The following is a 71,555-nucleotide window of genomic DNA, read 5'->3' on the forward strand; positions in this document are numbered from 1 at the left end:
ACTGGGTCATTTTAGCGTTTCTGACGTTGTGGATGGTGAATTCTCTCTCTCTCTCTTGCATTTCAGCTTCTTCTTCTTCTTCTTTTTTTTTTTTTTATCAGTTTTGATCATCAGCATGTGAAGATTTCTGGCATTTGAGCCATTGTGGTTGCTTTGTTAAATGTCCTGATGCACCTGCGTTGGCTCATTATCCAGCAATTTGTCCTGGAACACAATGCACTGGTTCAAACTATGTGAGCCTCAGATTAGATGATTAGTTTCTGTTCTGGAAATCCTGTACATCGCGACCGTTGAAAGTCTGTTACGTCATATTCAAATCAGACACAAGCATGCACGTGTGTTGAGGTAGCTGAGCTCTGCAGTAAAACACTGACTACTGTTAGCGGTGCAATCAACAGAAAAAAATCTATTATCAATGACATTTAAGGGTTGAAGGTTGATTGACTGAGAAGATTTTATCACCATCTGGCCAACTGCAGTCTCAATGGGTGCACAACTGCTCCCTTGCTGTCTTTTTACATGATTTTGGCTATTTCACGGCCATTTACACTCTTCACCATAACTCTGAACATGCCTAAGATCACATCTGTCCTCATTCAAAGCGTCCATATCTTCAACTTGACTGCTACTTAAAAGTTGACGCGTAGACTCACCACATTCTCATTCATTGGTCTTTTTTTTTTTTTTTACAGAGAGCAAACAGAACGTGTGCCTTTCTCCTCGCTGCCCTCCGCGCAACTCTGTGCGTCGATGACAAAAAACAGAAGATCTTTGGAACAATTTGTTACTTACTGCCCCCCCACCAACCCCCCCGCTGGCTGCTGAAAATTATGAACAGTGAGCCGCACTCACATTCTTGCGCACAGCCAAGTGAGGAGGCGCCTCCGCTCCCGTCCTGGGCCAATGGCGCACAGAGCAGCCTTATCATACTTATCCCCGGCTGGCCAATGGCGCACCTCTCCCCTGCTCACATGACGCCTTTCTGTGCGCTCCCTCTCCTCTCAGCGCTCAATCCCGGCGAGTGCAGGCATCACTGAAGATCTGACACCGGCGGAATCGGACGTCCGCTGTCCTCGGCAGAATTAACCAGGTGTTATCTAACGCAAACTTTATCGCCATCTGATGAAGCTGACCGTCCTGTCGATGAGATCGACCCTGCGGCGCCGGAGGAACAGACTTTTTTCCGTCTCCAAAGCACCGGAGAGGCGCAGGGGCGAGACAATAACGCCCAGAAGTTATTGAAATGAATCGTAAGTAGGCGACGTTATTTTTCCCTCTCTTTTAATCGCTTCTTTACTGCTGCCAGGAGTAAGTTGTAGTCACATTTATTCTCGACTTCAGTTTAAAACGTGCGACTGAATGTGTCACTTTTGCGCCGTGTGCTTTCTGTCCTTTTTTGTTTACATCTAAAGGAGAATTAAACATTTCCAGACGCTTCAGTCTTTTATTGTGAGACAAACGTGACTTGATGCTTGAATGATCTCGAAGTTCGTTTTCTCCTGTCGACAGTCTTTGTGCGCCTCTGTGAATTTTCTCGTTGTGGATGCGTGGCTGTCTGCGCGCAGCGCCATACCATGAAATATAGATAAAAAGCACACGGTAAACCCGCTAACCCCTAGACAGGCAGGCTGTGCAGCCGGTCCACACGCCTCAATGAGGACAATTAGTGGGGGACGAGAGAGAAAAAAATGGAGTACTTGAAGCGCAATAAAACAGGGCTGCACTTCACTTCAACCCGCTAGACAGGATAAGGGTGGATCTTCAGTAACCTTTTGTGACATTTCCAATGCAGGATACGACAAAAAAAACGTTCCTTAAGTTTGTGCTCAGGTCAGGCTCTGAGAAATGTATTTATTTACTATTCATTTCCTTCACAAATGAGTTTCTCCACCAAACAAGCATTTATGTCAAATTCCAGTGAATTTGACAGACACTCTATGAGGTCATGTCATTCACTGAACCCTTTAATTGATTGGAAATTAGGGGGTAGCGGGGTCAACGGAGGAGGAGGGGGGTGTAAAATTTATGTACACTTGGGAGTCAAAGCAAAAATGGGTGCTCTCTGATTTTCCACGAGTTTTGCACAATCAGAGGGAAAGAGCGGGGGACCGGGGCCATTTGATGTTTTGAAAGACTTCAGATGGCTTTAATTAGGACCTATAAAATCTGTCTGCCCCTTTCTCTGAGGCGGCGCTCTGGAGGAGCGACAAGGGAGGGGAACTGACAAAAAAAAAAGAAAAGAAAAAGCAAACGATACAGAAAGTCACTTCAGCAAAGGACTGTCTAATCAAAATTTTATAACCCTCCTTTTTTCTTCTCGTGGCTCCCTCCCTTGCCTCCTACCCTCCCTTCCTTGATGCTGGTGGTATGTAGGCAGCCCTCTTATTCCCTCTTTGTCTGGCTGCTGTGTTATCTATACTCACCCCCCTCAATCCTCCCACTACCCTCAACCTAACTACCGCCTACAGTCGGCCTGAGCCCAGACACCTGAACGCTAGACATAATGATCAAGAGAAGTTTCCAGTCTGTCTGGAGCACAACCAGTTGTTTTATGTTTTCTTCTTCTTCTTCTTCTTCTTCTTCGTCTTCTTCAGCTCCTCTTTTTTTTGTCCTCCTGCTGTCCTGGCTGGCAATCAAGACACGCAATGTTGTTTGTGAGTTTGTAGTGTGTGTGTGTGTGTGTGTGTGTGTGTGTGTGTGGTACAGGGTTGCAGTTTCATCGCTACTGCTACCGTTGCTGCCGCTGTGTAGCCTATATGGATCTTGGATGGAGTGTGGGTGACTCACACAGCTGCAGTACACACACTCATGAGGAAACATCAAAGACTTCTTCTGTGTGTGTGTGTGTGTGTGTGTCTCAGGGTGTGTGAGAGAGTGAGATTTCAGCTATGCTGTTTCTGGTACGTGTCTGCAAGAATATAGGTATGGCATGGCGCCTGTAGTTATTTTATTCTTTCTGTTTTGTTCATCTCGCTGGGGTTTGCGCGCTGTGCTACTTGGCTCTTTTTAAAAGCGTTAATTGTACTAGATCACACACACAAGAGGCTCCGAAGCTTAATGATTTCCCAGTTTTTAAGTTTTTTCCAGCACGATGATGTTAAGCCTGAGTCTTGATCTTGGATTTTAAAGGGATTGGGGTCAATAAAACAGCATTAGTCCATTATTAATGAATAGGAGTTGAATCTTTCGAGCTTCAAAAATAAACATTTAATGTAATGCCTACTTGAAGATTCCATTTTTACTCTACTGGAGGTTTTAAATGAGGCCCTCAGACGCTCTCTGTCGCACCTCGACTCTGACGGTGGGTGTCTTTGAGTTGGGCTTTAAGCCGAGGTGGCTTCTGAAGTGGAGCAAAAGGAAATGCGAAACGCAAATTAGAGGTGGGAGTTGGTTAAAAATGCTCCGATATGTGTATTTATGTGATCGACAGATTCATCTTCAAGAGTGGCCTCCTTTTGAGGAGTACACGTCTTTGTTTCTCGATGTGTGTTGGTCGGGGATTACGTCATTTGGCTGCTGCTGGTTTAGCTAGACACCAATAAGCTAGCTTGCTTTATGGAAAATGGCTGGTTGGTTGAGTGGAGTCTTTGTTCGACATCTTTGCTCGACAACACACGTCAGAACAAGCAGAGCTGCATGTAGTGTTTTTCCGTTTCGGGTCCAACCAGCCTAATAATTTTCAGCGCGTATTCGAAGTTGTTTTTCTCAATGATGTCCATTTTTGATAAACTTGTTTGTTGGGAGATTATCCCCTAACAGCTGGAATGGGCTCTGCCAACCATGTAATCTTCTCAGTGTTTTGAAGAGCAAGTGTTGGTGAAATTTGCACAGAGCTTCAGCCGAAATCCTGCCACTTGTTTGTGTGTGTTTTCTGAAAGCTGACTCTGTGTATCATGGCATCAAGGAGATTGAGGATGTCTCTTCCTCTGCCTCCACCCTTTGAAGGGGGAAGTAATAAAAAGCTCAATGGGTGCAACAAGCTGTTCTTCCCTCCTACACTTTGAGGCTTTCTACCTGGAGATGAATAGGAGGCCCCTCCATAACGAAGGGGGAGAAGAGAACATTTTATTGAAGGCTGAGGATGTGGGGGGATGCGCCATACCTTATAGACACTTGGTGTGAAATAGTCCAGTTGTACCAGATTACAGGATAGCACCGTCTACCGAGTTTGACGTGAGAATAATTGTTATTTTCGGTTCTATGAAGGCATCATTTTCTAAATCACTAATCTGCCGACATGTTTGAGTACAAATGATGTAAATCTATTAAGTTTTAAGTGGGTCAAAAGGGTGTTATGTAAACATTACCAAATTGTCCCGTAAAATCCCGCTTGAAGTAAAACACTGTCTTCATAGTGTGATAATACCACATCCATGATAATGACATTGGACAATCACAAAGCCACAGATTAGGATTTTAAGTAACCAGCTTTATGCGTGAAGGAGTGAAGTCATGGTCAGGAATGTAAATGGCGGAGTCATTCAATTACCACCGTGCCCTTTCCTGGGAAAAGTCCCCAGCCGTGAAGAGGTTAATTGTTTTTGAATCTCCATCCGAGGGGAGAAAATGGGCGAACGGGAGGGATAATTGAGCCGCTGATAGTTGAGTGGATTATGGATTACTGTGTCTTTCCAAAGGAGAAAGAAAAGGAGGTGAACGAGAGACGGAGGAGAGAAGGGAAGGAAAGGCCCGTGTTGCGTGATGCAGCCGCAGGGGGGTCGTCTGGCCTTCTTTTGGAAGAGGGAGAACTCCAATCCTGTTTAGCCCGCGAGGTGACCCTTGACCCCGCGCATGCTCCTCCCTGCTCCAGGTGCAAGCCCTCACTGCTAGCGGCTCACACACAGCAAGCTAATTTTTCACACACTCTGCAAGCACTGGGGGGAAACGCCATATGAAAATGCAGACCCTTTTCACGTTTTCGCCCCCCTGCTTCTTTTTCTTCATGCCGTTCTATTGTCAGGGGTTAAAGATCCCAGCCTGCCTGTCGGGGTGGGGGAGTGTTGTGATAATATCAGGCCTCCTTTTTTTTCTTCTCCCCCTTCCTCTGAAATATTTTCTCGGCAAGAAAATGGATGGCTGTCTTGAAACCTGGGGAGAAACGACGATCTGACATGGTGCAATAATCACAGGAGTGCTAATCAGAGGGATGTCGTGTATAATTAACTACAGTGTTTGATAACACCACAGCGAACCACCTCAGGCCATTAGCGAAAGTTTCCCGATGCTATTAATGGGCGATAATAAAATTCAAGAAAACCCGGATGGAACGAGCCCTCTGCATGGCCCACTGGTTAAAGCACTGTAAGGTTAATGAACCAATTTACATACTTTCTGCTGCCATCTGGGTGAAATGACGAGGCAGATGCTCCCCACTCCGTACTGTTACGTTGTGCTGTTCAACACAGAGGAATGTGTCAGGTCCACCGAGGTTGATGAGCACATTTCACATTCAGCTTGTGGTCAAAAACAATGACGAATGAACAGGAAATCGTTGCTGCTGGAAGGTCCTGGAGAAATATACTGAGCATCGACCTGACTGCTTGTGTAGAATATGTTTGATTTCACTTAACCCCGTTGCAAATGGGTGAATAATGAGTGCTTGGCGGATGCTAAATGTGACTGCTGTCAAATCTGACTACAACACTGCATCACCAGCCTTAGCTATTGTTCTTCATAAAAAGTGACGCTCAAGTGTGGATCATAGCCTGACCCCTCCCCATTTAAAAACCAAAAAAAAAAAAAGAAGAGAACGTCAGGGAGAGGGGAGTCATCTGCGAATCAGGCCATGAGAAACTCGACGGACCATCCAGAAGAATCACCGTAGACGATGCTGGGGACTGGGGGCAGAAAGAGGATTAGTGTCCGTCCACCTCTCTGCCATCCTCATACGGGTGATCACATTACAAATAGAGCGTTCTCGAAGCGCTCCTTTTGCAGGGGAACACAATGAGGTCTGTCGGCGATCAATAAAGCAGTGTGAAACCAGAGGGATATACTTTAAAAATCAAAGGCGCTGGCTGGCATGGCCATCATCTTGCCCCGTCTGCTGGAATCAGATAAGGGAGCGGGGCCTTGCAGGAAAGGTTGTTCGGCCCCAGGGCTGCTCGACTTGACGGATATCCCCCCTACTGGCACCCGTTGCAGACTGATTTCATCTGCAAATGGGAAAAACCAAAACATTTCTGTATGCATCTGGTCCCTCTCTGATACTGTACATGTGGCAGAACAGCTGAAGGGATAGATGGGTAAAAGGGAGCATAATATATAATCCCCGCAGCGTGTTTGGGGAGAAAATTCGCAGCTATTTCTCTAACCCCTCTGTTGTCCTCCATGGATGATGGTTTTTACCTCATGCTTCACTTACATGATTTAAAGAAAATAAAATCACCCTGGTTTTGGTTTGACAAAGTGTCAGAGCTGGTGCGAGTGTTCGTCTCAGATTAGCTCTTTGTGCCGTGAGGAGAGAGGAAAGACGGGGTGGGGGGGGGTCAGGGATGGGGGAACAATACCGCCGCGATCCCAGTTGAAAGAAATCATTTGCACAATTTTATGAAAGCTGTATTTGTCCGGTCGGATGGTTCTATCAAAGCCCAACAGCCACGGTGGAACGTGATTTAAATGACGGGTGAGCTACAAAGCCGGCAAGATGTCGGGTTAGAGTCATTTCTCAGCTGAACGCTCTCCAGGTAAATGCAGATAATGCGCTCTCGAGTTTTTCTTTCTCTTTCTTTAAGAAGTGTAATTTCTACAGATGGCTCTGAGCTGACACCAGCGCTGCCAGAGCTTCTGTTCTCAGAGCTAAGCTTGTACAACATTTATGTGGCGAAGATGAAAAGACATCATGGCTACACTTTATGCCTGTAAATTCATGCCTGAAAAAGTAGCTCAGTAAAGCACTGAATTTCTTGTTCTTCTTAAAGTATTAGCAGTGATTTTTTTTTTTTTCCTTCTAATTTCATCCCAGCTCTTTTTCCTAAGACCCTCTTTAAACTTTAAATACCAGGTGGTAAACTTGCAAAGGATGAAAGTTCAGGTAAGTGCACAGTAGATGTAATAAGAGGATGAATGCAGTTTCTCGGTTTGAAAACTGACTCACTTTTGATTTGCCTCGACCCATATCTGTTGTTTTCAGTTTCAGAACCTCAGAACCCCCGCCCCACACACACAGTACTTCCTGGTGACTCACTTCTTTCCGAGCCACTTGTGCTTGAAAACTTCTAAGGATGAACCACACATATTCTGGGTTTTATCGTCAATGAGGGACCATTGGGCATAATGAAGTTCTGTTTCCCAGCATGAGTTTGCGAGGCTCATGATTACAAATGCTCGTCTCATTGTCTCCCATCATCTCGTGCCTAATTGAAGACAATATAACGAGACAACGGGGTCTCGCTCATCATTCTGCATCAATGGCATGCTCTATGGAACGTGCCAGTCTGTTAAAAGCGTGGTGGCGGCGGTGGGAGGGGTGTGTGTCCGTATAGATACTCGACTGCGCTCGAGCTTGTTTAATTTGGACCAAGAAGATGGACAATTAAACTACAGCTCCTGGGGGGGGGGGGGGGGGGGGGGCGTTCATTTTGGTCAGCTTCCCCACTTCACAGCCGCACCGCTCTTGTAAACGTTCCTGGATGTGTCTGGGTCATGCGTTAGGGGGTGGAGTGGGGTGTGTAGGCGGGAAGGGGATCGGGCGGGGGTCTGCCTCTGGAGGGGTTGTCTCAGATGATTAGGACAGCCAAGTGGGGAGAGTCCCTTAGCGCCCGGCCTCCTTCACCTCCCTAATATGCTCTGAATAAGTCCCCCTCCGCTGTGCGTTTGTTGTTGGGTTTGACGAGGGGGGGGATTATGTCTGGCCATGGTTTAGGAGTGTTTGTCATCTGCCCCCTCGAGGCCTGCACCGGCTCCTTTGTCTGAGCATCAGGCGTCGGTACAATGTCAAATCACACAATATGCCTATGCAATCAGGGCATCTCGGGTTAGGAACTGACACGGGATTTCATGTCTGGATTTTTCTTTATGTCAGTAATTTCATTTTAGGGTGGAGAATTAATCCAGTCAATTTACTCCGTACGCTGTTAGAACAGTTTTAATTTAGAAGAAATTGCATATTTATGCTTATTTTTTTTACCATAATCCTGACTGTACATCACTTACATACAGATTAGAAGTATTTTTAACCTTGTTAACATGTCCATGGAATCATTTTTATATGCTAAAAGACGTATCAGGAGCAAAATAAGTAGTTAATGCCATGATTGGACCGATGACAGGCAGGGTTTCATACACCAAGAAACCAATCCTGTTAACTTGCAGGATGGGGCGTTCCATTTCATGATAGCGTAGTCAAGCCAATCTATAAATGCTAATGTGACACTGTAGAGAGCGATACATAAAATACATTACAGTACATTGCAATTGTGATGCATCAACCTGTAGCCGACCCTGTACAATTTGTTCTTCTTCTTTGTAATTGGCTTCTGATTCAAACACGTGTGGCTGAATTACTCCTGTATCACCAGCTGTCATTGTGAAGCGTACAGTAGTGAGCAAAACAGAGCACGAGCAGAGCTCTGATGATTTGTTGTTGAGTAGAGTTGAAGGTTAGCAGCTACGCTGAAGTTGTAGGTGAACAGTGGAGGAGTGGGTGGAGGCAGAGGCAGGGACTGTTTGCATATTCATAGCACCATGCATACTAAATGAATTAAAAGGTGCAAAGTTCCATCTAAGCCATGTTGAGGCAAAAAAAGGATTTTTTTTCATGGAAAAAACTTCTAAATATGTATTTTTGATGAAGAGAGGTGAGTTTCTAGACCAGGAGAGGAACTTCTAAACGGCTACTGCATCACGTTTCTCGCTCCACTCAGTAGTTACATTGTCTTTTTTTTTTTTTTTGTTCTATTTCAGTAAATGACTTTGCGTGACATAAATGTGACATTGCATGAGGATATTCTCAGAATGTTATCCGATGGAAGCACATTGGTTTCGTTATGAGTCACATCCAAATCAAAACAAGAGCTCTGCCATTTTGCACCGACGTTCGGCAGTCATGCAGAGAAAAATCAATCACAGAGGAGGAAGCAGTGCTCATTTCTTACAGAGGTATCATTAACCAGAATGCTTTGCAGCCACAGTTTGCATCTTTGCTAATCTACGATTGCTAGTGTGCAAAATCCATCAAACTCTTTAACAGCCTTTTTTCTAATCTGAACAATGAGTCGCAATGGCATTGTTTGTTCCCCCACACTCACAAGGCTATCACTAATGCACTCTTCTCCACATGTGAAGGCTGATGAAAAGCAGCTGGAAACATGCAGGATGCCACTGAAAGAAGAAAGTGAATTGCAATATTTGCAATGCTTGATAGCTAAATAATGGTCAGTGATATAGAAGTGTAACAGTATGGCAGAATTCACAGGGTCAATACTTGCTTTCTGTCAGCTTATATATATATATAGTGGCCTATTCCTGGTGCCTGCATAGTCTGTAATTCAGTTTAATGGTCTCAAAGGTGTTTCTATGGTTTCACACAGTGCATCTCTGTATGAAATTTGAAAGAAAGATTCATTCATCTCCACACAATGGCTAACAAAGAGGGCACTGAGCCCCGGCCAAATATCACAAGTTACATTGAAAACAAACAAAACGGTCTTGCTGCATACTGAAGAGGCAAAACCTCCCAATGACTGATAACAGCTCTGGAGGATTTAGGCGCTGTGGGAAAAATGGCTTCTGTGGCTTTGCATTCAAGTCACTTGGCCATTTTGGAGCACCAGGAAATGACACACATTCCTCCTTCCCAGTAACAAAATAAACCCAAATCCATCTTCCTACTATTCCTGCACAATAATGTCTACAATTTCAATTTTAATTACTCCGCTAGAAATCGTGAAATTGATTTATGGGCTTGATTTCGCTGCACTTTGGGGACCGTTTTATCAAAATCGGGCTTCAAATAAAGTGGACCTTGTGATTTAGAAATTAAAGGTTTCTTTGAAAACAGCATGTCTGTGTTCCTCCATAATAGCTAGAGATAGAAATGAAAAGGTGCAGTTGTACATGGTTGAGTGTTTTGAAAGCTTGTGAATCTGCAGTTTGTGCAGAATAATTGATGAGAAATACACACTCACACACACCTTCTGAAAAGGTTAGCAAAAATGCAACAGCCTTGTTCATGTTTGGGTGTCCTGAATCATATGGCGACTGATGGGGAACACTATACTTTTCCACTCAGCATCTCTCAAGTCAAACTTGCTCAGAACTCAGACTCAGAAAGGTACGCTGCATTGACTAATAGTATCACATTCCCTTGCGACCATATACAGTTCCTTCTAATGTGCATTCTCCAAGGACGTACCTGCCTGCTTTGCAGATGAGTAAATACGCCAGGTGGATGAGTTTCGATGACACCCAACGAGCTACTTTTGATCATCTTAGCCTTCGCCTGCTCTTATGAGTGGCAGTTTCAGGTGTTTCTCTTACAGCTGTGGCCTCAGTCGCACCAGCGCTTTAATTGACAGAAACTATTTCAAACAATGAAAATATGAGATGTTCACTTGATCTGGCTTTGCCTGCTCGTGGAAGTTTTTTTTTTTTTTTAGCTTCTAAGTATTTTCCACTTCATTTGACTGTGCCTGAAGGTATATTAAAACCATTTTCATAAATATTCTGGAATAAGCCCTTGAGATGTTTTTTATAGCCAGGGTTTTAAGGAGTGTAGCTAGACACATCAGTGGCTGTGTGTGTGTGTGTGTGTTGGGGGTTGAGGGAGCAAGTAATTACAGTTGTGTGTGTAATTGCATTTTCCTGGATTTGGGGTGAAAGTCTCATCTGACCAATGGAAATGTGTTCTTTGGTGCTTTTTTAGCCTGCTATTGCATTGTTGGAGTGGGACAATAGTTGTGGTATCAAAGCAGTTTCAGTCTCAGCGTGATATTGGTGGATATTAAACGCTTCCAAAATTAGTTGCACCACTTCCCACAACCCAGAGTCCTCAAAAGCTGTGAAAATGATGGAATTTCACTGAATTTTGCTTGGATGGAAGCACAGAAATTCAAAAACTCCAATGTTACATCTTTTTCAGACGTGGAAGAGGTTGTAGGAGGTTGGGGTTAATACACTGGCAAATATATCAGTCTATGCAAATCATCCATCAAATGGAGTCTGGTGATACAAGAAAGCAAATCTGGTGCAGATGATCTCTGTGTGGGCTGGAAGCCTTGAAGGTTTGCATCATGTCTGCCACGTTCTCCCTGAGGGCAGTCTAGCTTCCTTACATGCAGAAACACACACATGCACACGCATGTACTCACGCAAGCCACCGTTTTTCCTCACAGCGCGGCAGGAGTCTGTCTTCATCTGTCCTATTGATTGATGAAGCAGGCACAGCGGGGTGTCCAAGAGAGGCAGAAGTCTAGATCAAGGCTATGAGCTGCATCACTGGCAGTCTCACCGCACGCACAAACACACGCGCACACATTCACACACACACGCTCTTTCACTGTCTCTGTCATGCTCTCTCTGTGTCTGTCACAGCAGACACTGTGGACACAGGCAGCCATGACACATAAGTGTACACACATGCATACTGAGAGACATGACACACACAGCAGTGCTGACATGCACATGTCGTCATAGCTCATAAATACACCGCATCACACTCACACACACACACACTCGGAATGAATTAGCATGGCTTGGCTGTGCGAGCGCCTAAGCTGGACAGGCGTTTTCTATAAACATAATGTTTGTAGATTAGTTGGGGTTAATGATCCGATTGCCTCGGAGCTGCCACGACGTCTGTGTGTGCGTGTGTGTGTGTGTGTGCACATGTGTGTTTTTGGCTAGGGGGAAAAGGCACTGCTTTACTGCGCTGTCTCCCTCACTTCCAAACGAGACATGCCCCAGGCACCATTACAAGAGCAGTATTTATGATATTAGAGAACTGGGTTTGCGGCGCTAGCAGTGGTACCAGAACGAAACGGCTAAAATTATGTCTTGACTAACCTCAGTGGGCAGGTCCAGTATTTTCTTTGCATAAATGAGAAATTACAAGTTGTGTACTTAAAGGCTATTTTAGCAAATCGCCTGTTGGACTATCACGCACATTATTTTTCTGAGCCATGTAAATGTAGAAGCCAAAGATTGTTTTTGTTCTTTCAGAGCAGAAATAAAAAATCCAAAGTCAGAGCTTTTTTTTTTTTTTTTTTTTTCTCTTCTCCATCTTTACTTTGGTGTTTAAAATTAGCTTCCTCGCCCAAACCAGAAATAGTCTTCTGCAAACAACTTTCAGTCAACTGGAGTCAGGGGGTTCAGTGAGTGTGCAGTCCCTCTAAACCCACCTCCCCCCTCCCCACAAACACTCTGAGAAGCCCCTCACATGTAATGCTGAATGGACAGAAAAGTACAGGAATGAAAGAGAAGAGAGACAGAATGGCTGAAAAAAATGACTGTAAGACCCCTACGCTTTTTTTTTTTTTTTTCCCCAAAGTGACCCCCCCCCCCCCCTCTCCACCTACATATTTTCTCCTATCCCTCCCTCCATCCTTCGTTCCCTCCCTTCCTCTCCTCTGGCGTTCTTGTCGAGGCATGCCTCCATCCCCGCCAACCAGCATCGTCCGGGGCAGGGCGAGGGGGCAAGAAGAGAGGAGGGGGAGTGTGGGGTGGGGGGCAAACAAAGGAGCACTGTTGATGCCTCGCTGGGGTTTTGGGGAGGGTCGACACCAGGCTGGAGAGGGTGCGGGTGGAGGGGTGCAGACGGAGCGAGAGTGTGACTGAGGAGGTTTATCATTAATAATACAGATTAAAATGAAAGGGAGGGGAGCAGGGGTGTCTGCTCTGTTCAGTCATAAAGAGGACAAGCAGCACCAGTCAGTCACACACACACACACACACACGCAGTTTGCAACGCAGCAGTTAGTGAGTGTGTGTGAGTGTGAGAGATAGGCGAGGGATGGGGACAGTTCATTGTTTCCTGGCCATTGTACAATATTTGCTTAACCCTCGTGCTTTATCCGTGCAGCTGTATGCTACAAATGAGACGGGCGAAGAGCGTGTGTGTGTGTGCAATGGCGGCTGTCACAGCTGTTAGCAATTTCATCAGTGCACTGTAAGACACCCCCTCCGCTCACACACAAACACACACACACACACACACACACACACACACACAAACAAACCCTGTCAATTTATGCAGCAGCATGGCCGCGATAAAAATCGCTCTCGAACAGCACAATTGTGCGTCAACTTAGTCTCCGCAAACAAAAATTGAACGACGAAGCGGGCGCAGCAGCAAGCCAACGCAGGTATGCAAACTGTAAATGGCAATCATGCAGCCATATTGGAGCATAATAATCATCATCCTGTGGCTCCTTGTCGCCACTGCTTGCCAGTCATAGCTCCCTGACCCCAGCGTGAACTTCATTCCTCCTGACTTTAAGCAATCTTGCTTGACTCTTGCAAATCCAGGGCTCCTTGTTGTTGCTCATGATGAATGTATGTTTTTTTTTAAATAGTTGCTCAACGCTGAAATAAGACTTCAGAAAATACATCTTGACTTTCTTTAGGTTACAAACCGTACAGATTTGTAATCTCTGTGCCTATCTTGTCCATACAATCTTTTAACACGCTGAGTAAAGAAACTGTTTCGAAAGAGAACTGACTTTTAGAAGCGATAGCTGGAATCCCACAAGGCCCAACTCCATGAATGGAGTGCTTTTATTTATTTAGTTTTCCTGATGTGGGCTTGCTGGTGGAGATATCTCCATTGCACTCAAACAGTTTCTTAATGGTTTGCTTCCCCTGTCTGTCCTTTTCCGTTTCAGGCCACGAAAGCTGGCACGAGAAGAAGAGACAGAGCGAGTGCTAGCAGCGCTATTCTTCACCGCTGAGGGAAGGAAGGGAAGCAGAACGCAACGAGGAGAAGACAAGAGCGATGAAAGAGCGGTAAGAGAGCTGGGTTTGCCCCGGGGTTACACATTGTCTGTTGCGTGCGTGTCTGTCTGTCCTCTGTTGCCCTTCCACCTGAGTCAGCTGTGTGCTTGTGGTGGGTGTGGTGTTAACATGCATGCGTGTCTGCGTGTGTTTTTGTTATGTGTACGAGTGCTTTTTGTGTGTGTCCCTGGCCTCGAGCCACGGCTGCCAGGTGAAGAACGACCGTCCTGGCTCAGTCACCTGCTGCAACCCCCCCCCAACCCCCAACAACTTTTCTATTGTCTTTATCTCTTCATCTTTTTTCCACTCACAGTCATTTCTCTGTACTGAAACCCGCCAGAGAGAAATTCTCATTTGTATCTGTGTTGATTTATTTCTTGGTTTATATGATTAGGACTCTTGGAAATGCAGAAATTACACAAAGTGGGAGTGTTAACAGGAACCGCTTTCTTTTCTTCTTTTATCGTGACTGTGGCTAACCGATGGATGACATCTTTAGTTTAATGTCATTCACTTGTTTGCAGAACACAGCTGTAGAAGAACAGGCTAAAATCTGATTTCTTTGCACATTTGAATATTTTAATTTGATAAGTAGGTGTTTTGTATATTTAATTCAGAATTTATCAAGAATTTTGTTTAGTTTCCTCTAATCATCGTAGATGATATGCATCACTTTGTATTCAGAAAACAATAAAACTAAAACAAAGCCACCCAGGAGAGATTTTAAGAAATTTTAAGGAAGACATTAGTTCATGTATTCTTTGGTCATTAATACTGTATATCCAAAAGTAAGCACATAAGTGGTGTCATCTTATTGAATCCACATCTTTCTGTATCCCACTGCATCTGTGTCATCACAGATGTTTAGCCCGTTCCTTTTTTGTGTCAGGACACAAAATCCATTTTGTGTTGTGAGGATTTGATCTTTTCTCTCCAGCATCCGTTAAAATTGTGAAAAATTCCAACGATTCGGGGAAGCGGGGAGTCTAAAATAAAACATTACCTTGGAGAGCAGAACAGCCAAAAGGCAAAACACAGGAGTGAAACTGGGAAAAGAGCCACCTTATTGTCTTAACTGTGTTTGAGCGGTTCCCAAAGTGAGCAGTCTCTCAGAGAGTCTCTCTCTCTGTGAGGCTGGAAGCAGCAGTAAATCATTTTCTGCCATGCAGGCATGGCCAGAACGGCTGCCACCGTACACAGATAGGGAGATGGTTAAAGACGAAAGGCAGCGAGAGGAAAAGAAAATGTTGTTTTTCTCAGCTCTTGTCATCCTCCTCTCTGAGGAGACTCTTCAACCTCAACCTTTTACCCAGAGGGTTCAAAAGCAATGGTGCGATTTATTTATTTATTTATTTTGGATTCAGTCCATAGAAGATCCACTGCACTTCATGCAAGAGATTACTACCCTACTATTCTCACTTATCCAGCCATAAATCTGGGTCCTTTATTCTATATTCTTATTGTTGTGACACTGTAGGCTCTTCCAATGGGAATGTGCAGGATCTGTTTTTCTTCTTCTTTGGTAATTCAGTTTTGTATTTTCTCTTTTTCCCTCCCTTCTTAACTAACACCCAATACAAAAGCGTCCATGGATTTCATAGTAGTTTTACATACTATCATGGCACAACAGTTGTTAACAAAAGGGCAAAATGGGGATGCAGAGGGAACGTAGGCTTCAGTGATCAACACACTTTTCCAGAAACGCTGGCTGCCAGGGAAATGAACCTGTGGCTCTTCTGTTACACGACAAAAACGTACCTCGCCGGGGCGCCCCGCCAGCACAAAGGTTCTTTTCCATCACTCTCTTTTTCCTCTGTCCAGGTGTCTGAACGGTGAACTGTATCTCACGACGACTTTGCCGAAGACAGAAGAAAGTTCAGTTCAGCTTATTTCAGTTCAGCTCATTTCATCTGAACCCAGTCCAGTCGAACTCAATTCTCTCCTCTGGCTCTTTGTCTCGCACCCTCTCGCACCTATTTTCAGCCTGCCTGAGCCGTGTAATCTTCTCACATTTTCGGCTCCCTTCGGTTCTGTCCCTCTCGAACGACCGCAGCCTCAGAACCGTCCTCCCCTTTTCTCAGGTTTCTACGCATTCAACTAGTCTTTATCTGTATTTGCGTCTTTCTATCGCTGCCTTTCTTTCCTCCATCTGTTCTAGGTGTACTCACACTGCTGTTGCATGGCCCAATCCTTCTACTGTCTGCAGCCACCAGAAAAAGGCCATTCCACCATTTTAAAAAGCAGGAGATGATGATGAAAGTGACCAGGAGGGATGTGGCAGTGTAGAGCGATAGGTTAAAACTTTTGTCCAATGCCAATAGTCATTGTTTGCAGTTATTGGCATTCCTCACGTTTTGAATCTGTCCGAATCAGCCCAGACCAAAGTTTCAGTGTTTTGCACTAGTTTGAGGAAGAAGTGCCTACTCCTTCTTCTTTCATCATTCTTTTGATGGATGTACTGTCTCAACCTACTGGGACTGGTTGAGTCACAAGTTGTACAACTACACACAACCCCATTGTTTTTAGAAGTCGTCAAATGATGCAAGGGTAGGTTGGGGAAGAAAGAAAGGAAAAAGGTGGAGGATGTTGTAAGCAAGGATCCAGACATGCCGCTGCTCTTTCCTCTCCCCCCTTTTTTCCTCTCAAGTGTGTCTGTCCTCTGCTCCGGTGGAAGAAGGTCTTTCAGGAGCAGCCGAGTCTGTCTAAGCTGGCTTTAAAAGCTGCAGGACTCGAGAAGCGCCGTGGTTCTCTTTTGCCGTCCGGGTTGCGTATGCGGAGGCGGGTTTGCAAGACTGAAGCCACAGTGTGTCACACGGTTTCATATTTCAAAAAACGCATATGGGAAAATGACAGGAAAATGAGTCACTCCGTCAAGTCATATTGATTCACTGCAGTGACTGGGGGACAGAGCGAGTAATTGTCAGTTACACACTCACGCAAAATAACCGGCAAATGATGGACGATGGTTTACAATGGTGATGGTTTGGAGGGGGGGGCATGAAAGCGGGCATAACGGGCATAAAAGCCTGATGGACAAGTGTCGAAAATGGTAACATTTGTGTCGGCACAAAGGAAAGCATAGAACAACAGAGTGCTCCTCTATCAAAGCACCCCCCCCAGCAAAGACACCCATCAACCACCAGGGGATTAAAGATTAGAATGAGAGCTCTTATTGAGTTTGAAGCCGCAGCAGTGTCAAAATGGATGGATGGATGAAAGATTGATGGGCATGAGGGGGCAGAGATAGAAAAATTACAACAGAAAGAAGGCGGCGGGTAGACAGGATTTCAAAGAGAGGAGGAATCAACAAGAAAGGGGAAAGGGTTGTTGGTGGAAAAGATTTCAAAGTGAGCATGAGAGCATTATCTATGAGAGAGAACCAGAAAAGGGAGCGATAGTGTAGAACAGAGGTGAGGGCCAATGGAGCGATGCCTCTAATGTCTTTATAAGGCCATAAAATACTGCACTTCCTGGCCTCTCTCTAATTGCTGCGAGGGATGGGAAGGGGGGAGACTCGACTCTACCTGCCTACTAAATGAGGCCTCTAAATCCTCACTGCTTGGCCTTGGGGGCTTTTCTTTTGGATTGCTACGCCAGCAACATGGATGCAGAGAGAGAGAGAGAGAGAGAGAGAGAGAGAGAGAGAGGGAGCAACTCAGAAAGGGTCTACATTTGATTATTCTTTATTGTTTTTTTTTGCTTGGGATTAAAGTTGAGAACGAGAGAGAGAGAATTTCAAAGAAAGGCCAGAAGAGATTGGGGAAATTTCAGTACTTTAATGATCCCCTTAAAATGATCCTGGCAGAAAATAAAGGTGAATGGAGAATGACAGAATGGGGAGTGAGAGGAAAAATCCAAAGACACAGAGCTAAGAGTAAAAATATAATGTACTTTAGGCTATTCCTAATAATAACTGCTTGAAAATAAGGTCGAGAAAGAACACACAGAAATAAAGAAGCGGGGTAGAGGAGGATTTTATTGACTCAGTGGGAAACGACCGTAGAAATGGCTATGCTTCCCCAAGGAGCTGTATGCTGAACTCTTCAAAATGTGAAAAGTAACGCTTGCCATCATTGGAAAAGAAAACATTTTCATTTCATAAACTGCTTGTCTAAGGGACCCTGCCCCAACCTCTAACCCTCAAATAAGCACAGTAACTCACAGAGCCTTCAGAGGCAGAGGAAACTGTGGAAAGGCAGAAAAAGGCGCAAACTCACTGTAAACCGTGCCCTACATACCTGCACACGGACGCGCCATTAGGATCAATATTTGTTCCGAAATGAGACAGCATCAGTTTGAGAACAGTGATCGCATTGTGAAAGGTTTGGGAGCGTGACTCATACGAGATAGCAGATGAAAAAGTAAGCCTGGAACCACATCCAGGTATTTTCTATTTATTCTAACCAGATGTCCACAGATGGATGGATCCGTGGGCAGAATGGGAGAAAAAAAAAAAAACAATGTTATCTCGTCTGTCATCATATTTCAAGTAAAACAATGAGGACAACAACAAAGGCACCACACAGCCACTAGTAATGCATTATGAAGTCATTTTTAATCATTTCTGTACCATTAATGGTCTGTTCTCTTTGTCACCGTTGACTCGTTCTGCAGCACACACGTTAGGCTTTTCCTCTATATGCTGCGTATTCTGAATGAACGGTAATTTCAGGCTTGTTTTCCAAAATGTAAATTCCGCTGTTAATTTTTCATCCTTTGTCACTGAGTGCACGAGCTGTGCGCCTAACTTTTGCTTATTTTGATGGCTGGAGTTCGGGGCTGTATTGTGTCTCAACTTGCCGTGTTACAGGAGCTGTATAACAGTTGCCTTTTTTTTTTTTGTGCTGGGTTTTATCAGTGGGTGAGAGAATGAAAAGGAGTCAAAGGCAGCCCCCTAAGCTTTCCATAATGCGTCCCGCGAGGAGACAAAGGGCCGCATTCACTGCTGGGTGTCGATAAGACCTATCATTAGTCTGCCATTGGAGGTATTACCAACACACACAAACACCCGTACACACACACACACGCATACAGAGTGCAGTAGGGTACTTACTCCTGTACCCATTCTCTTTTTCCACATACACACGCATAAATATTCCATGCGTGCCAGAGGAGTGAAAGAGGCAGCCAAGCTCGACTTGAATCGAATAAAGGCAGAGGAGTGGACCCCCTGCCGCTTTCCCATCACAGCAGAATTCACTCAGCCACACATGGCTGGGGCATCCACGCTCAGCCATAGCCCATCTGTGTATGCATGTGTGTTCCTGCGCATGTATGGCTGCAACTGCTATAACATGCAAAGGACGCACAGGCGAAAAAACAAAAAACAAAAGAATGTTTGTACGGACCTCTGTTGGTCATTCATGACGGAGAATCTAGGTTAGATTAATGGCGGTGTATTTCCATAACAGTGCCGTATATAAGTGCAGCCATTATCCAGAGGACTGATGGCTTTTTTTGTGCTGGAAGAATGGCACGGTTGTAATGTTGTGTGCTGTAAAGTACTTGGTCTAGTGAAGCAGACTAGCAGACAAACTCCACACGTGGTTTAAATGCAGTGAAAAGGCCGAAGGAGGCTGCCAGACGTCTTGATGATAGAGCTCCTTGTTTACAATAATAATACCAGTGTCTCAGAATTAATGTTGTATTGACTTATTGATGATAAAAGGCTACATGTAGTACATTTACTTAACGAGACAGGAGTAAAATTAGGTGCAAGAAGAGGAGGATGGTTGGGTTTCCTATTAAGGTTAGTGTGTGTGTGCGTGTGCGTGTGTGTGTGTGTGTGTACACTCAGAGGAGGACGACGGCACTGCTGTCTAGGTCCTAAGTAGATGATGGACTGTAGCTCGTATTCCCATTCCCTCTCATTAGCTCAGCCCCACGAGAATATATGAGGTTACTTACCTTCCCTTGCTCTGAGTTCCCGGCCAAACGCCAAGCGTTGGCTGAGGGTCATTAGCCGCGCTGCTTGGAACAAATGGCCTTCGATAGCATCTCAGCTAAAATACAACAGGAGCAGATTAACCCCTTGATCCTTGGAGGATAGCATATTGAAAGCATTAGGAAGGAGTTGACAGGGGCGATCATCATTTTTTTAGCCTTTTCCATCATAAACTAGCTCCTTCGTGCTTTTATTTTCGCTTTTTTTTTTTTTTTTGCACCAGATTTTAAGAGTCCTCTTTTGGGGGGGGGGGGGGGGGGGGGGCTTTGGAATCTCATTGCACTTCAGCTAAACATCACAGTTGTTTGCCTGAAAACAAAAACCGCAGAGAGAAGTGGGCAGAGGATCAAAGCCCGGGGAGGATTTGTCTGGCAGATAGTCGCTGGGATCCTGCCTGCGTAGACTCTCTCTCTCTCTCTGTGTCTTTATGTCTCTATGTGCACACCACTAGGTTGCCCCCTCACACTGCCAGCTTGAAAATTATAGATCATGAAAAAGAACAGTGCAGTCACAACAACCTCCTCCCTGGAGCAGACGCCTTATCCTTATTACAAAGTGCAGGCATGTGTGTGCGCGTGTGCGTGCGTACACGTCGCCTTCCTCTCTCTTTCATCTACGTGCCTGGCTTTGTGCAGGTTTTTCATATTATTGGTATATCATCCCATCTCTTTTGATATGGTAAACAATTTGCCACTTGATTTTTAACATCCTGCCGATTTTGTTATCAAAAGAACCTCTGCGGGAACTATTAAAGTCCGGCATTTATCACAAGTCTTCGGGTACAGCAGAAGATAATCCAACAATAAACGCTATCAAATCAGATTGTCTTTGTAACCTCGGCGAAAGTATCTCCTCCCCGTACTGAAAAGGTTTATTCCATCTAAGGTCAACGTGTTCACCGAAAAGTTCTTTCCATAAGGCCTCGGTGAGGTTTGTGGCCTGCTGGTTGGGGGGGGTGGCTCAGATGTCAGTTTTGGGCAGAAAGACACACCCAGAGGATGGATATAATTAAGACTAGTGACTCTTTTTTTTTTTTTTGTGTGAGAAAGGAGGGTGTTTGGGTAACTGCTCTGGGTGGTCTAGCGCTACATGTCTGTACTAGTTTTATTACAAACAGGCACAATATGGTAAGAACATAGACGTATCCTGACAAAGCACAAAGATCAGTGTGTAGAGTGTTCAGACATAAAAAGGTAAAGAAATGAAAACAGCCGTGTCATTTGAGTCCTGGCCTGTTGGTTGTTTGGACATGGCGCAGGGTTTTTTTTTTTTTTTTTTTTTTTTTTTGCATTTAAAGCAGAATTGATCAAAGCCGCTGGCAGACACGCATGACATTCATGGAGGTACACTTACAAATGGTTATTTGACTTCACAAAGAGCACCCTGTGAGTCGGTGCCCTCTGCATTTCATCACAGAAGCAGCTTTAGCAACTTTTAGCATCAGGCCACTTGCCTGAAGACCTTCTAAACACCTTTCATGCTGGTCTTTCTTAAACTTTTACAGTTAGTTATTTGATTGATTAATTCATTGACACAAAATGAATGGCCCGCTATTTTGATGAAGGATTAATTGTAATTTTTCAAGCAAGAATGTCAAACATTTGCTGGCTGCAGCTTCGTCAATGTCAGTGTTTGCTGCTTTTTTTTTGTCATTCATGACTGTAAATGAACAGTCTTTGTGGTTTGAACCATTGGCTGGAGAAGAGAAACAATCTGAAGGCATCACTTTGGGCTCCGGGACTTTGTGATGAGCATTTGTCACAGTTTTTTGACATTTTATAGACTAAACAATCGATAAATCAAGAAAATGATCAGCAGATTGATCAACACTGAAAATAATCAGCAGTTGCAGCCCTGATTGAGCTGAAGCCATCTGGCATGTATTTAGATAAGGTTCCCATAAAAGACAAATGCTTCTCTACTCATTTCACTCAAAGAGGCAAAACTTTTTTAGAAACTTCTTCGAAAGGATTTTTCCGCGGAGAGCAGACGTCTCTTAGTCTCTCGAGTGTCTTCCGTTTCAACCCTGGGTGGCCCAGTGGAGGCTGCAGCTCTTAACTCTTGCAGCGTCTGCGTCGTTCTTTGTCCGCTGAACCATGCCGGACCACAAGTGCAGAATTTGCCTTCAATTGCAATTAATAACCTCTGGCTGGGTTTGTTTGCTTGACCCTGCAGCCTCTGTGTAGCGGTCATTAGACATAAGGTGTCAGCATCTTGTGACTGCTCTTCTTCTGACGCAGCTCTGTGCAGTTTGAACACTCTCGTGCTAACCAAGGAGTGAGTGTCAAAGATAAATGTTTGTCGGGATTTGCTGGATTCAGTCTTCTCTTAACAGTGCACTTTGTCTTACAGACAGTGTAAAAGTTAAACACATCAAATGGTTTACACACAGCCCCTTTTCTGACACATTTGGAAGCGAACTGTAACTTACGCCAGGCTTCCCTTGCTTTGTGGAAAAAGAACAAACACGGCAAGGCCAGCCAGTCCCACAACAAGCGCGTTTCAAGCACCCAATCCTGATTAATAGCATCTTCTCGTTAACACATAAACACCCCGCGTACCATCAAACCCTCAAACGTCCGTTAATTTGCAACTTCTTTTTTTTTTTTTTTTTTTCCATTCGCTTGAATTGGCTCATTTAGCCGGCAGAGAGAACACAGATCTTTATTGTTGCGTTTTGTTTTGAGGGGGCAAAAAACACATGGGTGGTCCCTTTTTTTTTAATGCACTGAGCAGCACATGGATCTGTTAATGAGAGTGAAAATTGGTGACTCCGTGCCGGGACCTTAATGACGGTGTTGCCCTCCCTGGTATCGGCAAGTCTGCTTACTGGAGCTGAGAAAGAGCGAAGGATGTGAGCGGGGGGGGAGAGAAAGAACAATGAGACAGAAACGGAGAGGAGGGAGAGAAACGATGCAGGATGGAGGTGGTTAAGAAAACGGAGCGAATGCAGGAAGGAACAAACCGTAGAAAGGAGCAGTAAGTGAAGGATACATTAGCTTGGCAAGACACAAATAGTAAATTGCATGTATATTCTGGCAGATGCAGGCAGTTGAACAGAGGGCAACTTTAGAAAGAGGAACGAGGGGGGCATTTCTTAGGCGGCATAAAAGGTTTAATTTTTCCTTCGGCTGTGGCGAGCAGCTTTCCTGTGCCGCCCCGTTTCACTGTATTTAACATCAAAGTGAAGTATGAACAATTGAGGCAATTTCTCATCTGGCCAAGGTCAATCATTGTTCTTTCTCTATGAATGTGGATCCGGCCGAGAGGAACCGTATTTTACTGGCGAATCTATTTTAGCAAGCCACCTTTCAACAACCTTTTTGGACATTTTTTTTTTTTTTCCTTCTTTTTGTGTGTGTTTTCATTTGCAACTAGATTTTCAGATTGTGCATATAAATTCTGGGAAATTTCACGCCCATTTATTACAGCTGTGGTGTTATTTTCTGCATCTAGGCGGCTTTCAGTAATACACGGGACTCATGTTGCATGAAATATGAAAGAAAAATAGGATTGATGTGAGCATAAAAGATTACTACTGCATATAATAAAATGTCAAGGTTGATGTTGGATCAGATCCCAAATCAGATTTCACATACAAAACTCCACTTCTGATGTTTCTACAAACCAAAACTGGAGTTGGTTAGGAGTTACTGTATATATAGCATGCTTTAACACAGCACATTTAGTCTTCGAGATATCTTGCGTAAGAAAGTCTTGTACCTGCCACATCTAACTATGAGCAGTCAAAAGAGTGTCTGAACCAAAAAAAAGTTAAAAAAGGACTCTGTGGCAACAGCAGGGCGCTCAAAAGAACATTAATACGGCCAAAATGACTTAAACACATTAATGAATATGCGTTCCACAGGAACTTTAATGTGCGTCTTGACCACAAATGAACCCAAAGCTTTTCATAGTACACAGTGTGACTCATTATGAGTCACAATGGGAGACCAAATGACATTCAAATCAAAGAAAACATCATGGGATGCAGAGAATAACCATGACTGACTAATGGAAAACTTATGATGGGATCCGATACTAGTACTAATACTATGACTACTACTGCTATATATTTTCTTTTGTTTGTTTCCTTGAATGTCAGATGCTGTGCACTTCCCACACATCTCATTTTAACTTGGGTACTCAGATTTTTCATACTTTCCTCATACACACGTTTTTTGTACTGCAGCTTTTTCTGTGCATTTTGGCCTTTCATGCAGTTTTAGGTCACTGAAAACAGAGCTTTGGAAAACTCCTTCCATGGTGAAGATATTTAGAAACTCAGTATGCAGTGTTGACATGTTGTCGAGCAGGTTTTGGTTTGTGACTTCAGCGTGTGCACAGTTATCTCCTTTGGTTACGTGAGGCCATTTTAAGCAGCGGCAGACGTGGCCAAAATAGTGCGTTAACCTTGCAAACAGGACTTTTCACATGTTTACTCAGAAATGTAGAGTTACTCTTAGCGGTAACAGCTTTTTTCAGGCTTCTGATTGGCCAACATGGTGAACAGTTCAGACCACCATTCAGTGTAGAGCCAAAATAATGTGTCAGTTAGTCAAATGGCAGAAAATGAGTCTGTTTTTGATGCAATTTGCATGTGTCAACTTGGGTTTGAGGAAATTGGGACTTTCATTTTTGCTGTTTTCTGACATTCTATCGACAGAACCATTAACCTGGATAATAACCAGCAGATTAGTCGGTTTCTTTTGGCGTCTTGTTTACAAGAAGTTAAACACACGCTTGTCCTTTTTCTAATTGCGTTTGTATACTCGACCTTTTTTCGAACAAAGTAAATTATGTATAGGCTGAATATCAGGAAGGCTGCATTAGTTGCCCCCCCCCCGCTACATCTCCAGGTTGTACTGACTTTCTTTTTTTTTTTTCCTCCCTTTCCATCTGGTCAACTTAAGAAGTTGCACTCAGAAATTCTTTTTGATAATTCATTCTGTCTCAGTGCACATCACTCCCAGCCTCCTCGTGCTGCGGGCATGTCAGACACCCGGCTCTATATAATACATTACAGTCAGTGCTGTCATTATCCTGAAATTCTTTATTGTGTTTAGGGCAGCAGATAAAAGCACATCAGTGACAATTCAGCCTTATTAGAAGAGGCACAACAGCCATCTCAACACAGTCGGTGTGCATGTTTATCGGGATCTGATTTTAGTAGCTTCAAAGGCTGATTCCATATGTTTGTGTTTGCAGGGGTCTTTATTCATGAGGTATCGCCGTTTTTCCCCCCATCTAAACCACCTAGCTTACTCCAAGCTTTTTTTTTTTTTTTTTTTTTTTTTGTTAAAGATGAATCATGTGTTAATGTACACACACGCCGGCTCCTTGTCATTGTTTCTCAAGACCACCCAGAGTGTGTATAGGAGTTGGGTTGTGAGTGGTCGTGTTGTACATATAAAATCATGAGTGAGTTCTTTAGAGGGGATGAAGTGCAGACTTATTACAGCTAATACTGTTAAACACATCAGTCAGTCCCCGTTCAACAATTTAAGAGCACGTCACTGTGTGTGTGTGTATATGTGTGTGTGTGTGTGTATGTGTATGACATTTTAATAATATGGTTACCCAAACAACACCTGAATTTATCCTGTGCTTTCTTCTCCTCTGTTTGTTTTCTGCCCAGGTCCAGACATGAAGGAGGCACGCACGCACACACACACATACAACGGCACCTAGAGTCTGTCTGCGGTCTACCACCACCCTGCCACCCACACACACACACACACACACACACACACACACACACACACAAACGCGCCTGTTACGGTAAGAATCAGAGACCACCGAGTTAGGGGGATAATAATGGTGTGAATGTGAGAAAACAAACTCATTATCCTCTGCTGTTTTCTTCTCGGAGTAATTCAATGACAAATTGACTACTTGTATTGCAAAATGCTCTAAATTCAGTAATTAAAAAACAAAAAACAGCTGAATTAAGACATTTTAACATCACAGGATACACTCTTAAAAGTCATTTCTTGGTGCTTTTAAATAGGCTGTGAAAAAAAAAAAATGTCCTTTTCTATCCAGTTTGCATGTCTCATTTTGGAACAGATCTTAATTAATGCATTTCATGTTAGGAGAAATTGAATGTGTCTGCTGTCTTGCATGTGATTTTCTAGTGCCTCTGTGTGTGCGTGCATAAAGCTCTTTTTTTCTATTTCCGTCAGTCAAAACCAATCTCCACGAGTTGAACAGCCGCACCACATATCCCACAAACACCCATATCCGACCCCCCCTTTGCCCACCCCGTGCCCCTCCCAGGCTTCCCAGCATCCTGCTTCGCCCTCCGTCCAAAAAAACATGCACGCTGAAATTACAGTCTGTGTGGCGGCATTGTGGGAAAGCCTTCCCTCCTGCTCACTCGCTGCATCTGCCCTGCTTGTCCCTCCTTATCTTTTTCTCATTCTGCTACTGTTTTGGATGAGTTTCAGGCGGGGGCTTATTTTGATCTTCGCTAAACTGTGAAAACAGCTGCCCATGTTCATTTGCATCTACAGTTGCAGTGACTGAAGTTCAGACTGAGGTTAACAAGGTAGTCATGTAGTTCTAAATAAAATTAAGCTCTTTGTATTGATTTTTTTTTTTTTCTATTTGTTGGCCTTTGCAAATTACATTTAGGATGGTAGTTTCACTATATTTCTAGGGTATCACACTGGAGTATGAAAAAAAAATCCTGTACTACATCAAATATAATAGAAGAAGAGGGAGATTAACACTTTGTCAGTGTTGGATTCATGTTTTTGAAGGTGGTGTAATGACCTAAATATTCCTCCATCCACACAAATTAGTGCTTATGAGCCTGGCTACCATTACCAGTGGACATATAGTGTTTCACTTTTATGCACGCTTCAGGTTTAAGCTCCTGATGTCTGGCAGGTCGTTCCCAGGGAGAAATTCTCCCAAAGTGACACTGACTTTGGTAGTCATCGTGAACAGTGGTTGCCAGAAATGACTGAAGAGTACCACCTACAACGGCTTAAACAGAAAATCCAATGGAAAAATAAAATTTGCAATGGTATTGCAGCGTAACAGCACAGACGTGAGCAAAATGAAAACATGCGTAAATGAAAAGAGGAAATTCGAGGATTGCTGTGTGCAGGAAAGCTGCTTAAATCAGAGAGAGAGCAGCCCCTTCCTCTTGTTTTCCAGCTTCAGGTTAACTGACGGCACCTCCCTCACAGCGACCCTGTTCCTAAACAGCTGCAATGACACACTCCATCAGTTCGGCTTTGCCTGCGCGGGGCTAGCTTGGTTAACAGTTGGCCGAGGTGTGGCGTGTGTGTGTGTGTGCGCGTGTGTGTGAGTGTGTGTGCGCGCGCTGGCTATTAAAGCACTTGAGAATCCGAGAGGAAAGGAGTTGCACTGCTAATGGATGTGTCTATTGATGTTCCCATTTAGCAGCACACTGTAAACGATAGGGCAATGATTGTGTTGAAGACGGAAGGAGGTGGAGGAGGAGTGGAGAGCGGTTCGGCTGGGCGATGATAATGACAAGGAAGGTTATTATTTGGCACCCCGCGGAGTCTCTCTCTGCTTTGTGTGTGTGTGTGTGTGTGTGTGCTTGAAGAGAGAGAGAGGCACTCTTCCTCTCGCTCGTGTCGCTCGGCCTGCCTATTGGCTATTATTCTCTTCTCACTGTTTTTCTCGCCTGGTCCACTCCTCTCTCACGACATTACTCACTGCTGCTAGTCTACATCCACCTCCGTTTCTCTTTTCTCAATGGCCGTCCCTTTTTTTAAAAAAAAAAAGCAGAGCAGATTTGGTTTGTGATGGCGGAGAAAAATAGCAAAAAAAAAGAAAACAAGTCAAAGACAGACTAATGCAGCTGAGGCGACAAAATAGTTTCTCGTCCTGAAATTTTTAGGAGAGCAGGTTGCCCTTGAAATATTGATTTTACTCACCAGCAGATATTTCTCCCAGCTGCGTGTGCGTACGTGTGTGTGTGTGCGCACACGCGTGCCCTGTCAGTTCCAATCAGTGTGTGTGTGATGAATATGAACGCAGTCAGCCAGCCTGCAGCTTTGGCAGGAGACCCCCCTCCAGCTGGACTCAGACCCCGACTCGAGTGTGCCTGTGTGTGTTTTGTGAGCGCGGTTGTACACGTCAGCCCGCATCTGTCAGCGCCGTGACAACCTGAGGATGAAATAGCGAAAAATATACAACATATCATGCCGCTTGGCACACGATGCATCGGAAGCCCCTCAACGCAGAGGGAAGCATCCAGTTTCAGCGTCAGTGGGAATTGAACCCCTTGTTCGACTGAATTGAGACGTGCAAAGAGCCTCTGCAGGGCGAAACGCTTTGAAATGAGATGGAAATGCATGTTTCAAACCGGTTTTGCTAGTTTTGGTAAATGCTTGCAAATGTTCGGAGGTTTTATGTCCATGTTTCAGTGCATGCACAGCCCTGCCTTCCTCACTTCCTTTCCCCCAATTACTGTAATCAGGCCCATTCTTTCCAGTCCAGCTTGTCAGTCATTCTGTGGGTCTTTGTGTGTGTGTGTGTGTGTGTGTGTTTTCTTGTTGACTGCATATTGTTTGCTAGTAGATTAACAGTGTTTAGATTTCTAAATATCTTGTCAGTGCAGCAAAAGTCCATCTATCATTCTGAGTGTGTTTGCGTGTGTGTGTATGTGTGTGTGTGTGTGTCTGTGTCTGTAATTGCAGGGCAGCAGATAAAGAGGGAGACGCCATTCCAGCTGTGAGGAGACGGAAGAAGTCAACATACACACTCACACTCACACACACACACACACACACACACACACACACACAGCCAGAGGCGCGTGAGCAGGTGAGCATTAAGTCAGGCAGCTAAACAGATCACGTCGCGGTATGATATCTGCAGACAGGCAGACAGAGGAGGCCGGTCTGTACCTGCAGGCAGAGAGCAACAACTCAGAGCACCCTCGCCAGGAATTTCCTCCTCCTCCTGAGAGAGAGACAGACAGAGAGACGGGGGGGGGGGGGGGGGGGGGGGTTAAACTGGGCTTTCCACTGAAGTGTTTTCATGCAAACTGAGAAGTAAAGCCTGATTAGAAAGTTTTCAGTTTTTTTTTTTTTGTTTTTTTTTTCAAATAACTTCAATGTCACAAACTGTTTTAATGTTGACAAGAAGCAGATATTTTTGGTGTTGATTTAGAAAAAAAAAAAAAAAAAAAAATAAGTGAAGACACGTTTGCTAACAAAATAATGAGAGGCCTGTTTTTCTCATGAATAGATTTCAAAAGAGGCTTTGGACATCATTCTGAGTATTTGTCAGTTTATTATCAGACTACCCAGAACTCTGCCACATCTTGCTTCTCCCACATAAAGTACATTAAACACTCAGCACTTTAATGTGTTCAGAGAACTTTCAATATTACCAAAATGAACAGATAATAAAGGATGCTGACATCATAACTCTGTTCATCAGTGTCTTCACATTTAATGCAGCAGGTTGAATATGTAGTATTTTTATTTTTATTTTTATTGAGTGCCACAGCCACGTTTGCAGTGCTGTTTTTCATATTCAACCCATTTTAAGATTAAAAAAAACTTACTTACCACACACAATAATGTGTCTGGTAGTATAATGGCTAAACCTAAGAGGACTGAGAGAAAAAAATACCCACGTGTAGATGGAAAGTAGCACAAAAACGGTGCGCGCCCCCTCCTTTGGTTGGCCACATTCTTAGCCCAACATTCTCCCTTAACCCCGGCTGATGAAAGAATATCCTGTGACATCAAAAAAACGAAAAAGAAAAATGTCCAGGACAGATGCTTCTTTTGTTATTTGGAGTCATTCAATCACCCCCTGTGTGATTTGTCTTTCTGGAATTACTAGGCTGTTTTGACAGGGTCCGCGGTGCTAATTGTGAAATTTTGACAGTGTCTGTTACGCAAACTTGTTCTGCTAGTTTGTGTTTGTTAGCGCTCCTGAGAGCTGCTTTGACGTTTCTCTTTTTTTTCAGGACTTTTATAGCTTCCTCTCACTTGCAGTCTGCTCAGCATATGTGTCCTTTATCTGTGGCGTCCCGTATCACATTCATAGCGATTCCCCTTTGGGTGATGGCCATTGCAGTTGCGGTTTTCTACTGAGCAGCCTCAACTGCTGTTGCTCAAGAGAACCTCAACAGCAGTTACTAAATAAGGGAGCGCTACCAGCTCACGCCTCCTGCATACATTTTCCAAACTGGTCCAGCAGTTTACTCAGCCTTAAAGTCACAGACTGCCTCTCTCCCCTTGTCCTTGCATCGGAGTTGTTTCGGGCAGGTCGTCCAGGCCGTGCGATCACCGTTACTCCTAAGCCGAGTTACTTTCTGTTTGTGTTTTTCAAAGCTCTGTATATTCAACCAGAAGAAAAAAAAACATTTTTAAAAAAGCCTCCTGAAATTTTTACAAGTCACTACTCCCCCCACACAAACTACCACATCCACTTATCTAAAAATGATTCCGTGGTTAAATGTCAGAGCTGTCCATGCCATTAAGGCCAGCATGTTTGAAGGAAGGACACCCATGCCTGCCCTCTCCCTCCTCCCCCTTCTGTCTCTTCTTATTCCACTCTTCTCCTTCCTCTCTCCCCTCAGCTCCCTCCACCCCACCCCCTCCACCCCCAACCCAGGCAGGTTTGAGGGCTGATGTGCAGACCTTGTCATTCAGATTAGGGCCACATTGTCAGCTCAGGGCCCTTCTCTCTCTAGTCGCACGTCCCGGATCTTTCTTCCTACTGTCACCCTCGTCCTGCGGCCAGAGAAGACCTTATAAAGCAACATTCCTTCTCATCCACTTCTGTCAATTCCAACACTGTCACTCAAATCACTGTTCGGGAGAGTGGAGAGGGGCCCAGTTAGCGGTGTCCCTTGCAGCAAAGACTGTGCTTTTTGGTCTGAGCTTGGGTGACGTGTCAGCAGCTAGCAAACTGTTTTTTGATTGAGGTATTTTGAGTTGTGTTTTTAACCGACGAGCTTTTCAGAGAAATACATTAAGTGAGATACACAGGAAATGACAACGTAGAAGCAGCTGTTGCGATCCAAAGGAGAGAAAAGAAGCAACACACTCATAGTGGTGTTTTAAACTGTGTTGTCTGTGGGAAATGAGTATTTGGCAGGGCATGAGATAACCACCTCATCGTCTTAGTCACTCCTTATCCTGTTCTGTAAAAGAGTAGCACCATATTTATCATCCAACCACATCTTGACTCACCGCCACAGCTTTATTGTCACGTCGCATCTAATTGCTGCAGCAGACATTTGATGTTTGCGCTCCTCGCAAACTGCGCTTTTTGTCTCACTATGAGCAACAATGATTCAGCAGTATGTAATGAAACCCTTCGTGCAAGATGGCGGACAGTTCCTTTACTGGTATTAGAGCAAGAAGGAAAAAAAAAAAATCGCCGCAGTGTGCAGCCACAGCGCCACATCATAGCGAAAACAACAGACGCTATTGATCTGGGTGAGTCGACAGTTTCATACCCGGTGTCTTCCTCACCCTCCACCTTGCATGAAGCCCTCAGGGCATGCTCGTTACTCTCCAGAGGCCAAGGCGCTGTGCTTTAATACGGCATATGACGACGAGCCGCAGCCTCTGCCCAGGTGTTGTGTTTACTAAAACTCACTATGAGTCAGTGAGTTTCAAGATGACTTCCCTCTTTTAACTGCCACTTGCAGTGAACTAAAATGTGCTCCCATAACCTGACACTGTCTTCGGTGTCATGATGACCACGTGTCATAGAGATTAATAGCGCGTACAGCCACAGTTGCGTACAGAGGTGCTTCTTTTTTTTTACATGAGCTGTGAGGAAAGCACAGGGGACAGAAGTGCTTTTAATAAGAAATCTAGTAATGAATCGCATTTCATATCTCTGCATGTTCGTTCCTTCGTATTAATCCTTTTTCCTGTCTCTTGTCCTCAGGCAACAGTATGTGAATGCCCAACACTAGATGCAAAGCAGAATTAGCTGTTCTTGACGTATGCATGTGTACACAGTATCAGCAGGTCTTATGATTTTGAAAACTCTAGTATTAAGACCACTGATGTTCATGGATAGAGACCATAGACGTTTGTAGTTATCTGATGAGCCTGGATGGAAAGGATAACGTCATCGGAGTATGTTAAAACACTCATGACTTTTTCAGTGTCCTTCCCGCTCAGAGAATGTAAGTGGGTGAGAGTTAGAAGCCTCTCCGCCCACAGAGAAGACTTGCTCCCTCTGCATCTCTAAGCAGACTGTCATCCCTGGTCACCATCAGGTCTGTGCTCGCCCCAGTGAACATTCAACGCTGTCGGTGAGTTTGAGCTAAATTGAAAAAACCATCGACCGTTGATTGTACCCTGTGGCCAGCCTTTGTCACTCAGTGTCTCAAAAACGATTGAAAAAAAGAGGTAAAACCTGAGCAGAAACCTGCACACAGGCACGGCCAATGACTCCTTGAGCAATCGCACGAAGAGCACTGCTCCTAGCCTCCACAAACAAACAAACAAACAAATACTTCAGCTTCCAAACCACAGCAAAGGTCACAATCAACATTCATTGCTGTCGGTGGGTTTAACTGTGTGGAAGAGCTCACTGAACGATGAATGCAACTGTGTCCCAGATTTCATCTGAACGTCAAAAGGAATAGCGTCCCGATATGCTGATGATGGCATTATTTATTTCTCCGCCTGTCTCTTCGCCCCCCCACCAACAACAGGCACACACAGGCAGTGTGAACTGACAGGCAGTTCAGATTGCATCTCGATCACGCTTGCCGGGGCGGAGGGGTCCGAGTGTGGCTGCAGCAGCAGCAGCAGCAGATGAAGAAGAACAAAGATGTAAGAGATAGATGGAAGAAAATGACCTTTAAAGAAAAATATACAGAGTATGTGGCTTGCATTGCAGCTGGAGTCTGGTGAATGATTTAGTTGTTGTAAAGGTTCTTGATGTTAAATATGAACGGATGCATTCCAACAGGGTAAGTGGCTGGTTTTGGATAAAAAAGTATTTAGACATTAAAAGTCAGAATTTTATAGCTTTATATTATATGAAATAAATACATTTTTTTCTGTCGATCAAACCATGAACCATTAAGTTGCAGGATTTAACAGTGTATTTGTTATAATTCTGCATGCTGTTTCATGTTGTTGTACCAAATAAATTGTCACCAGTTCAGCCCTCTTCGTGTGTGTGTGTCTTTCTTTGTTCCTTTGTTCTTCTTTGGTTTGTTTAGAAGGGATGTCAGAGTGATGAGGTTGGATGTAACACAGTCAAATCCCTGTCCTTTAAACATTCAGGAAATTCATTCATGTAAACACAAGCTGCTGTACATTTAATGGCATTGATCAAAGCAGCACAGCAGTGATCCTCTGCGTCATTAAATCTACTCAATATTCACTGTGCTACTGACTATTGATAGGCTTCTTTTTTTTGTCAGTAACAGTTTTGATCTATCGTTACTTTTTGTATCAGGTGAATGTGGTGCCCCCTACTCACCTCAAATTATACTGTAAGAAACTATTGAACAGCTGCTAAATAAAAAAGCATGTCTCATATATGCATAGGCTCTTTATATTTACAGTTTTTTTTTTTTAATTATTTAGTGGAAAGAAAATGCAACACAAATACTCTAAATTATTTAAATGCTGTAGCCCTATAATTTTTTTTAAAGTAAATTTATTTATTTATTTATTTTGGTTCAACAGAATATTAATCAAATTACTTATATGCAGAGAACAGCAGTTATGATGGAAATGCACGCGCAACCCAACCAGCGCAGTGGAAATACAAAACTTGCAACTAACAATGACAATTTTTTATGACTCAACACACAAACATGGAGAAGAATCCAAACATACTTTTTTTTTTTTTTTTTGACAATGTTAATCTGCCCTCATTATTTGCCTGAATTCACCGAGGCCTCAGTGTAGACTAGCAAACGATGAAATGAGAAGATTCATATTTCCTCACATCATTTTAGGCCAAATAGCATTCATGTCTGTGAAAACCGAAGATAAGGGATGTAATCTAAATAAAATTATTGACAGTTTTAGTCAAAGCCAACAGTAAAATAAAATGTGAGACTGTAAAATTCCAGTAAATCAAATTTCAACATTTTCATGGGACAATACATTTCACACCACGTCTATGCTGTGACCCTTCTTTGTGTGTCAGCTTTTTCCATTACAGTGACACAGGACAGTTTGTTCCCTCATGTTCACCCGCTGGTTGAGTTTGGTTCAGTCTGTAAATGACACAAGTGTGCTGATAAAACACGCATTCGAGATTAGATACCAGCTTACTTTCACAGTCTGCTGGGAGCGTTGTGTGCTTGTTTTTGCAGGCTTCTGTCCTATCTAGTCGGGAAAGTACCTGCACAGTATTTCAATGAAAAACTTAACAGTGCTGATTCTGTATCATAACCACTGCTTGACCAGCAGAAATGAACAACAGTACTGGTGCAATGGCAAAACCCCCCTTTACATGGTAGTTTCATTTATGCACTACATGGGCCACAAGTGTAATTTCCAGTTTTCAAAGTAGCCCTTCAGTATAGCACTGGAGACGTACACTCTCCCCAGTCTTTTAAGCACGCCGCTCGTTTATGACTGCATCTACACAGTTTATCCTGCACAGTTAAGACCATTATCTCAAATTGTAAAATGTGTGTACGGGAGGGCAAATATTTAAGTAAGACACACACTGCTGATCAGTCAAGTCATTTAATGTCTCTGTATGGCGTTTATTGTAAAAACCACATTGATGCTGGTTAAAAAAAAAAAAAAAAAACCATTGGCTAACCACTAGCAAGAGGCTGCAGATCTTTGAAAGTGAGTCATGATAACAGTAAATGGAGACTATTGTTACCAAAAATAGATTTCATTTTAACAAGAAAAAAAAAAATGAACTCATTCTTGCAAAGCAAAAGGTTTTACGGCACACTAAAGCCAAAATCTGACACAACTGAGGAGACTCTCAGTGATTTATACATGAAAATATTAAACTACACTTGTGGAAATGAGTTTTTCCAGTATCTTGTTAAAATAGGGGTATGAGACCTAAAAAGATTAAATAACTGTTTGCAATATTAATACAAAACACTAATTCTAATGACTCATAGAGGATGAGAAGCGATAACTGCAAGAGAGTAACTCTCAACTGAAGAACAAAATTAATGACTTCCTTTGTCCACTAGAGGGACACCAAAGAACAGGACATGAAAGGGACCAGTCATCCAGCTCGGGTTTGTCTTTTGTATTTACATTTACATACATGCAAACTGAAGGAGACAAAAAAAACGAGCAGTAACTGTAGAAATGAATGAGTGAACTTCATGTATCATGTGACAATTGATAAAGGAAACATCGAACACAGATCATGATGCAGGGGCTTTATTTATTCAGCTGTGAAAACCAAAATATGTCTGCATGCCAAAACATGTTATTAGTGGTTTTTACAGTTAATCATCTGTGATTCCTCTTAAAAAATTAATGACAATATTATGATGATCTCATGCTTTTTTTTCAACCTGGGGACTGGGATGTAAAGATATATCTCTCTCTAAAATACAAAACAATGTTTTAAAGTGTCATTATTAATGCCTTTTGGTTGAAATAAAAAATACCTGCAGTGTTTTCCCCTGAGGTCATAATGAATGGCTTTGAAGCTCAGTAGCCTGGACATCGACGTGTAGACCATGAGATAAGACTGTAGGACAACTTTTCAAGAAGAAAGTGACTTCAATTTGGGATTTTTCCCTGACTGATAAAGATCTTGATAAAGACTCATTGCTTTTACTTGTGAACAAAATTATGTAGAGTATGACACCAAATGACAGCTGCAAACCAAACAAACAGTCCATTGTTCTTAACACTGCAAAGCACTGATGCACTACAGACACACCTACGCACATATCTCATTATACTCATACTTCTAAAAAAAAAACGTACATGTACAAACATCTAGAACTATTGGACACTATCATATCATTGGCTTGCCTGCAAAGCATTTTTTTTAACAATAACAAAATGGCACTTTAAGCAAAATAGAAATCAAGTCACGTAAGCAAAAAGAAATCAATGCTAAAGAAAAACGACGCAGCTTCAATATCAACACATTTCTGAAAGTGGAATCTTTAAGTAGACAGTTAAAATGGACAACACTGAAGGTGATCCTAAGTGCAAAGATGTAAAGATCAGCAGAGGATGTCACGTGTTTGACAAACTACATTGCTGACGGACGGAGCAGTTTAGGGGATCTTGATGTTGTAAACTCCACCCAACTATTAAGTGCAACATTGTTTAAAGAAGGAATGCTTTGTACCGAGAACGAGTGGCTTTTCCCCATCTGTGCGCTGCTGTTCATACCCCCCTCCAGTGGGGGTCACTGCTAGGGTTGGGCGATATGGCCCAAAAATAATATCATGATACTTCAGGGCATTTCTGTGAGAATGATATTCTCGACAATATGACGAAACACAGAGTACAACAGTAGCAATGTTGTGCTTCCAGCCAAGCTTCTTGTTCTGCTTAACAGTATGATGTCCTTACGTCAACAAGCGGGAATCCTGGCATTATCACGATATGGTTTTTACAAATGATGCAGATATTATCGTGAAGAATATGGTACGGCACAGCAGCAGTCACTACTGTCTGATGTCTGCTGGTCTGAGCTGTCTCTCACCCTCGGCCACGAAGATATGCATGGCCCGGTAGAGCAGGTGGACGCCCAGCTCCCGTTTCCTCTTCGCCTGCCAGTTGGACACCATGCCGTAAAAATCCCCTCGCTTCTGATTGGTGAGCATTCTCAAACCTGGGATATTTGGAGAATTAAGTAGGTTACTGACATGCTGTGCTGGTGTAAGATCAATGCTTGACGCAAAACGTGCCACATGCTGTCCATTAAGGCAGCATTTAAGGAGCAAAGTCGACTCAGTCTGTCAAATAGCTACTGTATGATCTTTCTGCTCATCCCATTGACTGAATTTATAGCAAATTCAAGTGACAAACCTACTTTCTTTTCCTCATTATGGGATAAAATATCAATAATGCAAGCTGTCGAAGGAATTCCTTTGAGTGGGCACATGAATTTAACAAATGAAATTTAGGTATTGACCCCATTTCTTCTCCTGCAGAGGCCCCTAATGTTGCTCCTCACAACTGCATCGCTCTCCTGCATAACTGTTTCAATATATAAAGGTTTCAGAGCCTAATACAAAGCAGATGGGTGTAAATGAGTGTCAATCCAAAGGGTCAGTGTTTGCTACGCACTCACCGATGGCCTCCACCATGCAGGCCTCTCTCGTGAACGCCTCTACTGGAATGACATTCTGGAAACAATGCAGAGAGATGACGCCCTGCTCGGCGTTCCACACCTGAAGGATGTGCTGCACCTTGGGGCACAATTTCTGTCGCACCAGAGAGAAAGAGATAGCATTTGATTTTTACATCTAATTTATCTAAATTAAGTTAGAGTTAAAAAAAAAAAAAAAAAAAGACTGATCACTGTGCACTGCCTTACCTTGGAGGTCTTGTCTCCTTTGTAGTACTCTAAAGCCTCATACAGGTGGCTGTACGGCCGAGAGCGTTTTCCTTTGCCCACGTAAAATATAGCATGGATAAACGTCTGGAAACACTCCTGTTGAGTCATGGTGTGACTGCGGAATGGGAGGTTTTTCGTCACTCTGGGAGAGAAGAAAAACAAAGATCCATGTAATTATATTTCGAGGGTGAAAGGTGCTTATTTTACAGAGGTGTGGGTAGTTGACAGTTGAAACAAGTCAGCCTTAAAGATACACTGGTTAATGCTGAGACCACATTAATCTATCAAATCAGGCAGTGAACTTGTTTTGTTTGTGTAGTTTTAGCTCTGTTTACTTTATAAGAAGTGATATTATAATGGAGTCAAATGGATTCAAAATGAAAATACAAGGAGATTAGAGTATGCCACTCTCTTTACTGAGACACTGTGCCAAATGTTTTGTTTGAGTTTTCAATTTGATCATCCCATAAATGACTGCCAGCAAACGTGGCTGCTTCCTCTGATTGGTGGAAAGTATCCCAATGCACATTCCAAAACGACAAATCAACATGGATGATGGCTGATAATGTCTGCTTTTCATACACAGCATTGTCTCCTCTCGTAATTACAATCAGTGGATTCATTGTAGAGGTGATTTTCATGCAAAATAAGAATGACATTGTTTCATCGTGTTTGTCCAGTCCATATCATCCTCCCTGAGAGAATTTGCCTCACTGCCCAGAAGAAAGCAAGGAAAAACACAAATCAACATGACAGACAGCAGACCTTGGGTCGAGCAGCAGGTAGTTGAAGCTGGACTTGATGACGCCCTCCCTCCACTTTCTGTTTTCGTCTGGTCGGTCAAACTGCTGGCTAAAAGCCTGCTCGTCAGCGTGGCAACCAGACAGCTCGAAGGTCCGCAGGGCCCGACACAATTCTGGACTATAACCTGAATCTACACGAATAAAATAAGAATGAATGGTCTACTGTGTCAACGACAGGAATGAGAAGCTAAATTATGTAGTACATATAATATAAAATTGTATTCATTCTAATAATGTTTCTTTAAAGTGAATTTACAGTCAAATAAAGGCCAGAAATATTTCACTACCTCACAGGACAAACATACATTTAAATAGGAAGATAATTATGAATTCACTATTTTCAAAAACTATTTTAATAAATACTATCATTGCCTGATCACAGCTCAAGCTAGCTAAGAAAGTAATAAAGAATTATAAATTAAAAGTGTTACCTGTTTGTGGCTGGTCTAACTGCTTCCGGTGATGTGTTTGGGAGTTTGACTCCTCCAACAGGCGGTGCAGCCTTCGCATGTAGGTGGGCCTGGTGCGGCTGCTGATAGGGCCCGGGCTCTCCCCCAGCTCTAGTAGCCTCGATCTCAGCTCCTTGTCAGTCATCCCTTTGGTCTCCAGCAACAAATTGTGCTCCTCGTGTTCCTCCTTGTGTAGCGCCTTCTCGGGTTTCTGGTTCTCCTTTCCTCTGTTCTTCATCATGTCAGTCCGCATGGAGCTCCAGTCATAAAGAATGGTCTCCTCGCTGCTGCTACTACTCATGCTGGAGCTGAGTGAGGTATTTGCCATAGGGGGAACGTGGGTCTCAATCAGCTTGTGGCCCTGTTCCATATCAGTGTAGAGGTACTCCACCGGTTCGTCCAGATCCTGAATGAATGGACGCCCTCCAGGGGTGTAAGACAGTCTGGCCAGGTGTTGCGGCCTGTGGCAGCTCGACAGCCGGCTCATGCTGTACCTGGGGGTGCATCCAGTGCCTGGAGTGCAAGGAGGGTCAGAGTCTTTACTGGACTTCCTCGGGGAGAAATAGCTGGAGCTGGATGACGATGACACAGAGTCTGGCTGAGAGCTACAGTCGTCCGTGATCCAGACATCATTGTTTTTTAGGCTGTCTGGTTTGTCCTTATCAGGGGCTTCATTTACGTTTCTCTTTGTTGTTGCCTCATCTGTACTTGTCAGATCATCGGTCAGAAACTCTCTGCCTTCAGCAAGATCATGGTCTTGCATAGCTTTTATAACCTCTGCAAGGTTTCTTTCATAAGCATCCATTGAAGAGTCCTGGTTTCGCTCCAGTAGAACTGTGTCAGACAAAGTTTGTGATTCAGCAGCGGAGTCAGTCACACCCTTGGAGAGGATGAGTGTGTCTGCTTGGCTATTGCTAACACTTGATCTGAGGGTGCTGGATTGTGTGTCCTGGCAATCAGCAGGCAAGGAGTCTCCTGTGCTACTTCCTAAATAGGATGGCGTATAACAAGGAGCGTGTAGTGATTTGTAAAAGTCTTCATCGCTCTGACATCTGGGCGTCTGGCGGCGTGTTCGAACGGGTGTAAGGAGGGTTTCCTCAAACAGAGAAGATGTGTAGAGGAGGCTGTCCGGGGTTCTGCTTGTTCTCAGTGAGCAGCGACTCAACCTTGAACGAGTCCTGCCTGTTACAAAAGGACTTGGTGGGAATGGAAGGTTGAAGTTGTCCTGTAATGCTTCAGATGCATCATCCACTGGCTGATCGAGGCCACCTTCACTTAAAGTGTCCACAGCAGGACCTCTACAAGCCTCAAATCCATCATTGTTTGTGTGTTTTATTTCAGACTGGGCCAGTTTATCATGCATACCTGGTAAAGTCTCTATATTTTGGGGATTTGAATCTATCTGAGGTTCTATTTGAAGAGGTGCAAGATTTGCATCTTGTCTTGTAAACTCAGAATCAGACTCTGTGGAAATCTGAATCTTTTTGTCTGATTCAGCCCCAGCAGAAACCTCCTCTACCGCTGGGCGTAAAAGACGTGTGGGGTGTAGAGAAGCATCCAGAGCGCTGGTGTAATGATCACTCTCACAGCTACTGTAGTGATCACTACCACTCCCACTCCCACTGCTACTGCTGCCAACACGGAAAGCGGCTGGCTGCTCAGGCGCTTTCACCTGAGCCTCTTTGGCATGTTCAGCCTCCTGTTCATCATCGCTCTCTTCCAAAACACGGTGACTGAGGACTGTTTTCTCCATGTCCTCTTCTGTGCTCTCACTGCTGTCCCTCAAAAAAACATAAACGTGATCTGGCGATGTGACGTCGATGCCCTGCGTGTTAAAAACGGTGGCCATGCGTTCTGAATCCAGGAAGTCAGAGTACTCAGACAGGTCAAAAGGTAAGCTGCTGGTGCACCGGCTGCCGTCAACAGCAGGCTGCTGTTTGGGAGATTCAGGACTAAAAACAGGGAAATATTCATCTACTTCTCTGAAGCTCACACTCTTACGGCTCACTCGCCTGGGAGGGCATGATGGGAGGGTGTCTCTTCTGGAGGGGGAGACTCTGCCATCACTTACAGCAGCATGTCCATTTGCATTTGTTGTGAACACACCATCATATGTACATATATCATCCTCCTTAAGAATCGACATTGCAGCTGCAGGTCCGAATGCAGACATGCGAGTGCTCGACAGCATGGAGGGTCCTTCAGATGCCCAGCGTGAGGAGGGATTGTTCCAGTGATGCTTCTTAGTATCCATATCAGAAAGTCTGTTATCTGATATTCCTCTGCAGCCTGGCCTTCCATTAATGTTGGACATGTTGAAAAATGACGAGCGCCTTGTGCTGCTCAATGGGGCTTCACCTATGTCGCTTATCAAAGAAGAGTGGGAACTGAAGCTGGTGTCTGATTCAGGATAGCTGGAAATGTCTGTTTGGTCTGAATACACAGCTGTGGAGAAAAAAAACGAGACACATAAATCAACAGAGGTTCTATAAACGTGAATTATTACCAGTCGCTAGCCAAATTCTAGAAAAAAAAAATGTTGCTGCAGTTCATTGCATCTGGCCTTTATACACTTCGAGACAGTTTGGAAGATAATCTGCCTTGTATATAGTGAGTATATTTATCTTCTGCCTTGGCTCCTTACTTTTTAACATTCAGGATCAAACTGGTAGAGTCTCCACGGCAAGATATTCTGTCAGATATCTGTGTTTGTTCAAATGTTAAGGGAATTGGCAAGTGATCACTATAATAACTGTGATATTACTATAATATGACAATCTGCTTGCCACCAAGAAAGATGTTAAAAACTGGACTGGCTGAATAAATAGTAAAGTAATATAGTGGAGCTCCATGGCATGTCTAACACTACTGGGTAAGCATTGTTTTCCAGTTATGAAATAAAAGAAACAGGACAAAGTAACTCTGCATTCAAGCAGTATTTTACAGCATCAAGTTTTTCATGTGAACCAAAACAACAAAGCAAAGCCTTAAAAGAGACTTTCTTACAGTATTGGAATTGAGGCAAGTCGTCATCCTCTGTGTCCAGTGAGCTGCGCTGGTACTCCTGAAGGAGCTGAGCACATTTTCGATTCTCCTGCTGCTCTGCAAGCTGCGCCGGTGTATTTCCTTCCTACATAAATAAAGAACAGAACGGGTATAAACCAAACTGAAACAAACATTTAAAGTCACACATTAGTAGATATCTTGCTACAGCTTGGATATTTTCTGTGTATTAATTAAGCTGTAACACAGAGCTATCACAAGAACTGTATAGTGCTTGTTAAGAACAGGTTATGCTAAATGCACCTATGTATGTTTGACTATGAGCTGATTCTCAATGTCCTGCTCAGTTGTCCAAAACTTGGCCTATGTGATTAATAAAGCTGCAAGCAATTCTTACATGATCTTTAATGTTTGAGTTCCCTCCATTAATCAAGAGCAGCTTCAGATTTTGGTAACATCCCCACAGCGCAGCAATGTGAAGAGGAGTCAGGCCATCTGCTGACCTGGGAGAAATACAAGAAAACACAACTGTACATCACATCTCATAAGAAAATCTTAAATTAACCCCGACAGTGTCTGGTGTCTACAACTGACCATATTTTTAAATAAATAGATGGATATCAGAGAGAACATAATGCAGAAAGTCACCGCAGGCTGTTTATGATGTGGAGGCTCAAAAACCTAGAGAACCACCATATACACTTAGTGAAGGTGTGTTTGTCAAACCAATCAAAAGATATTTAACAATCATTTTACAGAAATGTGTTCTATACATATACAGGTGGAAAATGTGAAGAGGAAAATGATCTAACTGTATTTTTAACCACACCTGATATTGGGGTCTGCTCCATGTTGCAGCAACATTTTCAAGCAGCGTGTGTTCTTCTCTGTCTCTCTGCCAACAGCCAAGTGTACTGCAGCCACCCCTTTACAGCCCACCAGGTTAGGAGACGCACCCTGTGACAGGAGCAGCTCCACAGATCTGCCACAGAAGAGAGAACTGTTACAGTCTGACATCCACTGTAGCATCAAGTTTTACTGTATTGAAAACAAGAGCATGATGTCATGTACAGGCTGCAGTCAGGATGAGGAGTGGACAAACAGCATAATCACTCATGCAATAGCTCTGTATGTACTAAGCAATTTGGTAGATGTTTAGTATTTGTTGAGACTGTGTTAGTTCAACTCAAGAATATTTGCTGAGGCTGTAGATGCTGGTGTCTTTTGGTCGATACTGCAGAAGGTCTGCTTATTGATTGATCATGGAAATAAGTGCATTTCAAGAAGCTAGCTGTATATCGATAAAACAGTGAATGGCCACAGTCAGGTCTCCATGTTTAGCTGAACTTCTAAATGATGCGGACAGATGATGTGTAAATCAGCAGCCTTAGTGAACATTATAGATTCAAGGCAATGTTGTATCGCAAAGGGTAAAAACACTGAAAGGTCAAGGGGATTATAAGTCTTACACAAACCTCACTGTTAAAGGGAACAACGACAAAACAATGATGATCGACCATGAGCACACACTTAAATTGAAGGTAAAGTGATTAGTAAGGACTGGAAAAAGACTCAATGTACTTCCACTATTGTATCAAGAAAGCTACATGCAAAAATGTAGGTCAGAGCTGCCGCATCTAATCCACAAAGGGCATGTCGGGACAAAACAAGGAGAAGGGGGACTGAGCATCACCTTGGTTCTCCATCGCTCACAGCTTCACACAGTTGACTTTCGAGCCCGCTTGTCTTTTGATCCATGGCCGACGTATTCCGTTCAAAAATTATATATTGGCATTTTCTGAACTAGGTCATATGGACATGGACAACTTTTAATTGAGGCTAGCTAACGCTGCTAAGCTAACAGCGACAGAGAGCCTCCACAAACCTCCGCACTGCGCGCACATGTCAAACTACATTTTTATGTACAGTTAGCCAACGGTCGGTGTGTATTATCCGTGGGTTTGTTCCATAAAGATGTCAGCTATTTCCAAATTGTAGAGACCAGCGCTTTATCCACGTAGTCTTTGTTTTCGAGGAGCCGCACGACTATTTTGATTTCCCTCCAAGCAGACAAACCCTTCTCCCCTTTGCTGGCAGCAGGCGGAAGTCCCACCCACAGATGTTACTGATTGGACAATGTTTGCGTTGCACCCAATCAGGTGAGATCTTAGTTGAGAGGCAGGTGCACGTTTTAAGTTTCAATCGATACACAGAGCCAGTTTGTGTATCTCTGTGGTACATGTCAGCTGGCGCTGCCTAAAGTTTGAATAAAAGATGTGTGGTCTTCTGTTAAAGAATGATTCCGCTGTTCAGTATCATGAAGCCTGACCTCACTGAAACGGTTTAGCCTAATTTACAGTCAGAAAAACACATTGCAATCCTCTAGTCAGTCTCACTCTATAATAGCTGTTTAAGAAATTCATACATACAAATCCTGCATACAAATGATGTAACACTCGAGTGATTGCGAGCTAGATTCTGCAAAGAAATGCTTCATGATTTGGGCTATATGCTCTATATGCTATATATATATTTATTCATTTTTTCTGTTTATCACATGCTAAATTCCTTGACTCGTGTTTTAATTGCAAATTTGTTGAAAAATTATATTTTAGTAACAAGACACTGACAAGGCACTTAAATACTCACAGTTAGCATAATAATGACTAGAGTGACTAAATGACTAAAGTCCGGTTTTGTTTTTGTTTTTTTCTTTTAAAAAAATATGCATTTTGGTCATGTAAAGAGGCTTGAACAGAGATACAGCAAAGGTCCTATTCTTTCAAGAAGAATAACTGGGATGAAATTAACTGGGATGGAGGCAAAGGAAAGGTTTCGCAAGAACAAATGAAAATAAAGTGGAAATGTGAGTCAGTAAAAAGGCTATGAGAGGCTCCACAAAGATGAAGAAAATGACAGCACATGACATCTCGGATCATGAGAAAAGTGTTAAGCAATTATCATTTTTATTCAAAATATTAAAAAAAAATTACACCCATATTTTCTTATAAATAAACTACATTAAGCATCACTCATCACTCTCTGCAATAACATTAATGCGTTTCACATCTGAACAAACAATTACTGAAAATAGCAGTGATCTCAAAGTTGTGCAACTATACAGCTTTTAAATTCTACACTGAAAGTGTGAAGAATAATTCATTTTTAACCAGGGGGTCAGATAGCACAGTTATTCCAAGATCAGGACGAATTCTCTTACAGGCTGTCATCTCAGGCTGAGCAGAAGAAGAAGAGAAGGAGGCTCATCAGGAGGAGCAGCAGGCTGGGGTGGATGGATCCAGCGTGGTCAGGCAGGTTGCAGTCCACGTAGGGATCCAGACAGGCAGCATAAGCCATGACGTGGGCAATGTAGTTCTGCTCCTGGACCCCGTGGAAAAGCTGTGCCATGGGACCTTTGGCAAAGATAGCTACATCCTCTATGCCGTGAGTCTCCGAATCAAGAGGGACAGCAGCTTGCTGAAGGTAATCATTACCCGCTGAGGAAGAATGGGATAAAGGAGCATTATTAGCTATATCAGGGATTTCTGGCATGTAGAAAAATAACAAACCTACAGTTTGTACATATAGAGGTTGTGTTGAGGTCGACAATATGAAATCCAATTCAGCTAAATGGCAAACAATTCAAATCTTGACACAATAGAATAGTTTAAACTTTATATAGAATTCACTGCAGAGCTAATATATGACTGCATTATGTCGTAGACAGTCTTTACAGTAAATTAAAGTAAATTACACCAAGATTTAAAGAAGGTCTGACTTATTGATTAGATTATCTGACACGTATGATGATACTGTTGTAGTCTTTTTATACAATGCACAGTATATGTATGTTATAATCTTCTTATAATATAATAACAGTTGGTATTAAAGAAGTCATCTGTTTTCAGTTGTGGCTGGAAGAAAAATATTAATGACATCTGCTGTGATACAAAAGGTTTTGCAAATTATCTTTATATTTGCAAAAATTTTGTTGATAAAGGTGTTTTGTTTTCAATAAAATGTTAATTGCTTGGAGCTATAGCATTTTTTTTAACATGAGAGAGCAGGTGGGGGTTCAACGTCTTGCTCAAAGTCAGTTTCTGTGACATTCATGTGATACTGAGCACCGAGATTTAGTTCTTCATTGTCCCTCTACAGCAGGTATACTGTTACGCCACAAGATGGAGCTACTATATCACTTGGTCTTCTCAAGAAAGATTTGAAATATACACGTACATGAAATACTGGCATTCACATCTGGGCGGCTTCCATTGACGTATCCTGGTCCATTTCCATACAGAGCAGTGGTGAAGTGCTTCTTGTCTTCAGATAGCGTGCGAGCCACCCCTGCAAATCACAGGACGAATCAGTATCTAAAGACTGGCTCAAATTTGGAGCAAAAGATTATGTTCACTTTTTATTATAAGACGTCCCTCAGCGCAGCTCTTATCAACTTCTGTGAGTGCATTTTACCCAGTGGAGAGTTTCCCCTTTGAGAGTATCCTCCAAAGGAAAAGACATGGGAGTGGTCAGCAGTGACCACAGACAGGGTGTCCAGCTCGCTGGTGAGTTCAGCTGCTCGCCCGATTGCCCGGTCAAACTCAACAGCCTCATACAGAGCTTTTTTGGCCATCCCACCATGGTGAGCATGATCAATTCTTCCACTTAAAGTCCAAAAGAAAGTATTCGACAAATCAGCAAAAGTATTATATCCTTCATATTAGTATTTGTCTATTTTTTCTAACAACTCCATATTTTTATTTACAACTCCATATTTCCACTATTGTCAGGTGAGATCTCGAAGGTGTTGAAATGACCTGATGTTGAATTAAATAACCACTTAAATTAGATTTTGAGCTTTCAGTGGTTTGAAGTTAATGTCTGAATTTATAACAATCCATTTAAGGTGTGAAAGGGACAGATTAATGCAGACTACATGATCGTTTGTCCACAGAAAACCAACACACTTATCTTCAACAAAGAGGTAAAATCCTTTGGGGTTCTTGCTGAGAATGTGAATTGCTTTCTCCACCATCTCTGTCAGGGAGGGGTCCATCTTTGCATCACGATCCAACTCGTAGCGGCAGTCTTTGGGCTCAAAGAGACCTACGTGCAGAGAGAGACAGCAGGCCTCAGTTTAAAGATGCTGCCATGCACTTTGAATTGAGCTGGCAGTGTTAACGCAATGATGTGATTAAAAGTACGCAATTTCACTTTTTCACTTTGCAAAGCAAAAACATAGGAAAAAAAAAAATACCCCTGTTATCACTCTAAATTGAGGCTGAAAAAATCTCCTCCTTTTTGATTGAGACCCTGTTGGATTCACCCTACTGCACCAGGACTGTTCAGTCACTCATTAATGCACCAAATCTTTAGTCCAAATTGTGACCAATTAATTTTATGTCAATTGACAAATACCTTCAATAAAATCTGGTGACAATAACAGAGGTGCTTACGTATACTTAGCATCTAAGCTAATGATAATTCATACAGGAAAGATCTATTTTAAATGTCATGAGAAGTGCATGGTAAACTGTGAGAATGCAGTTTGTGCGTCTCTGTTGTATTCAGAGTGACAAATGGTTGCTTGGCGACTTTGCCATGTATGTGAGGTCCTTGTCCTTGTACCACATGAGCAGCACCTGGTGAGTTTAACAGTCTTACCCATCAGGAAGTTTGTGTTTCTAGGATTGACTTTATCGAAGTCAGCTTTGTTCCAAACGTATACAGCATTCTGTAGGAAATTAAAAAAACACAAACAAATTCATGTTTCATATTCCTATTCATTTTTTTAAATAACTCATTTCAAAATAGAGGAGAAAATGATGTTCATCCACACTCAAACACAAACCTGACGAGCACACTTTTAAAATCCATTTACCTCTCTGCTTTTCTTCCACTTCTCAACAAGATTTTGTCCATCTTTTCGGGATCCATTGAAGGTTGGATACTCTGGGTCTGGCATGTTTTCTGGAAACATGTACTGACGACCTCCACCAAGAATGACCTGGATCAAGAGACATAGTGACAGTTTATACAGGTCTCATACACTGTACATAAGCTTTTAGCAGATTTGCTAATCCAGACAGAGGCCCCTACGCTGGCCCTTTGATGCACTCTGCATGTGTGTAAAACAATCTCTAAAGAACATCTACAGTACCGGTTGAAAGATTTATCAACACAATTTTGCTGAACCATTAGTTTGTTCATATTAGGGCTTACATCTATCACTGTGTTGTTAATCAGCTGGAAAGCAATGTCACGGCAGCCTTCTTCAGCGGCAGAGGTGGGCATGTCAGAGTCGGCGTACCAGCCTCGGTCAGGAGTGTGAGCGTAGTTTGCACCAGGAGAAGCATGCTGCACCCTGGTTGTAGTGACAATCCCCACTGATTTTCCTAAAAACACAGAGCAGCTTTGGTCATAACCCTTCTGTACTGACTTGGATATACACACTAAAAAAAAAGCTCTTAAAGAGTAAAAGTACAGAGTAATACTGATCTGTCTGAGTAAAAGTCCTAATGGATAACACATCAGCACAGACTAATCTGAACAATACCGGAGCAGCTGTAAGTCCAAGTGAAAGTGAAACCACGATAAAGTAAAACTCTGTGAACCTGAACCTACCTGCCGCCTTAGCCCGATGCAGGACTGATGTGACCTCGTTCCCAAAGGTAGCCTTACAGTTGCCCCTTGGAGTGGAGGCACTGACACCCAGGGTACCGTAGTTGGCCTTCACACCACACAAGTAAGCTGTGGCTGTGCCAGCACTGTCTGGCATCTGCTGGTCCACATTGTACGTCTGCAGGGGCCAATTATAATCACACACGACACAGACAATCAAACCTCAAAATACAGCCTGCTCCTATCAAAATCAAATATGAGAACAGTTATATCAGTATATTGTAATCTTGTTAATGTGTTGTGAAAGTACAAGCAGCTTGATCATGTATTGTGCTTGGCAAATGAAAATGTTATTAAAGTGATTGTGAACAACATGGCAGCTCATATGAGACCTAGTCAGTCTGAGATTATGTTCAGATTTTTAAAGTACTATGACTGCATGTGTGGTATCTTCATTCAGACAGTTTAAATACACATTCCTCTGCAGCAGTCTGAAGGTATGAGTGTGCTGACCTTAGACAGGGCTACGTATGGGAAGGTATCCATAACCAGACTGTTCTCCTCCCCTGATTTCTTTGCCATCTGGCCTTTGAGGATCCGTGCAGCAGTCACTGTCGGTATCCCCATACCTGGAAGCAGGTGGAAGCACACCTGAGTGTTAGATAACATCGACCAGGCAGGCACAGGGCTGCCATTGTGCTCTGTGAACCTCATAAGGCTCAGCTGAGGATGAGAGTTTAAATGGCGGTGAAAGACATCCAAGTTATTTAGAGTCATAACTGATGGACAACACGCAAAGCAAATACAGCAATATTCCATATTTTTTCTCTTCTACAAACATTATTATTCTTTCTCATGTTTCATGAAAATTCCAGGACGTCTTGTCCAAAATTCCTGGTCAGAGTTCGTTCCGTCTTTGGGACTCTGATTCACTCTCCATTGCTGCATATTACAGTTTGAGACTGAACGAAGCGTGGGCTAATTTTGTGTCTGCACTGCTGTCATGTGCGAGGAACTGCATGTAAACCATCATTCTGCCATGGTCATCATCGAATTGACCGTCAGATTAAATGTATCTTATCTTCAAAATGTTGGCGCATTCATCCACCGTCAGTTGCTCAAGTTTATGGTTGAATATCTCATTCCTCCCACAGAAGGTGTTGTCACTGTGTCATTCTCAGTAAGAACGCTGCAATTCGTTTCTATAAACCTGTCACTTATGGGGCGAATCAATATCACTGATAAATTCTTAAATGTGCCGCTGTCAACATGTGTGTGGGTTGGGGCAGCTATAACCATAAATACATAATTCATTTATAAAAGTATGATTAGTCAAGTGGAGATGCCAAATGCTGATCTTGGATCATGGCGTGAACAGAAGGAAGTGAACAGCAGTGCTTACTCAATCAGAGTATGAAGTCCCAGGTCATGGCTAAATGTCAGAATCTGCTGTCATTTAGCCATGAAACTATGACCCCGTTCAGTTTCTTCACACAGGATTTACAGTTAATCAGAACCACTAACAGCCATCCTACCAGATGTTATTATTAAGAGGAGTTGATTTAATAGGCAGCCTAAAAATTCAGCTATGTACCATGGACTTATTTGAACTCTTTGCGGTGGGTTACCTTTTTTTGGTGTTCAGATCAGTTAAGGACATAATAGCTACACATGCAACATAGACTGTGGTTTAGCCTCAGTTCATTTTGTTATACTTGGCTTTCTGAGCAGTGGTACTGCTGGTGATCAGATGTCAACGTTTGGCATTCAACTTTCTAGCCATAAAAACACGTTTTTTGGGGTCACATGGAGCATTGGGTTTGCACTGCTCTCTCTCTCTCTCTCTCTCTCTCTTTCTCTCTCTCTCTCTCTCTCTCAGTGATCTCCACCACAATGTTGATCTCACACTTTCGAGCTCTGCTGGATCGTTCTGAACAAACGAACTGAACTAAAAGGAGAAAATGCAGTACAAAGAAACCACTTGAACTGTGGGACTCACCGTCCCCCAGGAAGAGGATGAGGTTCTTGGCTTTGTGGACATTTCGCTGAACATAAATGGCGGCGTTAAGAGCCTGCATCGCTTTGTTGTTCCAGTAGCTGGCCTGAAGCTCCTCCACTACAAGCAAGAAAAACACAATATGAGAGTGCTATCCACAACCAGAAGTGGCATATTAAATTTACTTTCTTGGTGATGCTTTTCATTTAAATGATTTGCAATATATTCTCATAGAAGAGGCTGATTATGTGAGCTAGCTCCATCGTTGCATTTTTTATGTGTTGTAGAATAAAAAAGGTGGTAAAAAAGCTAATATTTTAAATCAAGTATTTTCTGCAGCATCAGTAGAGTCACCTATTTTCGTCAACACTATCAAAAAAAGCACTGCCACCCGGCTAACAATATTTTGTTCTTGTCACCTGAATTGAATGAAAGTTGATTATGTGCTGCTGTATGTATGTATGGCTGTCTTTGTGCTGTCCTTGAAATCCTGTTGTGTAAGTCTGAAAGTAAGCATTATTAGTTTGTGCAATATTACAAAAACCCAGCAGCGATATGAAACATATCCTTACCCGGAGCAGACAAAGTCCCCTGGATTGAAATGAAAATCAATAATCCAGTAATAATGGCTATATGTTTGCTGGCCATGGCGTTGACTGTAGGTGAATGAAAAAACTGAGGACATGAGCGCTTCTCTGCACTCTGAGGTGCCTTTATAGCTGCAGCTAAGGAGCAAAGGGCACAAAGCTTTTTCAATGTGAGCCAGAGGTTATATACAAGACACACACACACACACAAACACGCACCCACACAACAAAATATTTTTACACAAGTACCTTACTTAAGATATATTTTGAGGTATTTTTACTTTAGTTACTAGCTACTTTACAAATGAAGGTTTTTCCATCAAAACATATGAAAAAATTCATTACAGCTCTAATGAATAGCTGTTTAATCATGCGAAAGAAAATTAATTGACAGCTGTTTTGATAGTTACTTAATGCTTTGTTCATGCAAAACATCTGGTTTATAAATGTGGGGATCTGCTTTTACTTTTGATTAGTTTCATTATTTTTACTAATTCTGAGGATATTGTTTGGACAAAAGCTTTGTGAGGGTGTCGCTTTAGGCTGTGGGTAATTTTGTCAGCATTTTTTCACTTTTTCCATAAACAATCAATCAATTAGTGGAGAATACTTTTATAGTAACTTGTAAGTAATAGTAATATCATTCTAGAATATATGATAGTAAAGCAGTCACAGGGGACATTTCTCTGCATTGAGTACTTTTACTTTCAGTACTTTAAGTACATTTTCACAATGCAGGACTTGTAAGAGTATTTTTACAGTGTGATATCACACACACGCATACACACAGACATGCAGACAAGAGCAAAGTATTAAGTACTAAGTATTGAAAGAAGATAAGAAAGGAATAACTTTTCTTCCGGTTTATGACGATACTGTAGAATCCAAATGTTCTCAGTTAGCTGCTGGGACAGATACATTCATTATTTTGAAGTGTGTTTGGTTGAGCAATACGTTTAAAATTACATAAGAAAATGTGCATGAGGTTTATTAATCATTGATCTAAACTGTGATTTAATGAATCAGTTATTTGTTTTTGTTTTTGTCTTGTTATCCAAAACACTATCTGGTGAATGTTAACCAGAAGCGGATTTAGCAATTAATGTCTAATAGCCACAATAAATCATCATTTAATGATGATGATTACATTGTTTTACGGTGCCTTATTGCAATTTTGCAAATCTCTGCAGCTAATATTTAAACAGGCCAGAATTCAGCCACCCCGTTGTTAAAATGGTTTTATAACAGAACAACCATTTATTAGCATTTGTGGTGGAATTAATTGATAACATGTGAGTCATGTGTGTGTACACAGGTCGGTCCTTTTCAGCGGTGTGGTTAACAGCCCTCAGCTCTCCTACACTGACCGGCCTTGTGGTTCAGACAGACCATCACAAGGTCACATAGTTTCTTTGTCAGCATCAGCACTTGGACGTGCTACAGCAAAGGGTTTTGTGAACCGAGCAAAACCTCTAAAAGGCAAAATTGACTGACCATGGACAAATAAATCTAAGTTTACATTCATCCACAACAGAATCACTGAAGTATACGATAATGGAGCAATAATGTATTTCACTGTTGCAAGGATCCCCACAATGAAACTTGAATTTCTCCAAAGGACAACAGCATAGATCAATGTTTCCCAACCTTTTTGAGCCAAGGCACATATTTTACATTAGAAAAATCACAAGGCACACCACCAAACAAAAGTATGGCACAAAAAGTATATTTATTGAAATATAATGAAAATCTAGTCTCAATTTACTCAATTTACTAACCCAGTGTGAAACCTGGGCCTGTTTAGTTGAACACAAGGCTGATATTCTTACAGGAGTTGAAGAAAGACACACAGGAAGATTTCACCTGATTGGTGCTCTAAGCCGGCGGACCGGCATAGAAACGAATAAAAGCAAATTACCAAAAATACAACTCAATATACCGGTCTGTGGCCCGCTGGTTGGGGACCGCTGTTCTCAGCCTTAGAGCACCAATCAGGTGAAATTGGATAGTCTTCCACGGCACACCTGATGATTTCTCACGGCACACTTATCTGTCGCGGCACATTAGGAAAGACTGCCATAGATTTTGCTATAACTGGGTATGCTTTCCTCAATGTTGCTGCAGTGTGACATAGTTACAGAGAGGTCACGACCCTGAATTAACGAACTGATGTAAAAATTGTTCTTCTTGATCTACATTTTCCGTTTCCCTCTCCACTTCTGTTTCCTACCTATTCTGTTGATGCCATACCTGATTGCTTTGTGCATGTTCATGTGGCAATTTTTTTATGTTTCCAGGGTTTCCAGTGCATGTGTGTTAGTACATCTCCATGTGTGCTTGCATGACATAGTACACTACAATTGTACTTTAACTGATCCCACTACAATGAGATGATTCCCTTGTGTCAAATGCTTGCATTGATTAAGACGTAGAGGCTAAATTCTTGTTTTTTTTATGCATACATTAGACCTAACTGTGCCAAGCTCTCTTCAGTTTTTTTCTTAAATGTTTTTTTCTATAAGAAGCAGCAAACCCTAGATCAGCTACTATCAGCTGCTTGTTAGGAAATCTTCCTGAAGTCCGTGAAATGCCCATCAAAAGGTGTTCACTGCTATCAAATGACATAGAGGATATAGTCACGAAGAAAAGTGATGTTTTTCATCCATATTTAAGTAACATTTGCAAAAAAAACAGTATAAAAATACATTGACAATATTTGCTTACAAAATACATTCATGTACACTCCAAATAGATTACATATCAAGTGATAGACAATCTGACAGAAAACAGATTTACTATTTGGAACCAATGAGGTCAGGATATAAACTTAATATAAAAAAAAAACTTAAGAGCTACATATTTTCCACCCCTGAAAGAGCTACAGCATCTTTATGATTTCTTGTAAGGTCTGTGGGTGTTGCAGCTTGGCATGGCACGATGGCTCGTAGTTCAGGTTTGTGTTGTCATTTATTCCATCTGGACAGTGATGATCATGTACAACAAGAGGCGTGTGTCCACAAGCTGAACAGCAAGCCCTCAGCCTGCTTGCTCATTTCAAGTTATTCTGGCTAGCGCCTTGGATGAATGGGTAACCAGCAAGTTACAGATCCTTTGCAAATGTTTGATAGCTCTGATGAACGAGCAGAGCGCTAACAGAGAAGACGTAGGGAAGATGTAACTACCTAATGAAAGAACTAGTTAGTGCAAGTTAGTAGTCATGTTGCAGGTAGAGGTTGGAAGTCGTCCTTGTGAAGTAAAGGCTGATGATCTATAAACTTCCTGTGCCTGAATGAAGATTCATGCTTGCATATTTGCATGTGTTCTAGCCTGCAATGCCTGCCTCTTTGTTAGTTTGAATGTGAATAAGAGTTAATTCGTGCATGTTTGAGCCTCAATTTTCATACATTCTGGGTTCCACCCTCATGAATGTAGACTGTGTTATCAGGATGTATGTGAGAAAATTCCTATTAACACATACAGTACTGTATATGTTTATCCCTGCATTCTGACTTGCCAGCCTGTTCGCATACAGTGAATGTGTGCACACGTACTCTATGTATGTGTAGAGCATTAAGTGTCTGTATTGCTGCACACACACACACAATGTTATTTGTGTAAGTGCGAGTGTGTGTTTGGGGGTCATCTGAGTAAAAAGAGGAAGCCAAGCAGGCCGAACAGGAGGCTCGAGGGTGTGTTCACTGTCCCACTCGAGGTATGGGTGTGGGGGTGAGGAGGGCAGTTCGTATAGGGCTCTAAGCAGGCAGCGTAGGCCATGACGTGCGCCACATAGTTCTGCTCTTTCACCCCATGGAACAGGTGAGCCATTGGGCCTTTGGCGTAGATGGCCACATCCTCCCCACCGTGGGTCTCAGCATCCAGTGGGACGGCAGCCTGTTGCATGTACTCCTCATCGTCTGGAGAGAAACAAGTAACAAAACACCATTTTAGGCAATTTTCTGCTCGCATCTTTAACTGTCAGAACAGATGCTTTGACAGACTGATAAATTAACCATGATGTCAATCCAGATTAACTTTAATCCACACTCAGACTACGTCACCCGCAAGTAGGCTATTTACTGCAACGTTATAATATCACTATTTGCTCACAGCTTTGGAAGTAAAAAACTAAATATCCTGCCTTTGACACCTTGACATTAGTTAAGTGCTCTTATTACAATAGATTGCACTAGATCCCCTTTGCCTGTCAGGTCAAATCCAATCCACACCGCAGGACATCTCTGGATAGTTTTAAGATTACATTCCTCATCATAGATGTTTTTGTGGCTGTTTTGCTCATAAAATGGTGTTTTGTAAATCTTCTGTAATTTACCCAATTAAACTTAACCATGACATTTTCAAAAGCCAGAAGGGAATTTAAGTCCTTTTGATAAAATTACTGCATTTACTGCCTGAAGTTAACTGACAGAACTTTTTCCTCCCCCAAAACAAACATACAATGCTGGAAAACAAGACGGATACTGAAGTGCTCTTTTTGATAAAATGTGAAACAACTGCAGGCTTGATAAGTGGTCTGTTTAAAGTAATGCGAATCGATTGCTGCATAAGCTTTTCGGCGTCATCAGAATATGGATGCTGACTAGCAGTGCTTCACATCTCTCTAGATGGATTCATAAAGTTTTAGAAATGAATCCCTCACTTGTAATTGCATGTTCATTTAAGGTACCAGTGCACTTCTGAGACACAACTACTGGTTCCAAAAACATTTGTATGCCAGGCCATTCCAAAAGATTTTCTTTCTTTTTTTTTAAAGGCAATCCGTCCTTGGATAGAAGTATTTCCACCTTCAAGTATACACACTCTTGCAATGACTAAAGCGAATGGTGCAGAACAAGAGGAAGGAGGAACTGGATCATTGCTGCCAAGTGTTCCACAATGAAATACAAATAGCTTTTTCAGTGGAGTTACATGTACATAGTGAGGCCTGTGCAGAGAAGAAAACAGAAGACAGCACTGTGAATGCTATAAACATCATATTTCATCTTTGCTTTCCAAGACACGGTCATGAGTCAGCTGTAACCACATCAGTTCACGCTGTCTGTACACACATCAGCACAGACGACTGCAGCATCTGAAAGACATTAGTTTGTGCTTACAGTAATCCACCATTGTGATGTTTCCTCTGGTTCCATTTATGTGGACATAACCGGGACCGTTGGCATAGAGGATGCTGGTGAAAGGCATTCTGTCATCGGCTTTCTTTGGTGCCAGACCTGAATGACAAATAACGGCGGAGATGTTATACATTGGTCAGTGTATCTTTTTGCATAGAGGCAAAGCAAACACAAATTCACATGTACTTTATGAGACAAAAAAAGGATTCATTCCATTTATGAATGTCTAAACCTACTCATTCCAGGCTAGTTTGATTATCTTCCATGTATGGTTTCAATTCAAATAGAAACCCACTTTGTTATTCCACACTTTTCATGTCAATTTCAATGCAGACTGCATTCAAGTGTTTGTGCCTTGGACCATACCAAAGATGGGATTCCCACGGGGTGTGTTACCACCAAACGTGAAGACGTGGGAGTGGTCAGCAGTGACCACAGTGAGAGTATCGGATTCTCTGGTTAGCTGTGCAGCGCGCTGAATGGCTCGGTCAAACATCACGGCTTCTGTCAGCGCCAGTTTGGCGATGCCGTCATGGTGGCCGTGATCAATTCTCCCTCGTAACAAAACAGTGAAAAACAAGCAGATCAGACCTGGTCCAAAACGACTCATAAGTACACCTCATGTTAACAGTAGCTTAAAGGAAAATCCCTGTTTGATGACGCTATGTTGTTTCTGCTAAACATTCTTCAAAAATATGTGTTATAGGTTTATTTTAAAGACATAATTAGAAAAAATTAAGGACCTCTGTTTTACATTAACAGCCATGCATTCTTGAAAAATCCAATTTTAAAAGTCACTCAAGGAACAGACAACCATCATGACCATAATTCTTCATGATGCTAATAAAGACACGCTTGCTGATATTTTAAGTTCGAGAGCTGTTGATATACTCATCTTCCACAAACAGGAAGTACCCTTTAGGATTCTTGCTGAGGATTTGTATGGCCTTCTCTGTCATCTCCACAATGGAGGGATCACGTGTGCTGTTCCGGAAAACCTCAAATCTCATGTCCTTTGGCTCAAACAGACCTGGTACCACCGAAAAGAAAAAGGGAAGGAGTATTTTACTGTTTTTTTAATTGATTTTGGCACTTTTCTGTGGTAATGAATAGTAATGAAGTGAGAGAGGTGGGAGGAAGATCATTGAACTGAACAATTGTAAGCTACATATATATGACCTTGTTATCTAGCTGCCTTGCTAATGTTCTCAGTTACAATCCAAGCTTCTTCCAACCCATTGACCCCCATTTATTCATAAATGAACCTCAAATTACTTTCTATCCAAGCGATTGATCAAAAACATGCACCAGTCATATTGATAATGCTGACAATAAAACCAAATTGCTCTTATTTTAATTGTAGGGACTCTTGTAGTAAAGAGTTCAGATCGTACACTCTCATTTGTAACACTCATGAAAGCAACAGAACTGTGCAAGATGATAACAATTCTATTGCATCTGTATCACTGTCATACGCATCACAGCAAGAAACATGCCCTTTGGTTTTTATGACCGTAGTTAGGGTTGATAATACCAGCTAACTGTGAATTTACAGTGCACCGTCATGACTACTTTGCATGGCTGTAAAGATGAAAGATAACCTTACTGGAATTGTTTCAAAGCCACTGACAAGGGTTCATGATTTAGATAAGAAGTTTACACCCGAGTAACACAGAGGTTGAAATAGTGTGTGTGTGTGTGTGTGTGTGTGTGTGTGTGTGTGTGTGTGTGTGTGTGAGCATGTACATCATATATGTGTTGTGCATGTATTGTGGGTTTTATGCAGTCTTGTGTGCCATGTGCATGGTGTCAGTGTGTGTGTTATCTACTGCAATAAGCTCATGAGTGTTTGCTTATCTGTTCAACCGGATATCTGTCTTTGATCACGTATCTGTACCCACCCATGAGCCGGTCAGTAGTTTTAACATTTATCTCGTCAAACTCCTTCCTGTGCCAAACATAGTGTGACTTCTTGTTCTGAAAAACAAATGAGAGGCCTCTTGAAGCTGTGGCTCATATCTTAAAATATATGGAAATATCCAACAGCAATGTTAAATAGATCTTACTGGTTTAGCGTTCAGCCACACATCAATGAGGTTCTTCTTGTCTTTGCGGTCCCCCTTGCGAGAGCTGGAGGTAGGGTACTCGGGGTCTGGGGTGCCTTTTGGTGTCATGTACATCCTCCCTCCCCCCAGAATCACCTGAAAGCGACAATCAGTGATCAAATACTAAAACCTTATATCAATAAATAAAGTCACTGCTGCATTACTGTTGTAAAATGCCACAAAAACAATGCTGTGTGGCATAAAAACTGCTGTTTAGCCATTAATGTGCATAATTCTGTGACAATTTTTGCCTCTAAGGCCATGTGGAACTATTTAGCTGTTACTTAGATTTATGTTCACCGTGGTGCAACTGCTTTTATTTTAGTAATGCATAAAGCACTTCTTAGGAATAGTTTGTGTTATAACTAGGGTAAGTTTGAATATAAACACAGCTAATGCAACAGGCGACAGGTTTTAGTGGAGGACAAAGTTTTCCCACTGCACATGAATACACCATGGCACAGCAAAAAAAGGGTTGGCTGTTCACTCAGAGCAGCCTGCAGTGGAAGTTTCCAGCCAAATTGGCGACAGCATGTAAAGATACAGGTAACAGGAAAGATGGACAATGAAGTTTCTCCATTACAGATAAAGAATTGATGTATCTGTGCAGTTGCTGTATCCCATTCAAACCTGGACCAGATGCAGTCCAATATGTTTTCTTGGTGCACTGTGGAGGTCAAAAGTAAAACCATTAAGTAAAAATATGTGTAATTATAGTGAACCACATGACTAAATGTGCCATATAACATGAAAAATGTAACAAACATCACCGGGATGCTACCGACTGTCACGACATCCTCTGCATGCCAAAGAGTTGTGTTATATGAGGAGAATGAAAAGTGATGAACTCAGAGATGGATATTGTTAAACTGGACTAAATCTCAATGCAAGTCTTGCTCTTCTACCTTGTATGAGTTCTACTCCTGTTTGTTGAGATTCTTCTTCCCCGCACTTTGCCTCTCAGTCCTGTGTTTTACAGAAGTCTTGTAGTGTTGTAAAAAGAATTTAAACAGATCAAAGTCATTGTGCACTCATTGCACTTTGTAAATAAAAAGAGTCGTATTCTAATAAAACCCCTCCTTTACATCTGAGCAGTATACTGCAAAGTTATATTACTGCACTTGTAAACTACTTCAAAACTGCTCCCTATAATCTGAAAACAAAACAATCATCAAAGCACATACTACCATTGCAAATAAGAAGCTAATACTTTATTTCACTTGTGCAGTGAGCCATATAGGATTAGTGCAATGAATTACGGTACAGCAATTTTTAAACTGAGCTTGATCTAATGAATGGAATGTCTTTTTCTTTTTGGCATTAAAAAAAGGTGCCAAGCATAATTGCTCTTACATACATCAATGTCAACGTTGGTGACCAGTTGGGTTGCAATGTCGACACAGCCCTGTTTGCGAGCGCTGGAAGGAAGGTCTGCATCACTGTACCAACTGCGGCTGACAGAGTGGGCATAAGCAGCGGCCGGGGAGGCATGCTGGACTCGAGTGGTGGTCACGACGCCAACTGATTTACCTGAAATCAGAGGTAAAACTGTTAAAGCAGTCAACTGGTGCAAATTAACCAATAAGAAATGACAGTGGGCCCTTTTGTGCTTGTTGGAGGTTGGCCTATTCAGTGTTTATTTTTGCTCTGGAGGAAGAAATAAGGACACTGGTTCAGTCATTAGTGGTCCCACAGTCTTCCTGGTAATGAAACCCAGCGGTACAGCAGCAGTGAATGAGTGAAAAATGGAAATCACTGCTCTTTATAGTTTCTATTTCCATTTCATTTTCAGTGTTTGCCAGCCCAATTGCTAATAATTCAAAATGCCAATTTACTCCCCCTTTTCTGGCTCAAACATTCAAGCTTTAACTTCAAAAATAAAATACTACCTCCTGGAAACTTTGTATAATTAAACTATGGCTTCATGAAAACATGTCAAAACAAACACTACTGCTAACCCTAACCCTAACCCTAATACAGAATTTACAATACAATAGCTATCTTGGTATCTCTAACTTGATATGACGTATTCTGAACATTGAACTGTCGACAGTCAAGCGGCAGGGAACATGCTTATCGAATGATTGTTTTATTCCTGGTATTTTAATCTAGGTATTGGCATTGCATTTCACGAGATAAGAACGTAATTCAAATCAGATGACCTTGCCATTATACAGCACACACACCCAAGACATTTAGTATCCCTACCTTGTGCTTTAGCACGGCGTAGAACCGAATAAACCTCATTACCGAAGGTGGTGTTACACTCGTAGGCCACTGCGTTAGCACTGAGCCCTAATGTCTTAGCGTTGGCCTTCACCCCACAGTGGTAGGCTGTGGCCGTGCTCGCGCTGTCTGCTACCTGCTTATCCACACTGTAGGTCTGTGGAGCAGAAACACAAACACCATTAAAGACAAGAAAGGAAGCAAACATATATTTAAAGTGGTGTTTCCCTTTCTCTACTGTACGTGAGAGCATGGAGACACCAAAAACACTGAACTCACACTCACACATACAATTACAGCGATTGAGGGATTATACTGGGTCATGACGCTGAATCCAGCTTTAATCTGTTGCCACTGTTTCTACCACAATGTCAGCATTTTCAGTTAAAGAGCAGATTTGAGCTAAATCCTTTGAAAATCTTTTCACACAAAGGTTTGAGAATTTAAGTCACAGCGGGATGGCAGGGCGAGATGCAACATGTTAAGAGAACAAAGCATGTGAAAAACTGAACTAAGCTTTCTGTCTCTGCACTTCTTCTGCAGAGCATCTCTGTCTCTCTCTCTTTTTGACTTCTCCCTCCATGGATCACACTGTACTGACTTACCAAGCAACCACAGACACATACACACACATATGTGTGAATAACATACTCGAGTGTATTCGCATGCAGTATGTCTCCCTCTCTCACTTTCTTTCTCTTTCTCACACACACAACGTCTGACCGGAGAGCTCATCCTAGGAGTGCATCCACTGATATCAGTGTTGATAGTGTGTGTGTGTCTGCGTGGTTGTGTGTCTGTTTGTGTGTGCGTGGATGTGTATTACTCACGTTGTGGGGACATAAATCTGCTTACACAGTCATAATGTGGGAACTGACCTTGAGCATAGGGAGAAACCAAGTCCCCATAAAGAAAATATTTCAATAAATTTTAGGGTGAAGACTTAGATTCAGGTTTAAATTTAAGCTAAAGTAAGGATTAGGATTAGTCCTTAAGGTTAAGGTTGGGTAAATCTCCAAGAAATGAATATAAGTCTATGTAATGTCCCCCAAAGTGATGGAAATATGACCGTGTGTGTTTGTGTGCGTTCATGTGCGTCTGTGCAGGTTTGTGTGTGTTTGTGTGTGGAGACAGAACATTTCAGAGGTCGTAGAGTGCAGAGACATCATAAAGAAGATGGAACTTTGTTTCTTTGGCCTGTTTCATAACTGTAAAGCATTTTGAAAAACGCACACATGAAACATGCTAAATTACTGCGCTGCCATTATCACTGTCCCTGTTCCCAATTAGGCTTACATATTATACAAATCTAATGTTTTAATAATGTTTTAAAAGAGATGCCTTGTAAACAGCTAGCATTATTAAAAGCTACAATAAAAGTTTATAACTTTGATTGAACTGATCAATATGTATATTTATATCCCAAAGGATTATTGAAAATAAAAATTGTCAGGCACCAACTGTGGAGGAAAAAAAAAAGGTTGAAAAGACATCTTATATTTAAGTAGTAAAGCTTTGAATGGCACATGAGATTATTGCTAATAAAACAGTCTTCTTTCTGAGCCAAGGGGAATAATTCATAAAACACAGCTGCAGCTATCTGATGAAACCCTGTTGGCTCTCTCCAGTTAGAAACTGTGTTGTAATTCACAGTAATTCATGGACGAGTAACGACTGAGTCCAGGTCAACAGTGTCGTGTTGTCACCTTTGACAGGGCCACGTATGGGAAGGTGTCCATGGCCAGCATCGTCTCCTCCCCTGATCTGCCCTCCATCTGACCTCGCAGAATTCGAGCTGCTGACACTGTGGACACGCCCATCCCTGGGAGAGAATGATTGACAGGTGCAGGTTCACTGATATGGTCTGTCTATCTCATTCTACAGACATATTGAATGACATATTAAAGAAACACTTAGATATCTGCATTCTGGGCGTTGTGTGAAGGTTCTGCTGCTCTGATGCCACAGAGCCCAGAATGCTGTTTGGGAACATTTCAAAAATCCAGACCGGAAATATTAAAACATGCATGTTTTTAAAAGCTCAGATTATAACCGTTAGATGGGAGGAAAAACTTTTTGATTGGGTAATTATCTACGCAAACAAAATCAAAGCATGTCAGGGACATTACCATCAACTGAATCCACAAATACAGGGCATTTATGGCAGCGGTTTTCAAGGAGAACCACATTTTCAAACAAAATCATCACACTGACCAACACTGACTCGTCCAGGCAAGTATTCAGACCACTATTGGTAGAACATGTAACAAATGAACATAAAGACACAGCTATGTCATAATTTGACGCCTAAAACAACACAATATTTGCTATTTGCTATTCTGACTTTGAAAACCATACTTCATGAAGCCCGTGTCACTGTGGTGCACTCAACTCCCTCTTTAACATCACGGTCATAAAACTGAGAACATGTTCTGGGCAGGGCATTGCTGGAGTGATGCACAAAGAAAGCTCAGCCTCGACCACCCAGAAGTGTGACTCAGTAGGTTTGATTTAAAGCAGATATCTGAGTCGTTAACAGGAAAAACACTCTTCAGTCTCTACGCCTTTGAGCAGCTCCCCTTACAAAAATGACTGTCATGCCTCACCAGTTGTAAATATACTACACAAGTGACAATTAATGTGAAAAACTTGCCAATCAAATCCAATCCAGATGGAAAATTTCCCCGAATGGCAATAACCGTCCCTCTGGTTGAAAGTACAGTCATGCTGCACTGCTAAAGGAGGATACATGTGGCGTGTGAAAAGTGAGTCTTCAGGGTGGCAGCCACACCTTGCACTAATTGGGATTGGCACCTCAAAGGTACACTACAAAGTGTTTAACCACTAGTCATGTGTGGAGCAGTGGATTTATGAGTAGTTGTAGCAGCAAAGGTAGAGAACAAGAAGACTGTAAATAAAATTGGATGTAAGCAATGCACAATATAAAATATAGAAAAACTAAAAAGCCTTGCAACTGTTTTGTGTGGAAGAAAATGCACTCAACACATGTTAGACCTCAAGGATACACACAATGCATTCTGGTTAAGCAGCAGCGAATGTAAACCTAGCTTTTGCTTGTTTCCAAGGAAGCACCTTGAATTGTTATTCCACCTCCTGAGCACCTAAAAAACACAACGCAAAGTTCAACAAGTTGTCATAAAAAGAAAAAGAAAAGGTGACATTCAAAGGCTCGCAACAGCAGTATTCTTCTGAGTCGTGTCTCTCGTTACCTGACGAATGTTAAGTTTAATCCTCGTTCTCTGGCTCAGTTTTGGTCGCCACCAACTCCTGAGGGAGATATGTGGCTCTTTGGCTGCTGATTGGTTACCAGCTAGTTGAAATGAACTGAAATACACATAACTGCTCTGTAGAGCCAGGAGAAAGTTAAAGGTGTTAATTCTCTTTCACATTACTTTGCATCATTTGACCCGTTTAGTCAAGCACAACTACTGAGCAGTACAGAAAACAAAGCAGCGTTTGCAGGGAATGAGATGTGAACTCCTCCTGTCTCTGAGATTAATGCCATACGACTTTCTGCCTTTCTGCTTCTGAGTCACTGTCAAGCCCACGTAATCAATTTTAAGCGTTTGAACAAATGACTAAAGCTGTCCAGAGGTTTATTACGACCACAGGCTCATCAGCCCTCACTGATCTAGACACACGCCTGCACTGCCACAGCACAGTCCCCCAGTTCATCCAGAGCACGGCAAACGTACTGCGGCTGAACACACTCGAGCATTGCCTCGCATTGCATATTGGCCATATATTTGTCAGTGAGGCTGAGAGGGAGCTTCTCCTCTTCAAACTTCACAGTGAAGTCAATATTGAATGTTTGCCGGAATAGACTCAGTAATGACAGCGTGACCTACCGTCGCCGAGGAACAGGATGATGTTCTTGGCCTGGTGATCCCGAGGGCGGAGTTTCAGCGCAGCATCCAGTGTTGCTCTGGCCTGAGCATCCCAATAGGCCGGTTCCTTCTCAAGTTCGTGCAGCGCTGCTCCGTGGAAACACACACAAAGACTGAGAGTGGGTATGGGAGAGTGTGGATGGATATGAGCAGATCGCAGAGATTTCATCTGTGTGTTTGATATTGACTGTTTAGTATGTGTGAGGGTAAAGCTCCAGCGCAGAGAGGCTTCAAATGAATTCAAGTGTGCCTGTAGGTGCCTGCACAATCATGCTTCCCCTCTGTTGTTTTCTGACACTTTTAATTATATTTGGCCTTAGGTTAGACAGGAGAAGAGGCTTCTCAAGAGGGGTCAAAAAGGCAAAAACAGCCAGGAAGACACTCTGTTTTCTGTCTGTCCATTCTGTGTGAGAGCCTCACAGTGAAGGAAGTCAAATAGGAACACCCAAAACAACGGAACGTCAAACAGTCCATCCCACAGTTTACACAAACAGGTAGACAGACAAAAAATATACTCACACACGCTTTTGTGCATCTACATCAACACAGACTCTCCATTACACCTACACACCTGTTTGTGCTCATGAACCAAGTTCTCAAGCACAATCTGTCCTCACACACTCACCCTTTCCCAGGTTGAGGTTACCTGCAAGAGTCGCCCAGCGCGTCCATTTGTCTGCCCACAAAGTGCTACTAATATCCCAACCGCAGGCAGCAATAATAACTCCTCACCTTGGCTCTCCATAGCAGCCAGACCCACAGCCAGAAGTAAGGGGCCCACAAGGATGCACAGGAGACTGGGGGCCCCGCAATGTGGCGTCTGCATCTCTAATCCGAGCGACCTGGAGGCTGGGGAGGTTGACACTGCCGGCTTTCAGAGCAGCACACCGAGACCAAAACACGGAGGCACAGGCAGAGAGTGTGTGTGGCTGCTAAGACCTCCGGCCCTGCCTTTTTAAAGCCCCACTGGGTGTGTTGTAAGGAAGGGCCAATGCCAGCTCATAGGCTTAGAGCCACAAAAGAGGGAAGAGAAAATGTGAGAGAAGGAGGAAGAGCCAGGAGAGAGAGAGAGAGAGAGAGAGAGAGAGAGAGAGAGAGAGAGAGGGAGAGAAGCTGGGACCACACAAGAGCTCTCGAGCATCGCAGCCCCTCTACTCACTTTGATTCCTGCAAATGCACCACCCCCATTTTATTGTTTTAAAAGGTTACTTTAATTTTGCTCTCCCTCTTTTCCCTGGCTCCACCACTCTGAAGTGTGTATGATAGGGATTTGAATGGTCCTTTGATGTGGTAAATGCATAATGGGTCTTTCTATGCAGCAGCCCCTTTAACAGAGAGAGCAAAAATGGCTACCCAATTTGTGTTGGCATCCATCGCGATACAAATCATAACGCTCTCTCTTTCCATTTCTTTCCCCCCGTCCCCTGGAAAAACAGTCCAAGGGAGGAAAGGGAGCGCGGTCCAACCTATTCTTGAGAATGTCATGATTGAGTCTTGATGTGCTCTGCTTTTCATGTCAGGAAAATGGTCATATTTCCATTTCCCCCCCTCGGAATTTTTGCATTTAAAAGACCCCAATATTTTCCCTCTCTCACCGAGTCAACTTGGCTGGTTTTTCCGTGGGAAGTGAAGCAGGGTTAGCATTTTTCTTGTGTGAGGTAGTGGAGACCGCCTGCAGAATGAAAATGTCTCTCTTCTACGCAAACACAACAGTTAATGTGTGAAATGAAGTGAGTTGGGCCAACTTTGTTCCACACGGCCAGAAGAATCAAATCCCCGGCGAACGGCTCCTGCCTCGTGAACCCGCGAGGTTGAATCTCGTTACAATTCAGAGCTCTGGAGGACCTCTGCATTCTGCCAACTGCTCACCCGTTGCCAACAGGGGTTTGCAGTTAGTCACATGTGGCTAATCAAGACTGCAATAAAATCATAGCAGCAATCTGGGTAAAGAGGCCTCACATGATGTAGCCCACACCACATGAACTGGAAATACCAGCAGCAATGTGCAAGAGCAGGAAAACTTGTGGAGGCATGTGTGTCTGTCCATTTGTTATGGGTTTGCCCCTGAGAGAAAGTCGAGCTTATGTTGGGAAAGTCAAATTGGTTTCCTGCAAGACAAGTGTAAACACCTGGTGGCTGTTTTCGGTCTCAGCGCGGATCATACATCCACCGAAAGGTGCTTAGATGCTTTTGTTGGCTGATTATATGGCAGACTCGAATGCTTGTGGGAGCAAACTCCTGGGAATTTAGATAAAAAAAAACGTAAATAAAGTTGAAGAACTTAAGTTTGCTTCACACACATTTCTGTAGCAGAATCAATTTCTGGTGTCTAACATTCGGTATCTAAAATTAAAGCCGCACCGCTGCAGGCACATTCAGAGGTTGTACATATTTCTAACTTGATCTACTATTTATGAAAAACAGTCATTTGTTTGTGTTTGTACTTATCTCCAAGGGGTAAATATCAAACTTTGCCGTTGACTAAAACATATTTCATCCTTTTATTACCCCAAACAAGCACTGAAAAAAGTCAAACAAAGCTATTGTTTTTTCAACATTTTTTTTCTCACTCCAGTAACTGAAAATTACAGTATTAGTTTTTTAAGTTAAACTAAACTTTCTAATTTGTGTTTATGGTTGAACTTCTTCTTCTTCTTCTTTTTTTTTTTGTTAAACTGAATAAATCTATTAAATTGAGCCAAAGTCATACATTTAGTGTGATCATTTACTTACAAAGTCTTTATTTTTTCCACTGAAATAATCATATGCTGAGGGATAAGGAGATATCTGCTGGTAAATATCTATCTATCTATCTATCTATCTATCTATCTATATATCTATATATATATATACACATTGGCCTCTGACGGGGTGCAAGCGTATACAGGATATTTATAGTGTAGCAGATGGTGACTTGTGTGCACTATTGAGATCACGAAGCAGAGGGAACCGTACAGTGGGGGCTCTTCTTCATCATGTGGTGTGTTAAAACAGATTTCCTGTTCTACCCAACCAAAAAAAAAAAAAAAAAAAAAAACACCTGTTCATGGATCTCAAACCAGCCTAGTAAAGAATAATCATGACTTGTCTAATCTTCTTCATCCACATGACCGAAGCTGGTGGAGGTCATTGTATTAAATATGTTGAATCCAAAGCTCCACACCACCTCCCTTTCTGAACATAATAGAAGATATTGAGCAGTTACAGGCCAACTCTAGTAGCTACACGTTCTGTCGAGGGCTTTATAGACATAACTTCCCTCAGTGAAAATCTATCCTCACTGTGTCCCCTTGAGGTGTATGTCAATTGGCATTCTGGTGTGTAAGACATGGAAAATGTAACGTTGATGCCCTTAAGTTGAAATGCAATACCCCAAGAAAAACACATGGTGGAAAAGCTGGAGGAAAACATCTGGGGGTCTTGTCCACTGTCACAGAAAAAGCAAAATAATAAGATTTAGACCTAGAAGTTCATTACAGGGGTTGCCTTGTGTGCTTGATATGCAAGAAACCTTAAATAGACCCTTTTAAAGTGCATAGAAATATGCACTGCTTTTACAGTTACACACATTCCTTCACACACACAAGCACTCGCTCTTTCCAGCATCTGGATCTTGAGTCAGACTAAAGTAAATTACGAAGGTTATACTCGCCTCTGCTTCCCTTCTCTGAGCTCTTGACAGGCAGGGCTCCTTTAACCTAAAGATTCTGTAAATTACAGTGGTTGGCCTGATTTTGTGTGTAGATTACAACTCATGGAAGGAAATATTTAGGTTCAGGTTGTCAGGACAAGGATATACACTTGCTTGGTGCCAGACCACACAGCAACCATTTCAACGAAAGAGCCAAAATCCTTTTCCCTGACTTTTTAACGGTGGCTTGTAGGAGGGATTTTTGAGATATGACAAATAGAAGGCAGACGGATTGGAGGGACATTGATAGTGAAAGCTGTGGATGCTTGAGATGGTGAGAGTCAGACTTGCAGTAGAAAGAGTGAAGAGATGGACAGAAGGCCAGATCTTAAAGAGAATAAAAACAGACAGGACACTGGTGGAACAAGTAAACTAAGTCTGCAATGATGCCTGTCATCTATTTTGGCCTCCTCTCAAACACACACTTGCAGAGTGACATCCACAAGGCAGATGAAGAAAATATCTAGATCAATTTCAGAAGGTACCATAAATGATGTAACCTCCTTTTTATGTGAAGTGCTGGTGACTGAGATCCCGTCTCAGAACAGTTGGAAGACCAGTCATAAAAGGTTTTACTGCTGCCATGCAACTCAACTGGGGGACAATTAGAAGTGAAGCACAGAGAAACCCACATCCCGACTCAAGGCGGCTCACAGCGGCAACGTCAAGAGATCGCTACCTCAACATCAAACAGTGCGACAGCTTTGAGAAGTGGCCCCTCTTAGTTTTTAATTGGACTCATAAAGGAAATATGGAGTTTACTCTAATTAAGCTATAGTGTGTGTGTGTGTGTGTGTGTGTGTGTGTGAAATGGTGAGTAAATTACAGAGACTGGTTTTGCAAGGAGCAGAAAATATGTGAACATGACACAGAGAAAGAAAAGTCTCTGTGTGTGTGAGGAAGAACGTGTGTGTGTGTATGTGTGCCCATGTATTACTCATGTTGTGGGGACAAAAATCTGTTTACACAGTCACATGTGGGGACTCACCTTACTTGTGGGGACAAAATACAGGTCCCCACAATTTCAATTTCTCCAGGAAATGAATGTAAGTCTATGTAATGTCCCCACAAGTGTGTGTGTGTGTGTGTGTGTGTGTGTGTGTGTATGTGTGACTGCAAACATGCCTGCCTGCTTTTCTGTGATGTGTTATAATTGTCCACAGTTTGTTATGTCTGACTTCAGACCTAAAAGTTGTGACATGGAAAATAAGTCAATTGCACTGAAGTCCAAATATCCAGGCTGACAGCTCCAGCTTTTACTGTCTGCATTCAAGAATATACTGCATTTGACATCATGTCATAAAAAAATGCTTTCATGGGCTCATGGCGACCACATCAAATATTTCCTTATGGCTGTTAGTTGCCTAAACTTTGCCAGTTTCCTTGCTCACTTAGCAACATCACAATATAAAATTGTGACTCACCTGCACGGCCACATCCAGTGAGGAGAAGTAAGCTTATCAACAGTATCATCTCGCGCCTGATCCTTAGAACCTCCTCAGCGGTCAGACTTATACTGTGCTGTTATACTTCTCTCCACTTTCCTCTTCTTGCTCCTCTCCTTTTCCTTCCACCTCAGCTGTTTTCATGGGTCTCAAAATGCCTAATTACGATCTGCCTCTCACACCTCCTTCTGGTAAATTGGCGTGCAAAAGTTTCTCACCTCCGAGGTATCCAGAGAAGTAATAAATGACTGATGGAAAACAAAAAGTTACTTTCCCTCCACCACTACCATTTTGTAGCCTTGGCTTGCATCTTTTGTTTGAGACAGAGGCAGAGGAGGAGGGGGAAACACACTTATTTGGACACACACACATATCTGCACCACCAGCAGCACTCACCTTTTCACCAGTTTACGTCAGAAATATCCATCAAATCAGAGAGCGGAGCCATTTGTCTCCCCACGCTGCCCATCTCTTTTCTCCACAATGCATTGAATCAAAGTATTTTCCTCTGACGGTCCTTTGTGGACGCGCGTCTATCAGCAGCTCGCACAGGTTGAAGCTTTGTAGTTTGCTGCAGGAAATGCCTGAATTGGTTTCAGAGGAGTCAAAGTGCAGCAAAGGGTTTAAGGAAGGAAATGAAGTGTGTGGATGCTGTACATTACAAAGAGAACAAACTTGTGCTACTGGCCTAAACGTTGATTGAAAATGAGCATTATGCAGGAGGACCGAAGCCGCGGAAACCCAGAGCGGTGCATTCGTATTCAGGATGGTCAGGCTTGGTCTGATGGGAGAAAACAAGACTTTTAATCAACACGAACAGCCGCGGTGTACCTGCCTCGCATTCCTCGCCTCCCACTCAACTAAGAACTCTGCTTACTCGAGATCACATCAAACAGACATCAAAGAGCACTCATTACACAAGCCATCACACATGCACAGAGAGGTTTGAGGAGGGAGAAAGAGCAAGCCAGGGGGGAGAGGAGGGGAGGTGGGAAGACAGAGGGGGTGAGGTAGAGCAACCGCACTCCTGCTGCATACACAATATCATTCAAAACAAATCAATTCCGGCTGTTGTTTTCCTCACCTGGCAAGACCTTGGACAAGACCAGGCGGTAACACTAGAAAGAGCCGAACAGGGAACAATGTGCAAAGAGATTCCCAGTTTTTATTTCAGCCTGAGTTAAAGAAAATGTAGGCCAAGAAGATGGATGTTTAGAAGTCACGGAGTCCAGTCAGTGTGGCGAAACAGCACGGTCTCGCTCTTCTTCGTCACCGCTTTTGTTTTTCTTTCTGAAAGGGCGCCAAAGAGAGTTCCCCTCTCCTGCAGGGCCACCCAGGCGTGATGCTCGCGCTTGTGGGAGGAACATTGTGTCAGGTGGTGAGGTCGGGAGACTCCGCGACTGGCGCTTGAGGTCAGACGGTGGTTTATTTTCCTAGGCAGGCCTCTGTCCAAAAACATCCTCTGCAGCGTCCTCGGTGTCCGCCAGGTGCTGACTAGACGGGGCCTGTTCGCAGCGCGAGGGGAGCTGCTGTGAGACGGACAGCTTCTTTCATTCAGCTGGTCTGGCGGTATGCATTCACGTTTTCAGGTCACACGCTCATGCACGGATTACCAATAAGGCATGATGTTGACATTTCTTGAGGACCACGCTGGACCACCCTGCATGTGCTGTGGATAAATCTGTTATTCACAGGGTTAGAAAACTGTGAGCTTCATCAGTGACCTGTATGCACTGCAACAACGGCAACCTTTTTCTTGGTCTCTGGCTCACTTGCATTTTCACAATAGATGAGTAAGCTGCAGAAGTTACTCAAGAATTGTTCAGTGAAGAGGTCTCAACCTTCGCTGATCCTGAAGAAAGTGAAGGAAAGTGTCGCAGTGTTATTTTTGTCCTTATCCGCTTCTCTCGGCACCCATTACACGGCTGACCTCACTTTTCATCTAACACCATCATCCAGTCAATTTTTTTAATGTCTTCAGTTCTTTGGTTTATGACCAAATACCCACAAAACTACTGACATGGACATCATCCATAGCTGTAGTTTGAGTTTAGCGCCAATTATCAACTGTTAGCGTGTTAAACTAAGATATTTTAGCATTTAACTCTCGTTTGATGTAAGATTTCAGCGCCTCAACAGTTCGAGGTCTCCTTTGTTCAAACTACAGAGCCATGCTGTTGGAATACATGCAGAGTGTGGTTTGGC

The 71,555-nt window shown here is 42.7% G+C and overlaps 3 protein-coding genes and 1 long non-coding RNA gene across 4 annotated transcripts; 1 reads left to right on the plus strand and 3 right to left on the minus strand.

Annotated features, from left to right (window-relative positions):
- The first annotated feature begins 928 nt into the window (after positions 1-928).
- On the plus strand, positions 929-27,691 carry LOC143318586 (uncharacterized). Its single transcript, XR_013077019.1, has 3 exons — positions 929-1,250; positions 13,821-13,941; positions 25,512-27,691. It is a non-coding gene; the product is annotated as an uncharacterized LOC143318586 (long non-coding RNA).
- Positions 27,692-35,226: 7,535 nt separating this feature from the next.
- Positions 35,227-43,728, minus strand: LOC143318231 (uncharacterized). Its single transcript, XM_076726321.1, has 9 exons — positions 43,333-43,728; positions 42,469-42,621; positions 42,037-42,142; positions 41,643-41,766; positions 38,619-41,081; positions 38,150-38,318; positions 37,364-37,526; positions 37,118-37,250; positions 35,227-36,655 (listed from the first exon to the last, which is right to left on the minus strand). The coding sequence occupies exons 1-9, from the start codon at positions 43,395-43,397 to the stop codon at positions 36,489-36,491; spliced, it is 3,543 nt and encodes a 1,180-aa protein (XP_076582436.1). The 5' UTR covers positions 43,398-43,728; the 3' UTR covers positions 35,227-36,488.
- Positions 43,729-44,870: 1,142 nt separating this feature from the next.
- alpi.2 (alkaline phosphatase, intestinal, tandem duplicate 2) lies at positions 44,871-50,904 on the minus strand. Its single transcript, XM_076725835.1, has 11 exons — positions 50,829-50,904; positions 50,260-50,376; positions 48,774-48,889; positions 48,264-48,438; positions 47,862-48,034; positions 47,521-47,646; positions 47,304-47,373; positions 46,607-46,745; positions 46,113-46,303; positions 45,876-45,986; positions 44,871-45,136 (listed from the first exon to the last, which is right to left on the minus strand). The coding sequence occupies exons 1-11, from the start codon at positions 50,902-50,904 to the stop codon at positions 44,871-44,873; spliced, it is 1,560 nt and encodes a 519-aa protein (XP_076581950.1).
- Positions 50,905-53,765: 2,861 nt separating this feature from the next.
- alpi.1 (alkaline phosphatase, intestinal, tandem duplicate 1) lies at positions 53,766-65,040 on the minus strand. The gene is made up of 11 exons (XM_076726101.1): positions 64,947-65,040; positions 64,176-64,301; positions 62,013-62,128; positions 60,289-60,463; positions 59,438-59,610; positions 58,042-58,176; positions 57,877-57,952; positions 56,871-57,005; positions 56,342-56,533; positions 55,958-56,074; positions 53,766-54,757 (listed from the first exon to the last, which is right to left on the minus strand). Exons 1-11 carry the CDS (start codon positions 65,038-65,040, stop codon positions 54,483-54,485), a joined length of 1,614 nt encoding a protein of 537 aa, XP_076582216.1. The 3' UTR covers positions 53,766-54,482.
- Between the last annotated feature and the right edge of the window lie 6,515 nt (positions 65,041-71,555).

The sequence above is a fragment of the Chaetodon auriga genome, chromosome 3, assembly GCF_051107435.1.
Source record: "Chaetodon auriga isolate fChaAug3 chromosome 3, fChaAug3.hap1, whole genome shotgun sequence".
Lineage (NCBI taxonomy): Eukaryota > Metazoa > Chordata > Actinopteri > Chaetodontiformes > Chaetodontidae > Chaetodon > Chaetodon auriga.

Coding starts and splice junctions, on each gene's coding strand:
- LOC143318231 (XM_076726321.1), bottom strand. CDS start 43,397: ATGGATCAAAAGACAAGCGGGCTCGAAAGTCAACTGTGTGAAGCTGTG. Junction 42,143..42,468: donor GGAGCAGACCCCAATATCAG/GTGTGGTTAAAA, acceptor TATTTCTCCCAG/GTCAGCAGATGGCCTGACTC. Junction 38,319..38,618: donor GTTAGACCAGCCACAAACAG/GTAACACTTTTA, acceptor TTATTCGTGTAG/ATTCAGGTTATAGTCCAGAA.
- alpi.2 (XM_076725835.1), bottom strand. CDS start 50,904: ATGGCCAGCAAACATATAGCCATTATTACTGGATTATTGATTTTCATT. Junction 47,374..47,520: donor AGTGGAAGAAAAGCAGAGAG/GTAAATGGATTT, acceptor AATTTCCTACAG/AATGCTGTATACGTTTGGAA. Junction 46,746..47,303: donor AAACACAAACTTCCTGATGG/GTAAGACTGTTA, acceptor CTCTGCACGTAG/GTCTCTTTGAGCCCAAAGAC.
- alpi.1 (XM_076726101.1), bottom strand. CDS start 65,040: ATGCAGACGCCACATTGCGGGGCCCCCAGTCTCCTGTGCATCCTTGTG. Junction 60,464..62,012: donor CATACGTGGCCCTGTCAAAG/GTGACAACACGA, acceptor TCTGCTCCACAG/ACCTACAGTGTGGATAAGCA. Junction 54,758..55,957: donor CATCACAATGGTGGATTACT/GTAAGCACAAAC, acceptor GTTTCTCTCCAG/ACGATGAGGAGTACATGCAA.